This window comes from Somniosus microcephalus, unplaced genomic scaffold, assembly GCF_052327205.1.
Source record: "Somniosus microcephalus isolate GS21.2 unplaced genomic scaffold, FLI_Smic_1.0 unresolved_chr5, whole genome shotgun sequence".
Taxonomy (NCBI): domain Eukaryota; kingdom Metazoa; phylum Chordata; class Chondrichthyes; order Squaliformes; family Somniosidae; genus Somniosus; species Somniosus microcephalus.
This window is the reverse complement of record NW_028225183.1, coordinates 12,493,283-12,565,371: the sequence shown is the minus strand read 5'-3', so window position 1 is coordinate 12,565,371 and position 72,089 is coordinate 12,493,283. Positions and strand designations below refer to the sequence as shown.

General features: G+C 45.2%; 1 protein-coding gene across 1 annotated transcript; it reads right to left on the bottom strand.

Annotated features, from left to right (window-relative positions):
- Positions 1-47,497: 47,497 nt before the first annotated feature.
- Positions 47,498-67,168, bottom strand: LOC147087534 (Fc receptor-like protein 5). The gene is made up of 7 exons (XM_085977762.1): positions 66,958-67,168; positions 65,337-65,630; positions 56,536-56,829; positions 54,674-54,964; positions 52,677-52,973; positions 49,791-49,913; positions 47,498-47,628 (listed from the first exon to the last, which is right to left on the bottom strand). Exons 1-7 carry the CDS (start codon positions 67,166-67,168, stop codon positions 47,498-47,500), a joined length of 1,641 nt encoding a protein of 546 aa, XP_085833888.1.
- Between the last annotated feature and the right edge of the window lie 4,921 nt (positions 67,169-72,089).

The following is a 72,089-nucleotide window of genomic DNA, read 5'->3' as shown; positions in this document are numbered from 1 at the left end:
AATGGGGAGCTGGTGACCATGTTTTCCTTGGCTGGGGCGTCCGTGGGGACGTTCTAGGGACTTTGGCGTGTGGGGGTTTTCTGGCTGGTGGTTCTTTAACCCGAACTGCTGCCCCCTCCAGTGCGGTCAGTGGGCTCACCACTACCGCTGGCCCGGGATCTTCCTCCTCAGGCTTTAGCCCTCCTGTACCTGGGCCAGGGGCAGGTAACTCTTTGCAGCCTGTTGCTGCGGGCTGAAGGTCTCTGCCCCCATGTCCAAATCTGGGTCAGGGGCGGAGCCTTCACTCTCTGGTCCCTCCTCCTCTAAAGCTGGGTCAGGGGTGGGGTCTTCGCTCTGGGGTCCCTCATCATCTGAATCCCAGAAGAGTGTGGGAGTGTCCCAAGCGGTGGGTGGGATGGCTCCTCCCCTTATACAAACCACAACGCCTGCCTGTGCAGTCTGTGAACTTGTTCCCGCTGCAGGCTGAGGATTTCTATCTTCAGACCTTGCCCCCACTGACAGTTCTCTCTTCTCGGGTTTAAACAATTTACACTGATTAGTATGGAACCATTTGGTGCGTGGAGGCATCTTAACGACGTATACCATGGGCTTGCCTTGTCTACAATGCTGTAGGGCCCCATGTATGATGGTTCCATACTCCCTATCAGAGCAAAATTCCTCACAATGACGTGATCCCCTATTTCCCACTCGTGGTGTTTTCGGGGTTCTAATAGCAATCGGTTGCTCCGATGCTGCTTTCCCATGTTTCCAGCCGCCTGCCCATGGACCTGTTTAAGGTGCTCGAAGAGGTTTCGGTCGAACCTGTCCCGGTTTACCTCCCTGAGCTGACCTTTTGTGAGCTCCGGGTCTAGTATATGGGTGGGGATCCGCCTAAACCTGCCAGTCATCAGCTCGTGCGTGGAGCACCCTGTGCTTTTTGACTGGCTGGCCCGTATCCGCATGAGGACCAACGGTAGGAGATCTGCCCATTTTAGAGGTCAGTCCACCATCTCTTTCCTCAACCTTTCCTTTAAGGTCCTATTCATTCTGTGCACAATCCCTGATGACTGTGGGTTGTGGGCGACAGGCCACTTCCCCTCGATGCTGAGCAGCATAAGGATATTTTGCATTACCTGCCCGGTAAAGTGCCTCCCTTGGTCGGACTCCACATACTGTGGTGCCCCCATCTCGAGAACACTTCCTGGACCAGGATCTTGGCTTTAGCCAGAGCTGTGGCCGTTCTGCAGGGGACGGCTTCTACCCATTTGGTGAACACATCCACCAGGACTAGGCAGTATTATAGACTCCCTGGGCGGTGGGTAGGGGCCCGATGTCGTAGACCTATATCGAATGCCATGGTCCTTCTACCCTCCTGATGTGTCCCGTGGGTACCTTCCTTTTATGGGGGTCAGGGTTGTTAGCAGGGCACACCAGACAGCTGGCGCAGAACTCGCGGACATCTTCACTGAGTCCTGGCCACCATTGCGCCTGTTCCACCGGCTGCCAGGTGGTCTCAGGCTCGGGATGCCCCGTTCCTGAACCGTCTTGGGCCAGTTGAAGGATTTCCCTCCTGTGCTGCTGTGGTACAACCCATTGTTTTCACCTAAACAGCATGCCTCCTTTCACAGAGAAGGCTGCTGTGCCATAAGGACCCTCTACCATTTTCCCCTCAATCACTGCGTTGAGGACGGCTTTGAGGACGGTGTCTTGGGCTTGGACCATCTTAAGTTCCGGTGCTAAATCTACCCCTGCTCTTCCTGGTGTCCTGTCCCTACCTCTGACTGCTGCCATGGGTCTGGACCCATTTGGGTCACAGAAAGTGCCTGTAAGTGCACCCTCCTTGGCCAGCATGTCAGCCTGCTGGTTACACTGCCTACGGGGTTCTGTGGAGGAATGGGCCTTCACCTTGTGAATAAAGACCACCATTTCCTCCCCCACTGCCTCTAGGATTTTCTCCAGCAGGGATTTTACTGTGAGGGGTCTCCCGTCAGTGGAGGTGTATACGCGGCAGTACCAGATGGCCAGGTACACAGTACACAAATTGCACGTGAACATGCTGTCCGAGCAAATCGTATATGGGGTGGGGAAGATTTTGGGGGGTGAAACGACGTACACTTCCACGGACAGTTCAGCCTGCTGGGCGCTCATGGTGCTGGGGTGCTTAATTGCAAGGGCAATGTTTGCCACTGGGTCATAAATTCCACACCCTGTGAGTCGCTCACCAGCAGATACCGTGCTGGAGCCGTCTACATAGATCTCGTGGCTCGTGGGATGTATCCCGGCCCGTAAACCTATGTTCACTTCCCAACCCCTTCTATGGAAGACCGGTGGGCTGTTCCAGGATATACCAGGTTGGCTGTGAGCTTTGGCTCGCAGAGACCCTTCACTCTAAGATCCATCTGTGAGTGGAGCAGGGTCCACCGAGCAATGCGGGCAATGCTCACTGTTCCATCCTTGATCCTCCCATCCAGTAGCATATGGGTGGGTGTGTGATGGGTGAGGAGGGTGATGGGAGAGCTGCCTGTGAAGATCAGCGATCTTTTCACAGCCCAATGTGTGGCCAGGAGGTGCCGCTCACAGTTGGAGTAGCTCCTTTCCACCTCCGTGAGTTTCCTGGAGGAGTAGCCCACTGGCCTCAGCCTGCCATGCCGCTCTTGGAGCAGCACAGAACTCAGGCTATCCCCGCTGGCTGCTACCTTCAGGAAGAACTCTTTCCCACCATCTATGGCCCCTAGAGCTGGTGCGGTCTGCAGATCCTCCTTGAGCCTTACAAATGCTGCCTGGCGGGCCTCAAAACAAACCCACTCCACTCCCTTGTGAAGGAGTCGGTGCAGAGGGGCTGCTGTGGCTGCATAGTCTTCAATGAAGTCTCTGCAGTACTCGGTTATCCCTAAAGATGACCTCACACCCGTAACTGTGTTGTGGACTGGTAACTCCTGTACCGCCTCCCTCCTAGCCTTACCTATGGCCCTTTCTCCAGCACGTACAGTCAGACCCAGGAATTTCACCTCCTGCTGGCCGGTCTGTGCTTCCTTTGGGTTTACTTTAAAACCCTCTTGTCTGAGCAGCTCCAGTAGTTCGACGAGCAGTGGGCCATGCTCCTCTTTAGAATCCGTGAACAGGAGCAGGTCATTCACAAACTGTACCAAAAGTCCGGGCTGACTGAAACACTTTAAACTGTGTGCCATGCACTGATGGAAAATGCTGGGGCTTTTGTGGAAGCCCTGAGGCAAACAGCTCCAGTTGTACTGTTGCCCTTTAAACATAAAGGCAAACTTCTACTGATCCTCCCTCCTTAAAGGGATGGACCAAAACCCGTTGGAAACATCCAGCACCGTGAACGTGGTCGCGAATGCTGGAATACTTCCTATCAGGTCGGCAACTGCTGCTACCGTGGGTGCACATGCTGGGAAATTACTGTTGAGCAGCCGATATACCACCAGGAATTGTCCGGCTTTCTAACTGGCCACAGTGGCGAGTTTATGTGGGTGGCTACCTGTCTCAGAACTCCCTGCTGTACTAAAGAGGACATGAATGCTTCCATGTCCGGCTCCGCTTCCCTGTGGAAGTTGTACTGTTTTTGTGGTCGGGCCATGGGGTCCCCGTCTACGCTGACATCAAACCTGTTGACCATCCTGCAGTCATAGAAACACAGAAACATAGAAGATAGGAGCAGGATTGGCCATTCGGCCTTCGAGCCTGCTCCGCCATTCAATGAGACCATGGCTGATCATCCAAATTCAGTACCCTGTCCCTGCCTTCTCCCCATATCCCTTGATCCATTTAGCCTTAAGAAATATATCCAACTCTTTCTTGAATATATTTAATGAACTGACCTCCACCGCCCTCTGTGGCAGAGTATTCCACAGGTTCACCATTCTCTGGGTGAAGAAATTCCCCCTCATTTCAGCTGATCCTGGTACCGGAATGCCCGATTAGGTGCCCCGGGACAGGTGTTCCTATAAACCGGCCATAACCTTTCCGCAGAAGCCTCCGGTGTTTCCCCTGTGTGCTGGACAGTCTTCTCCCCATTGGAGATAGGACCTCCCTCATTCATCTCCATGGCCTCCAGAACCTCATCCCTGAGCTCCTCATTCCCGCTCTGCCCATTCTTTCACTCGTCAGAGAGGGATTGGAGGAGCCTACTCTCCAGGGAAAATAGCAGCATTTTGGCCTGCTCAGCACCATCGCAGTTGTTGACGCTGGCTGCCTGCTCTACTTCCCTGAAGTGGATCGAGGGGTCCCGTTTTTCGGAGAGCTTTTGGATATGGCTCACCATAGCCCTAAGCTTTTGGGTGCTATAGGGTAATACGAACTGGTTTGGAGGGTTCCCTCGTCATCGCCATTGACGGGTGGGCCGAACCTCCGATGCTGGGCTGGAAACTTTAGTCCCGGCTCCGGCCTCTCTGGCGGGGGCTGTTACACCTCCGTTCCCAATCCTGACTCTGCCCCCCCTTGCTTCCAGACATCGCTAAAATCTGGTGCTACGGGTGGCGGCCGACAGACCTCCTGTTCCTCAACCGTGTTGCCCCTTGGCTCTACCAGTGATGTCTGAACTGTTCTCCCCTCGGTCCCCATAAAATCTGCCTGGCCTGCCTCCGGGCTTATGAGGCATACCATGCCTTTTGCCATCCTCAGGGCCAGGCTCAGATTTTCAATCTGTTCCTTGGAGCGGCCATGATCTGCATCTTCAAACCCCTGTTCACTCGCTAGCTTGTAAGCTGCATTTACCTGTTTCACCTTTTCCTCCTGCTCTCTAACTTGCCTTGCCATGCGGGCGTTCTTTGCCCACAAGCTCAACTCGTGACCCTTGGCTTCAGTGACTTGGCACAGTAGGTATTCCAACTTGGCCTTATGTTCTCCCATTAAATGTACCCTTTCCTGATTCAGGGTATGTAATGCTACCATTAACTTCTCCCCTGAGAGATCTTTGTCCTGGATCTCCAGGGCTGACTCCTTTAACTTGGCTGCCCGTGCTGCAACGAGCCTGTCCAAAAGCTGGACCCGCTTCTTGAAACACATCAAGACATCTGCCTTCTCTGGGGATAACGTGTGCTCCCTCCCTTCTGTCCACTTAGCTGCGGCATCTACCAGACGCCCAGCCCTTAATAGATTGGTGATCCACTTCTTTGTGATATTCACCTTACTAAACACATAATCAGAAATCCGTTCCTCCATCATGGTTTGCTCATCCGAACCATTGTCTACGGTATCACTCCCCTGTTGCCGGAGTCCTGCCGCGGTCGCCATTTCTTTAGGGGATTTTGGCGTGTGTGCCCAGTCAGCTCTGCCCCTGACTGCCTTTGAGCGGTTCGAATCGTTCCACACCCATGGGTTCTAGGCACCAGAATTAGGTACAGGCAGCGATACAGGAAATCGAATAGACACGTGGTTTGGTACAAGCAAATCAAAATTTTATTAAAAGGCTGAATGAAACCCAATACTACTGAGATTTATTGGTATATTTCCAGGCATAAAACAATTAATACACTTATGTGGGAATGGGGAACACACGGCATATCGAGGGAAACAAATACGTTAAAAATCCCGTTATCCTTAATCCCACCCCCATGACTAAGTAGATTAAGCTATGAGGGGCCAGGTATTCATGCTCACCAATCCATAGCCTGTTGCGTTAGATGGTGGGTATCCGCTCTTCCTGTCCTCTGGGGTATCCCGTCGCCACGTGGTCACAGGGTGCGGCGCTGAAGTTGTTTTTGCGAAGCACCCTCCTTTTCATCAGCTGCCGATGTGATCGATGGCAATGGGCCTTCTTCTTCTTCTTCCTCGGGCGGTCGTCGGCGGTATTGCTGCAGCTGGGGGGTCGCTTGGCGTTCTTTACCGTCTAAATGATTGTGCTACCCATGCTTCGAACGCCAGTTTATTCGTTACCCGGGCTATTACTGTGCAATTTTCTAGCCAGGCTTTAAATGCTAGCTTACTCTCAAAGGCTTTGAACGCCAACTTATTCTCACAAACGCCAGCTTGTAACTGGGCTGTTTGTCTTGAGTTTACTGTCCATGCAACAAACGCCAACTTATTCACCAAACATCAGCTTATAACTGGGCGTTTGTCCCCCAACACGTCTTTCCGCTGCCCTTCTCTGCCTTTACCGTATTCTTCATCTTATCTCGTCTCATCTGCCCGTTTGTGGCCTGTGTGTCCTGCGTGGTTTTGAACTCGGGCCTCGTTCTCCTCCTGCATTTGGCCCCAGTGTAATGGGCGTCCTTGCTTGTTGAGCAGCGTGGGAAGCGGGAAGAGTGCCCGCCACGAGGCCAGGGCATGATAGCTAGAGCTAAGAACTAAGAGACCGATCACTACCGTTGGGCTTACAATTATACCCGATTCTTCATTCCTTAGCTGTGCGCCAAATCAGGTCAGTCCTTTGTCTAACTTTTGGCGGGCTCGTTTAAACTGATTGCAGCCATTTACTTTAAGGAATCCTGAAATGGCTGTCTCTGTGTTATAATGGTTTTGTGCCCTGGTTGTTGGTTATGTATGAGACTTAATCGGGTTTTCCTGACTTGATGGCTTCTGTGAGCTGTTACCGATTAAAATATGCAGAAATCTGATGGCCTTGATTGAGGCCCATTCTTACCTGATCTGTGTCAAGCCGAATGGAATGCATATTCTGTGTTTTCTTTGTCTGGCCTCACAGAGCCTATTCACATGTCTATGCATTTTAAATTTCGTTCCAGGCTTGAAAAAATGGTATCTGCTTGTTTGCAGAGCCTTGCTTTTAAATCCTGTTCTTTTGGTCACGAGGCTGCAGAAGCCATTTTGGGTACCGTGTCTTTTCATAACTTGTCCATACAGGGCCCCTTTATCCACAACTTTGGGGCATGTGGGAATTTGGAGAACCCTGCAGTCTCCTTTGCAAACGACACAGGAGTTGTTTCTGCAAACGGCGGTGCTAAAGAGCTCAAAAGCACTTTAACTGAATAAGCTGCCCATCAAAGTAGCTGCGGTTGGCCAGCTGACAGAAGAGAAACATTGAAACGCAGAAAAACAGGAGCCTGCTCCGACATTCAATGTGATCATGGCTAATCCTCCATCTCAATACCATATTCCAGCTCCGTCGACATAGCCCTTGATGACTTTTGTGTCTAGAAATCTATCCAGCTCCTTCTTAAATATATTCAGTGACTTGGACTCCACAACTTCTGTGGTAGAGAATTCCACAGGTTCAAAACCCTCTGAGCGAAGAAATTTCTCCTCATCGCCGCCCTACGTCTCCTACCCCGTATCCTGAAACTGTGAGCACACGCTCTAAACCCCCACAGCCAGGGAAAAATTCCTCCCTGCATCCAGTCTGTCTCGCCCTGTCAGGATTTTAGACGTTTCAATGAGATCCCCTCTTATTCTTCTAAACTCTAATGGATACAGGCCTAGTCGACCCAATCGCACCTCATACAAGAGTCCTGTCATCCCAGGAATCAGTCTGCTGAACATTCTTAAATATGGACACCAAACTGCACGTAGTACTCCAGGTGTGGTCTCACCATGGCGCTGTATAACTGCAGTAAGACACCTTACTCCTGTACACAAATTCGCTTGCAATGAAGGCCAACATACCATTTGTTTCCTAACTGCTTGCTGCACTTGCATGTTGGCTTTCAGTTACTGGCGTACAAGAACACCCAGGTCCCTCTGTACAACTACATTTTCCAATCAATCACCATTTAGATAATACTCTGCCTTTCTGTTCTGTTTACCGAAGTGGATAACTTCAAAGTTACCCACCCTATACTGCAACTGCTATGTATTTTCCCACAAACACAACTTTTCGAAATCGCCTTGAAGCCTCTTTGCATCCTCCTCACTACTCAAAATCACACCTAGTTGCGTGTCCTCAGCAAACTTGGAAATATTACATTTGGTTCCATCATCCAAATCATTGATATTTTTCGATCTAATGACAGAGATTAATAGGAAGCAAGAAAGAATTGCATTTCAATAACGCCTTTCATGACATCCGGGTGTCCCACAGCACTTTACAGCCAATGAAGTACTTTTCGAAATGTAGTCACTGTTGCAATGTAGGAAACGAGGCAGCCACTTTGTGCACAGCAAGCTCCCACAAATAGCAACGTGATAATGATCAGTGTTGAGTGAGGGAAAAATATTGGCCCGGACACCAGACATAACTCCGTTGAGCTTCTTCGAAATAGTGCCATGGGATCTTTTAGGTGCAACCTGAGAGAACAGACGGAGCCTCGGATGGACATCTCATCCGAAAGACGGCATCTCCGACAGTGCTGCGCTGCCTCAGCAGTCTACTGCAATGTCAGCTTGGATTTCTGCGCTCAGCTCCCTGGAGTGGGACTATGAACACACAACCATCTGTTTCAGACACGAGGAAGCTACCAACTGAGCCACCATCGACAATATAGGTATATGGATTGAAAGATAGACAGATGTAGGGAGAGATAGTAAACGGATAGTTAGCAAGAAATGATAGATAAATAGATAGATGGAGAGTGAAACCCACAGCGAGTAACAGAGAGGTGGAGAAGCAGGAAATATAAAGAAACAGGAAAGATGGAATCAGACAGAGCGATAGATAGAGAGACAGAGAAAACATGACAATTTACAGAGAGAGAGAGAGTTGGAAACAGGAGCAGACAGGGAAACTCAGGGAAAGTGAGAAGCATTTATAGAGGGAGCTGGAAACGGCAAGGGAGGGAAACATCAAAAGAGAAAGAGATAGAGAGAAGACGAGAGAGACAGAAAAACTGTGAAACAGAGAGAAAGACTAATATAGAGTAGGAAAATAAATATAAAGAGAGATACATCGCGACACATAAACAGCTAAAACACAGAGTTCGATAGTAACAAAACAAGGAGATATATAGCTATACAGAGATGAGGGGGGAAATTAATAATCTGTAACGCACAGTGTAGAACCTCTGCCGGTAGCACTCACAAGAGCTGCTCCGGGGAAGTGAAAATGAGATGGGGAATCGAGATAAAGTGAGGCAAGGAAAGAAAGATACAAACAGAGAGAGAGAGACATACTGCAAGATGCCGCCAAGAAAGGGGTAAAGATGCAGCATGCGACAGGAAGCAGAGAGCGAGACAGAACAATTCAAAAAGAGATAAGTGAATGGAAATAAATGAAGTCAGGGAGAGAGAAAGACAGAAAATGGCAGGCACTAGCTGAATAGCGAAAAGGAGCAAAGAGTGAAGATAGAAATCAGAAGGTGAAGAGGCACAAAAACGTGACAACCTAATAGAAACACAAAGAAGCAGACATTGAAACATGTAGAGGGAGAAACAGGCAAAGACAGTCATGAAGATAAAATGAATAGAAAGGGAGAACAGGATTAATAGAAAGCAAAAATGAACAGCGACGAAGAAGGAAAGAAATCAAAGAATCCGGGGGACGAGCATATGTAAACATTATGAACAAGGACAGCAAATCAATAAAACAGCTAATAGAAAGTGAGAGATAGAGAGAGTTGAGAGGGGTAGACAGATGGAGAAAGTAACTGAGGGGCACAGACAAAGTTAGATAGAGGGAGAGGGAGAGACACTGGGAAGTGATCCACCATTGGTGGCCGTGCCTTCCGCTGCCTGGGCCCTCAGCTCTGGCATTCCCTCTCTAATCCTCTCAGAATTTCTAAGTCTCTCTCCTCCTTTAAGATGCTCCTTCAAACCGATCCCTTTGACCAAGCTTTTGGTCATCAGTCCTGATATCTCCTTCTGTGGCTCAGTGTCAAATATGGTTTGATTGATATTGCTCTTGTTAAGCACCTTGGGAGGTTGTGCTGTGTTAAATGCACCATCTAAATTAAGCTGCATTTTTATGAAAGATGGGAAAATATACACAGCGAAACCAAGAGGCGGAAATCTTTTGGTCCACAATACAACGTTTTCTTTAAGTTGCATTTATACAGCTGCTTTTAAATGTTCACATCTCCAAACACTTTATACATTGAATTACCTCTGAAGTGTGAAGCCAGTTATGTCGCAAATGTGTTAACTAATATAACTGTGTGATGTGTCTGAACAAACGACTGTTACAGTTTCATTTCCAAATGCATAATTAGAATTGAAACGCGGACTGGGTGATCGCTTTGTGGAACACCTCCATTCAGTCCACATGTTGAATCTGAGCTTCCGGTCGCCTTTCACTTTAATTCTCCACTCTTCTCCCACTCTGACCTCTCTGTTCTCGGCCTCCAACACTGAATCGCAACATAAGTTCGAGGAACAGCAACTCATCTTCCGAATATGCACTTTACAGCCTTCTGGGCTCAACATCGAGTTCATTAATTACAGATCATAACCTCTGCCCCTATTTTTTCAGACGGCAGTTGTTGATGAATCTGCCATTCCCATTTACACCTCTTCTAGAGCCATCTTTTTTTTCTTAATCGTCCCATTACCATCTCCATTTGCCTCGCACCATCAGCCCTATTGAAATTCAATCTTTCCTGCCGTCCTCCCTATCAAAGATCTTCCCTTTTGTTCAATTCTCCCCTTCCCCCTTTTCCCGACCATATCCTCGCTTAAAACATGTTACATCTCTAACTTTTTCCAATTCTGATGAAACGTCAGCACCCGGAAACGTTAACTCTGTTTCTCTCTGCACAGATTTGCCTGACATGCTGAGTGTTTCCAGCATTTTTCATTAATATTTCATAATTATAATGTTAAGTTTGTTTTCATTTATATAATATATAATGTGAAAAGTAGTAATACATCTATGCAGTCTGTGAACACTGGAATAAAAATTGCTATTCAAGTGTAAAATCGAAAGGAAGAGGCGGCAAAGACAAAGAGAGAAATTAAAAAATGAAAGACTGAAGAAAGAGAAAAAGTAACGGAATGAAAAACAGAGACAGTCAGATGTAAATAAGTGATAAAGGAATGGTGTCAATATTAGTAATATAGTGAAAGAGAAAAGGAAAAACAGGAATGGAATGATAGGGAAACACTATGATAGAGAAAGACAGAGATAAAAATGAAAAAAAATAAACAGAAAGAGAGAAAGAGAAAAGGATAAACACAGAGACACAGAGACTCAGAAATAAACAGAGGCTGACAGAAGTGGAAAGAGTAAACAGTGTTGCAGGCAATGAGTGGGAGGTACATTGTGGCTGAGGGAGAGAGGAGCCAAAGGCGGGAGAGACAATCAGAGGCAGGCAGACATTAGGAGAGAGGGAGAGAGAGGATGGCAGTAAAAATGCAGAGTGACAGATTGGAAAATATAGAGACAGCAATCGAGAAGCAGAAAGTAACAGACGTGGAAATAACATGACAGAAAAACACAGAAAAGAGACCGATGAAGAAAAATATGCACAGAGAGACAGAGCAAACGAGAGGCAAACAGAGGTAAAAAGAGAAATGGAGGCAATGTCATGAGTGAGTTAAACACACCGCATGCCTTGAGTGCAATTGTATGTATTTATAATGATCTCCTTTATAATGATTTTATTATACAAAGAAACACCGTATAATGAGCCTGGCCTATTAGAGAATCAGCTGATGAAGCGGGTGAGACAGTTAATGCCTGTTCTGGGTTAATACACATTTGGGTTTAATTCTAAGTGTAATGCCTCCAGGCTGCACAATACAGTCACTCGGTCTTGTGTAACTGTCCCTGCCCATCACTTACTGCATGAGATTTCCCTGCTGCTCTGTACAATGTGCAACTTTCCCCAGTGATTTGCTCTATTCTGCAATAAATCAGAATGTATTGTTAACCCTTCTCCTGCGTTACTGAGCTGCATAGGGTCAAGCAGCACTGTCCTGCTCTCTGTTGTGTCTCGATATTCTATGTTATTCAGACCAAAAAAACCTGTTGAATAAAGAGATAACAATTAAACACTGAATCAGAAGAACTCTCAGACGCAGTCCAGTTTTATGTCTAACGTTTGAAATAAAGTTTATAATTGCATACTCTACAAAAAATGACTTCTACATGGGCATTACTTCAAAATAACAAACTTCAGTCCTTTTGCCTTATACAGAAGTTCATATTTCAGGGATTAATTCACTCTATGCATTGCATTCTGTGTTTTAAAATGTAGCTGGTCCAGATTTAACAGTTTATAACCCCGATTTAAAAAGTCCTTTTTATTTAATCCCAGCAATGATTTAATTGGAACTGCAGATTTAGACTCTCTGTGTCCCTCATCATAACAATCTCTTACCGATTAACTTCTTCACTGAGACTGAACAGCCCGTCCTGTGATACACATTACATCGAACTAAATTTGCTAATTAGAGGCTGCACCACAGAGACACACTCACATGGGAAACTGATGGTCAAAGGTCCATCCCTCTCATCCTTGCAAGGAATCTAGGGAAATAATTTGGGACAGGAGAAACGCATTGTGCATCCAGATATCTATTGCCACATCAAACACTCGCAGGGCAGGTACAGACATTTTTTTCTCCGTGAGTGCTTGTTACAAACATTAGAATATAGAAACATTAGAAATAAGGGCAGGATTCGGCCTGCTCCACCATTCAATAACTTCATGGCTGATCATCGACCTCAACTCCACTTTCCCGCCCGAACTCCATATCCCTGGATTCCCCTAGAGTCCAAACATCCATCGATCTCAGCCATGAATATCCTTAAAGGATCATGATTCACGGCCCTCTGGGGCAGAGAATTCCATAGAGTCTAAACCGTCTGAGTGAAGAAATTCCTCCTCATCTCACTATGAAATTGTCTAGCCCTTATCCTGAGACTGTGCCCCCTAGTTCTAGCTACTCAAACCAGGGGAAACAGCCTTTCAGCATCTACATTGTCAATCCCCTTCAGAATCAAAGATGTTACAATGAGATCACCTCTCATTCTTCTAAACTCCAAAGGGTATAGGCCCATTCTGCGATATATCTCATCATAGGACAGTCCTCTCATCCCAGGAATCAATCTAGTGAAGTTTTGTTGCTCCGCCTCCAAGGGAAGTATATCCTTCCATAGATAAGGAGACCAAAACTGTGTACAGTACTCCAGGTGTGGTCTCACCAAGGCCCTATAAAATTGTAGCAAGACTTCCTTACTCTTAAACTCCAACCCCCTTGCAATAAAGACAAACGTGACATTTGCCTTCCTTATTGCTTGGTGTATCTGCATGCTATCTTTGTGTTTCCTGTATGCGGTAACGTAAACCTCTCTGAACAATAATTATTTAAATTTTCTCACCGTTGAAAATATATTCTGTTTTTACATTCTTCCTACCAAAATGAATAACCTCACATTTCCCTACATTATACTCCATCTGCCACCTTACCGCCCACTCACTTAGTCTCTCTATATCCCTTTGCAGACTCTATGTATCTCCTTACAACTTACTCTCCCACCTAACATTGTATCATCAGTAAACTTGGATACATTACATTCGGTCTGTTCATCTAGGCCATTAATATAGATTGTAAGTAGCTGAGGCCCCAGCACTGATCTTTTCGGCATCCCACTAGTTACAGCCTGCAAACCTGAAAAGGTTCCATTTCTCCCAACTCTCTGTTTTCTCTCCGTTAACCAATCCTCTATCCATGCTACTATATAACCCCGAACCCCATGAGCCCTAATCTTGTGTATAACCTTGCATTTGGCAGATTTTCGAATGCCTTTTGGATATCCAAATATTCTACATCCACTGGTTCCCCTTTATCTACCCCGCTACTTACTCCCTCAAAAAGCTCTAATAAATTTGTCAAACACGATTTGCCTTTCATAAAACCAAGTTAACTCTGCCAAATCATTTTATTATTTTCTAAGTAACTTACCTGTGCCTTCAGCATTCATTGATTGGGGCAGTTCTGTTCACTGAGTCTATCTATTATCTGGATTAATGTTGTGGAAATTATCAGATGATACCAAAATAGGATGTACAACGAATTCTATAGAAGACCAAAGGAAAACAGAAAGGGATATTGATTAGAGGGGGAGTGCCGCAGATGGATTTCAATGTGAGTAATTCAATGTCACCTGGCTTACTCCCAGTTGATTCCACACACCCACCCCTTACACACGCCGGACCCAGCCCCTCGCCACTCACAGGTTCAGGGGCTGCCACCTGTGGATTTTTAAAGTTTACAAGCAAGTTTTCCCAGCTGCTCCGTACAATGTGTAACTTTCCCAGTGACCGGCTGTTTTCTGTAATATATCACAATGTATTCTTAACCCTTCTCCTGTGTTACTGAGCTGCATAGGGTCCCGCAGCACTGTCCTGCTCTCTGTTATGTTTCGATATTCTATTTTTTTAAGCTTAATTTCAAAAAATTGAATAAAGAGATAAAAGCTAAACACTGGATCAGAAGAACTCTCAGACTCAATTCAGTTTTATGTCTAACTTTTGAAATAAAAGCTAGAATTGCATACTCAACACAAACTGCCTTCTACATGCGCATTACTTCAAAGTATCAAACTCTAGTCCTTTAGCTTTATACAGAAGTTCACATTTCAGGGAGTAATTGCTCTCTGCACTGCATTCTCAGTGTTAAATCTAGCCTGTCCATGTTTAACACAGTTTGTTAACCCGATTAAATTAATTCTTGATATTTAGTCGCAGCAATGATTTAAGTGGAATAGCAGATTTATACTCACCGTGTCTCTCAACATAACAAGCTCTTACCGGCATGAACCTTTCACCGAGACTTAACAGCCTGTCATATCTTACTCATTAAATCTAACTGTAATCGCCTAACGGACTGCACAACAGAGACACACTCACATGGGAATCTGATGGTCAAAGCTCCATGTCCATCACCCTTGGAAGGGCTCTAGGGAAATAAATCGGGACGGGAGAAGGGCATTGGGCATCCAGATACCTATGTCGTATCAAACACTCGCAGCCAGGTACAACGTTTTTTTGTAAAGCTGCCCATGATTACTTGTTAGAAACATTAGGTCTGCCTTCAGCATTCAGTGCTTGGCCGAGTTCTGTTCACTGAGTCAATCTGTGATCAGGAGCTAGGGATTGAGTACGATAGATTGAAGAATGGTCCAACCCGAAACGTCAACTCAAATATCTCTCCACGGATGTTGCCTGACCTGCTGAGTTTTTCCAGCATTTTCTGTTGTTATCTAGGGCGAGACCTACTCGACAAATACTGCCAAAATTGGGCTCTAACAGTAAATCTAAAGAAAACCAAAATCATGATTTTTCAAAAAAGGCCCAGATGTCAGGAAAACAAATACCAATTTACCCTCAGTGATACCGCTATAGGACACACTATGAGCTACACCTACCTTGGTCTAACTATTACAGCATCAGGGAGCTTCAGCATAGCAGTGAATGCACTAAAAGAAAAAGCCCGAAGAGCCATATATGCAATAAAAAGAAAATTCTACAACATCCAAATCCCAATCAAAATCTGGCTCAAAATATTTGACAGCATAATCCTGCCCATTGCACTGTACGGTAGTGAAGTATGGGGCCCGCTAAATCACCAAAGCTACACTAAATGGGAAAAACACACAATAGAAGCCCTACATGCAGAATTCTGCCGAAGCATCCTTCGCACCCAAAGAAAAACGCCAACAAATGCATGCAGAGCCGAACTAGGCAGATACCCACTGATAATAAACATCCAAAAACGAGCACTAAACTTCCTAAATCACCTCAAATCTAGCTCCCCAGACACCCTTCATTTCAAAGCCTTTCAGACCCAAGAGCTAAACCCAGAAAAGAGTCCCCTGAGTCAGCTGCCACTGAAACTAAGTACTCAGCCGGACCCTGACCAGCCCCAGACCAACACAGCCGTCCAAACACCAATCCGAGTGAACCAAATCATTAAACAATGCAAAGAAACCTACCTGGAACATTGGAACAAAATAACCGAAAGCCAAAGCAGATTAGAATGTTACCGGGCCCTAAAAAGAGATTATAAACTGGCAGACTACCTCACGACCATCAGAGACACAAAACAGAGACAGACCCTCACCAGGTACAGACTAAGCGACCAACAACTGGAAATTGAAAAAGGCAGATACAAAAAATCCTGGCAGCCTAGAGAGAATAGAATATGCGATCAATGTCTGGCCGGCGAGGTTGAAACAGAAATGCATTTCCTCCTAAAATGCGAAAAATTCAACACATCAAGAAACATATTATTCAACAAGCTAAGCCAAACAACCCCAGATTTCAAGGAATTGGATGACCTGTCAAAATTGAGATTAGTCCTGGGAGAAGGAGACAGACCATACCTTGGGGCCAAATATGTAACAACATGTCACAACCTGAGGACTGTTTAAAAGTAAGACTGTTTAAAATTAATATTGTTTAAAAGTAATATTGTATGTACCCAACAAATGTCAAATCGATTGACACCTACAGAATGTTGGAAAACTGTACCTTTTTGCTATGTAAGCTTTGGCAATATGGTTCTCTGTAAACTTTCATGCCAATAAAGCATTTGAATTGGAAAATTGGAATTGGAATTGGATTGAGTGCCTGCTGTGGAAATTTGCAGATTATTCCAAAATAGGAGGTACAGTGAATTCTATAGAAGACCAGTGGGAGCCACAAAGGGATATTGATTAGTGGGGGATTGTGGAAGATGGAATTCAATGTCAGTAATCGAATGTCACCTTGTCTTGTATACGAAAAGCCATATTTCAGACAAATACACGGAATGTTTGGCTTTATTAATACATGAAAACTGAGTTTAACAATCAACAAGCCTCAAAGACATAGGCTGTAAACAGAATACAGGCTTCTGAGATAAGATGGTTTGTTAACACAGAAGTCGTAAACACCACACAAGCTTTTGAAATAGTAATGGATTGTTAATACTGAGACAATGGCCCTGTTTAAACAGCAGGTTGGAAGTTCCTATATGTCTGAACATTGGAAGCAACACATTAGCAATGCCCAAGTTAAGTGTTATAAACCAACACTTCAGAAAGCATTAAATAAACTAAAAAAAACATTTGCCTTTGAAAAAATGACATCAAGCAAAATAAATACCTGCCGTAAAATAGATTTATGTTAAACTTAGAACAAGTAGACACGACGTCTGTGCTACAACCAACTGAAGTAGATAAGAAATGCATAAGAACACCCAAGTTGAAGTGTTTTTAATTTAAATGTTGTAAAACATACCTACAGAAGACTTTGGAAATATTACGTCAATAGATGTAGTAAATAATCACATTGTTTTTGTATTGAAAATGGAACAGTTAGGAGACACAACGTCTGCTTATAACCAGTTAAGGTGATATTAGGAATTGAATTGAAGTCCTTCATAAGAGTAGCATCAAAACATATTTCCGTAATAACCATTTTTTATGAAATGTTTTTGAACACCTAGACAGCAGACAGCATTCTGAAAGTTTCTGAACTGACTGTAAGATTATAAAGAAGTCAACAGAAAGAATGACTAGAGATAATTAGCTTACAGCAGCAGAAAACTTCAAAGAATATATCACCGCACAAAGGATATGAAATGTGGAACTTTCAGATAGAGAGTCAGAAGTCGCTGGAGGGGGCAAGTGATTCTGAACTTCAGAGGCAGGCTCTGTAAGTTTTTAACTCTTTGAGTCTCGGGGTTCAAAATATACTCTTATTTAATTTTGCTGGATAACCTGGATTGAGATTAATAAGAAATGTAAAAATGTAACGAAGTTAAGATTTGAGAATAAGGATCTCTGAGAATAAGAAATGTAAGCTATTTGTATTTTGAACTGTTAAAATTTCGATTGACTCACCAGCTGTTAACTACATGTTGGTTCTTTAATAAATCTATATATTTTAGAATTGTTTCACAGAGTATTTTTGTATCAAACTCGTGAACTCAATCTCTGTACAGTCCATTGTGAGGAGCTGCAGAGTTCTGGGTGGGGCGGGGGGTTGTTCCGGACCCTCATAATATCTGGAAGGTTACAGTCTAGTTAAACTTATTAAAACTGCTATCTGGAAGACGGTAACATCTTCAAGTCGGTCCCTTCCTTTAGAGAGAGATAGCCTGGATCTTTAGACACAATTAATCGTCTTATAGAATTCGGCTATCTCTAACTTTAGTTGAAGTTAAACGTCTGGGGTATACGCCTGAATTTGGGTAGCCCGAAAAGTGCTCGGACTAGTAATTATCCCTTCAGCCTGCTCCCAGTTCATTCCCCACACCCACCTTTCCCCCACCGGAAGCAGCACCCCACCACTCACAAGTTCAGGGGCAGCAACCTGTGGCTTTATAGCGGTTGCAAGAACGGAAAGGGGAAGCTTGTATTTCCAGACTGCCCCATGAATCATAAAATCATACAGCACAGAAGGAGGCCATTCAGCCCATCGTTTCTGAGCTGGCTCCTTGGACAACCTCTCCCATTAACGCCTTCTCTTTCCCCATAGACCTACAATTTTTCCCCATCAGGTATTTATCCAATTCCCTTTTGAAAGTTATTCTTGAATCTGCTTCCACCGCCCTTTCAGGCAGCGCATTCCAGATTACATCAACTCGCTGTATAAAAATATTCTCATCTCCACCCGGTTCATTTGCCAATTTTCTTAAAACTGTGTCCTCTGGCTACCGACTACGCTGCCAGTGGAAACATTCTCTCCTTATTTACGCTATCAAAACACTTCAAAATTGTAAACAACTAAATCCAATCTCCCCTTAACCTTCCCTGCTCTAAGGAGAACAGCCCCAGCTTCTCCAGTCTCTCCATATGTCTGAAGTCCCTCATCTCCAGTACCATTCTGGTGAATCTCCAATTAACCTTCTCCGCTCTAAGGAGAACAACCCCAGCTTCTCCAGTCTCTCCACATCACTGAAGTCCATCATCCCTTGTACCATTTTGGTCATTCTCCCCATAACCTTCTCTGCTCTAATGAGAGCAACCCCAGCTTTTCCAGTCTCTCCACATCACTGAAGTCCCTCACCCCTGGTACCATTCTGTTAAATCTCTCCATAACCTTTTCTGCTCTAAGGAGAACAATACCAGCTTCTCCAGACTCTCCACATCACTGAAGTCCCTCATCCCTTGGACCATTCTGGTCAAGCTCCCCCTTAACCTTCTCTGCTTTAATGAGAGCAAACCCAGCTTCTCCAGTCTCTCCACATCACTGAAGTCCCTCATCCCTGGCACCATTCTGGTCAACCTCCCCTTAACCTTCGCTGCTCTAATGAGACCAATCGCCGCTTTTCCAGTCTCTTCACTTACTAAAGTCCCTCATTCCTTGCACCAATCTAGTAAATCTCCTCTGCACCCTCTCCAAAGCTTTGACATCATTCCTAAAGTGTGCGGCAACAGAATTGGAACAAAACTCCAGCTGAGGCAAAAGCAGTGATTTATAAAGGGTTGAGCATCGCTACTTTAGTAATTTCCATATTAACTGTGCAACCCGCCTCTGGTACTGGAAGCAGGCCCCCAGAACGGATTCCCAGGGGATCTGTATTTCCAGTGCCAGGTTCAGGATGCAACTGGTCTCGCACAGCACGCTCTGCAAATGGGCAAACGTTGCATTTCGTACCTCAGGTGCCCTTTTTAATGGGAACAGCCTCACTGTCAGTGTCACTTTTCAAAGGGAAGTCTCACTGTCAGGGGTCCGTTTAAAGGATGAAGTTCCAATATCAAGCGCTTTGTTTTAAACATCACCAGCCCCAGCCCCCAATCAGTAGCTCCCTGATTCCAACCGCCCGCTGAGCCCCAACTTGCAGACCAACCCTTCTCCCCCATCTCCCATGTATCACAAAACCCTTCTCCCCACCTACTGCAGGAATGATCCGACCTGTCTTCCCCCGTCTCGACGCAGGAAAGGTGGACCTTTCTCCCACCCTGCCCAGGAATAGTCCGCCCCTTCTCACCACCAACAGAGGGTTGTGATTTGGGTGAGTCAGGCAGGTCTAAATTTCTCAGCTTTAAGCAGGGTAATAATGGGATATACAAGGTTTACAATTCAGAGCAGCTGAAGGCAGCTAATTAGGGAAACTGGATTAAGCTGCTTCTCTTGTAGCTGGGCTCAACAACTCTCAGCAAGTCTCCCTTGATTAAGGCTTATAAAACAGGCTTTGAAGCGCGATTTTGCACTGAGTGCGGCTTCAACAGAGGGCTATGATTTGGGTGAGTCAGGGTTAGGTGAGGAGTGGAAGGAGGAGCTCCCTTGCTGCACCTTTGTTTCTCCTAACATTTCACCCTGTAGGCTGACGCCGGTTTCGGGAGCAGCAGGAGAGTAGTGAGTTTTTAAACTAACTTTCATGGGCTTTTCTCAAAGTCAGCCATGATCTCATTGAATGGCAGAGCAGGCTCGAAACGCCGAATGGCCTACTCCTGTTCCTATCTCTATGTCTATGTCTATCTCACAGACCGGCGGTTGCGTTCCAGAGCCACGCCACGATTCCAAAAGTGACGTGGGCAAGGGGAAGCAGCTGGTTGGGCGAGTAAGGCCAAGTGAGCATTTATACGACTGTATAGTTTGACAGTGAAGGTTAATCATTTATAACGTTTAGGTCATTATTTTTGTGGTTATAGTTTCTAAGGTCTCTCTTGTTTATCGGTGAGTGCTGGTAACCAAGGTCCCTTGAGTATATCATTTAATTGCAGTGTAATTGGTGGTATTGATTTGATTTACGTTAATTTAAATTAATTGTAGGATAAGTCATGACAGCACAGCTGGGCACCGTGGCATGCTCCTCCTACCTTATGTGGGTAATCAGGGACACTTCCTGTGTCCCTGACGACCATGTGTGCGGGAAGTGCAATCAGCTGCAGCTACTGGCAGACTGCAGTGCGGCGCTGGAGCTGCGAATGGATACATACTGGAGTAACGCTGAGGACGTCATGGAAATCACGTTTAATCAGTTGGTTACAAAACAGGTAAAGGCTGCACAGGCAGCAAGGGAATGGGTGACCGCCAGGCAGAGCTTTAGGCGCAGGCACGTAGTGCAGGGGTCCCCTGTGGACATCCATCTCTCAAACAGATATATCGCTTTGGATATTATTGAGGGAGATGGCCTATCGGGGGAAGGCAGCAGTGGACGGGAGGAAGAAGAGCGGGAGAGCTATAGTGATAGGGGATTCTATTGTAAGGGGAATAGGTAGGCTTTTCTGCGGCTGCAAACGAGACTCCAGGATGGTGTGTTGCCTCCCTGGTGCAAGGGTCAAGGATGTCTCTGAGCAGCTGCATAGCATGCTGGAGGTGGAGGGTGAACAGCAAGTTGTCGTGGGGCATATTGGTACCAACGATTTAGGAAAAAAACCGGGATGAGGTCCTAAAAGCTGAATATAGGGTGTTAGGAGGTAAATTAAAAAATAGTAACTCAAAGGTTGTAACCGCAGGATTGCTACCAGTGGCACGTGCTAGTGAGAGGAGAAAAAGAAGGATATTTCAGATGAATACTTGGCTAGAGGTTTTCAAATTCCTCGGGCACTGGAATCGGTTCTGGGGGAGGTGTGAACATTGCAAACTGGACGGTTTGCACCTGAACAGGACCGTGACCGATGTCATAGGGGGAGTGTTTGCTACTGCTGTTGGGGAGGGTTTAAACTAAAATGGCAAGGGTTTGGGAACATGTGCAGGGAGACAGAGGAAAGGGAAACAAGGATAGAAGCAAAAGACAGGAAGGAGAAAAGCAAAGGGGGCAGTCAGAGAATTCAAGGGTTTAACTCAAGCATGGCCACGGTAAATAATAACTCTAAAAGGTCTAAGAGTGTTAAAAAACAAGCCTGAAGGCTTTGTGTCTTAATGCAAGGAGAATTCATAATAAGGTGGATGAATTAGCTGTGCAAATAGATGTAAATGGTTATTATATGTTTGGGAGTACGGAAACATGGCTCCAGGGTGACCAAGGCTTGGAACTAAACATCCAGAGGTATTCAATATTCAGGAAAGACAGGCAAAAAGGAAAAGGAGGTGGGGTAGCATTGCTGGTTAAAGAGGAGATTAACACAATAGTAAGGGAGGATATTAGCTCTGATGATGTGGAATCTGTATTGGTAGAGCTGAGAAATACCATGGGGCAGAAATCGTTAGTGAGAGTTGTATACAGACACTCAAACATTAATGCTGAGGTTGGTGATGGCATTAAATGGGAAACTAGAGATGCGTGCATAAGGACACAGCAGTTATCATGGGTGACTTTAATCTACAATTAATTTGGGCTATCCAAATTAGTAACAATATTGTGGAGGAGGAAATCCTGGCGTGCATACGGGATGGTATTCTGGACCAATATGTCGAGGAACCAACTGGAGATCAGGCCATCTTAGACTGGGTATTATGTAATGAGAAAGGATTAATTAGCAATCATGTTGTGCGAGGCCCCTTGGGGCGGAGAGATCATAATTTGATAGAATTCTTAATTAAGATGGAGAGTCAAGTATTTAACTCAGAGACTAGGGTTCTGAATTTAAATAAAGGTAAGTACGGTTGTATGAGGCATGAGTTGGGTAGGATGGATTGGGGAACTTTGCTGAAAGGGTTGACGGTGGATAGGCAATGGCAAACCTTTAAAGATCGCATGGATGATTTACCGGGTATTTGTTCATCCCTGTTTGGCATGCAAACAAAACAAAAAAGTGCCTCAACCGTGGCTAAGAAGGGAAATTAGGGATAGCATAAGATCCAAGGAGAGCACATATAAATTGGCCAGAAAAAGCAGCAACCCTGAGGATAGGGAGCAGTTTAGCATTCAGCAAAGGAGGAGAAAGGGATTAATTAAGAGGGGGATATTAGAGTATGAAAGTAAGCTTACAGGGAACATACAACGTGAATGTCAAAGCTTCTATAGATATGTGAAGAGAAAAGCATTGGTGAAGAAAAACATAGGTCCATTGCCGCCAGAATCAGGGGAATTACTAATGGGGAACAAAGAAATTGCAGATCAATTAAATACATACTTTGGATATGTCTTCAATAAGGAGGACACAAATAACTTCCCAGAGATTTCGGGGAACATATGGTCTAATGAGAGGGCGAAACTTATGAAATAGTATTTGTAGGAAAATGTTGTAGGGAAACTGACGGGACTGAAGGCCGATAAATCCCCAGGGCCTGATAATCTACATCCTAGAGTACTTACAAAATTGGCCCTAGAGATAGTAAATGCATTGCTGGTCATCTTACAAAATTCTATAGACTCTGGAACAGCTCCCATGGATTGGAGGGTAGCTAATGTCACTTCCCTATTCATAAAAGGTGGTAGAGAGAAAACGTGGAATTATAGACCGGTAAGCCTGACATCGGTAATGAGGAAAATGCTACAGTCCATTATAAAGGATGTAATCAAAGAGCATTTGGAAAACAGTGACAGGATCGAACAAAGTCAACATGGATTTACAAAAGGTAAATCATGCTTGAATAGTCTACTGAAATTTATGGAGGATGTAACTGGTAGAATAGATAAGGGAGAACCAGTGGATGTGGTGTATTTGGACTTTCAGAAGGATATCGATAAGGTCCCGCCTAAGAGATTAGCATGTAAGTTAAAGAACATGGGATTGGGGGTAAGGTACTGACTTGGATAGAGAACTGGTTGGCAGACAGGAAGCAAAGAGTTGGAATAAATGGGTCTTTTTCCAAGTGGCAGCAAGTGACTAGTGGGGTACCGCAGGGATCGGTGCTAGGACCCCAGCTATTCACGATATATATTAATGATCTAGACGAGGGAACTTGATGTAATATGTACACGTGTGCAGATGACACAAAGCAGGGCGGGCGCGTGTGCTGTTAGGTGGATGCAGATAAACTCCAGTATGATTTGGACAGGTTGGGTGATTGGCAGATGCATGGCAGATGCAGATTAATGTTAATAAATGCGAGGGTATCCAATTTCGTGGCAAAAACAGGAAGGCAGTTTATTATCTGAACGGCAATAGATTGGTAGAAGGGGAAGTGCAACGAGACCTGGGTGTCCTTGTGCACCAGTCGCTGAAGGTATGCATGCAGGTGCAGCATTCGTTTGAGAAGGCAAATGGTATGTTGGCCTTCGTAGCGACAGAGTTTGAGTACAGGAGCAACGATGTCTTGCTGCAATTCTACAGGGCCTTGGTGAGAGCACACCTTTAGTATTGTGTGCAGTTTTGGTCGCCTTATCTGAGGAAGGATGTTCTTGCCATGGAGGGAGTGCAGCGAAGATTCACCAGACTGATACCTGGGATGGCAGTAATGACGTATGAAGAGAGATTGGGTCGATTAGGCATATATTCGCTGGAGTTTAGAAGAATGAGAGGGGATCTCATTGAAACTTCTAAAATTCTAACATGATCATACAGAATAGATACAGGAAGGATGGTCCCGATGGCGGGGGAGTCCAGAAACAGGGCTCAGAGTCTAAAGATAAGGGGTAAGCCATTTTGGTCAGAGATGAGGAGGAATTTCTTCACCCAGATAGTGGTGAACCTGTGGAATTCTCTACCACAGAAGGCAGTTGAGGCCAATTCATTAAACATATTCAAGAAGGAGTTAAATATATTTCTTAAGCCTAAAGGGTCCAAGGGAGATGAGGAGAATGCAGGGACAGGCTACTGAATTTTAATGATTCGCCATGATCTCATTAAATGGTGGAGCAGGCTCGAGGGGCCGAATGGCCTACTCCTGCTTCTATCTTCTATGTTTCTATGTTTCTTCCCCCACCCCAAGTATCGTACCAGCCATCTCCCCCCTCCCACCTCAGCGACCCAGCCAACATTGGAGCACCAGTTGCGGTGGGATAGGGTCGTGGTTGTGTTGGGGGTGGTGTGCTGGTGGGTGGAGGTGAATGAGTTTACCGGAGCCTCCAGCACGAATTTGACGATCCGGCTCAGAACCATAATAACACAAGAAATAGGAGCAGGAGTAGACAATTTAGCCCTTTGTACCTGCTCCGCCATTCAATATGTTCATGGCTAAATTCTACCTCATCTCCACTTTAATCCATTGTCCCCATATCCCTTGATTCCCTTAATATTCAAAAATCTATCGATTTCTGTCTTGAATAACTTCAACGACTGAGCCTCCACAGCCTTCTGGGGTAGAGAATTTCAATGATTCCCCTCCCTCTGAGTGAAGAGTTTTCTCCTCATCTCAGTCCTAAATTGTCAACCCCGTATTCTGAGACTGTGAACCCTGGTTCTAGCCTTACCAGTCAGGGAAAAAGCCTCCCTTATTCTACCCTGTCAAGCCCTATAAGAATTTGGCATGATTCAATGAGATCACCTCTCATTCTTCTGAACTCTTGAGAATATAAGCCTAGTCTGCTCAATTCCTCCTCATAGGGCAATCCCCTAATCAAAGGAACCAGTCTGGTGAACCTTCGTTGCACTATCTCTATGGAAAGTATATCCTTCCTTAGGTAAGCTGACCAAAACTGTACCCAAATACTCCAGGTGTGGGCTCAACAGGGTCCTATATAATTGCAGAAAGACGTCTTTACAGTTGCACTCAAATTCCCTTGTAATAAAGGCCAACATACCATTTGCTCTCCTAATTCCTTGCTCTACCTGCATGATAACTTTCAGTGATTCGTGTACAAGGACACCAAGGCTCCTCGGAACACCAACATTTTCCAATCACTCACAATTTAAAAAATACTCTGCTTTTCTATTTTTTCTACCAATGTTGATAACTTCACATTTCTCCACGTTATATTCCACATGCCATGTTGATTCTCACTCCCATAGCCCGTCTATATGCCCTGAAGCCTCCTTACATCCTCTTCACACCTTACATTGCCACCCAGCTTTATGTCCTCAGTAATCTTACATATATTACATTTGTTCTCCTTCTTCAAATCATTGATATAGATTGTGAATAGCAGAGGCTCAAGCACTGATTCTTGCGGTACCCCACCATTTATAGCCTGCCAACACAATCATGACCCGTTTATTCCTGCTTTCTGTTTTCTCCCTGTTATCCAATCCTCAATCCACAATCCATGCTCGTATATTATCCCCAATCCAATAAGCCCTAATTTTGTTCCATAACCTCTCGTGTGGCACCTTATCAAATCACAGAATCACAGAAACCCCACAATGCAGATAGAGGCCATTTCGGCCCATCGAGCCTGCACCGACACATATCCCACCCGATCCCCGTAACCCCTACACCAACACATATCCCACCCTATCCCCGTAACCCCATGTATTTAATCCCCCTAACACTAAGGGTCAATTTATCATAGCCAATCAACCTAACCCGCACATCTTTGGACTGTGGGAGGAAACCGGAGCACCCGGAGGAAACCCATGCAAACACGGGGAAAATGTGCAAACTCCACACAGACAGTCACCCGAGGCCGGATTCGAACCCGGGTCCCTGGCGCTGTGAGGCAACAGTGCTAACCACTATGCCAATGCCTTCTGAAAATCCAAATACCACATCCACTGGTAGTTACAACCTGAAAAATCTGTAACAGATTGATAAAACGCGATTTCCCTTTCATTAACCACTGTTGACTCTTCCCAATCCTATCATTATTTTGTAAGTGCTATTTTACCACGTCCTTAATAATAGATTCTCGTATTTTCCCTACTAGTGATGTCAATCTAACTGTTCTTTAATTTCCCGTTTTCTCTCTCCCTCCTTTCTTAAATAGTGGGGTCATATTTATTAACTTCCAACCTGAAGGAACCCTTCCAAAATCTATGGAATTCTTGACAAAGGCAACCACTGCATCCAGCCTCTCTATCATCACCTTTTTCACAACCCTAGGATGTAGGCCATCAGGTGCAGGTAATTTAGCGGTATTCAGTCCCATTAATTTCTCCAGTACTATTTTTTTACAAATACGGCTTTCTTTTAGTTTCTCATCTCGCCAGAGCCTTGGTTCTCCACTATTTCCGGGAAGTTTTTTGCGTCTTCTTCCTTCAATACAAAGCATTTCTTTAATTTCTCTGCCATTTCCTTGTTCCTCATGATCATTTTTCCTATTTCAGCCATGTACGGGACCCACGTTTACTTTCACCAATTTGTTCCTTTTTACATACCAATATAAGCATTTAGAGCCGTTTTTTATGTATCTTGCTCATTTACACTCATACTCTGTTTTCCCTTTTTTTTAACAATGTCTTGGTCATCCTTTGCTGATTTCTAAAATCCACCCAATCCGTAGGTGTACGACTCTTCTTGCTAACATTATAAGCCTCTTCCTTTGATCTAATACTATCTTTATCTTCTCTTGTTAGCCACGGTGGGACCACATTTCCTGCGTGGTTTTTGTGCCGTAATAAAATGCATATTTGCTGTAAACTGGTATTAAGTCTTTAAATGCTAACCATTGCTTATCTGCCTTCACACCTTTTAATGTAGTTTCCCAAACTACCGTAGCCAACTAGCCTCTCATATATATATAGTTGGCGTTGTTTAGATATAAGAACCTAGTTTCGGATTTAGCAAAATCACATTAAATCTCAATATAAAATTTTATCATATTATGGTCATTCTTCCCTAAAGGCCCCTTTACAACAAAGTTATTAATTAACCCTTTCTCATTGAACAATACTAGAACTAAAATATCCTGTTTCCTAGTTGGTTTCTCAACATCGTGATCTAGAATACCATAGAGTCATAACGGCGCATAAGAAGGCCATTTGGCTCATCGAATCCATGCCGGATAACTGCAGAGCAATCCAGTCAGCTCCACTCCTCTGCTCTATCCCCGTAGCGCTGCAAGTTTATTTCCCTCAAGTGCCTATCCAGTCCCCCCTTGAAAGCATTAAGTGTCATCTCTTCCACCACTTCCGCTCGCAGCCAGTTCCAGGTTCTCACCACTCGCTGCTTAAAAATTTTTCCTCACATCCCCCCTATAACTCTTGCCCAAAACCTTAAATCTGTGGCCCCTTTTTCTCGTACCATCAACTAGTGGGGACAGCCTTTTTCTTTCTAGCCTATCCAACCCCATCATTATGTTTTACACCTTTATCAAATCACCCCTCAAGCTCCTTTGCTCTAATGAAAACAAATCCTAAATATGAATAACATTTAATAAATGGAGCTTCTCCAACCGGTCCTTGCAGATACGATGCCCCGAACCCCAGAAACATCTTGGTGAATCTCCTCTGCAACATCTCAAGCACCTTCACATCCTTCCGAACATTTGTTGACTAGAACTGGCGCAATACTCCAGTTGTGCCCTAGCCAGCGCTTTATAAATGTTTAGCATAATTTCTCTAATTTTGTACTCAATAGCTCTATTTAGGACGACCAAGATACCATATGCTTTGCTAACCACTCTCTCAATATGGCCTGCCAACTTCAGGAACCTATCCACATTGACTCCCGGGCCTCTCTGTCCCTGCACACTCTTTAAAACTGTTCCATTATGTGTATATTGCCACTACACTGTTCCTACTGGCAAAAGGCAACACCTCACACTTTTCCATATTAAATTCCATCTGTCACTTTTCTGTCCAGTCTGCTAGCCTATCTATGTCCTGTTGCAGTCGATCGGTATCATCTTCACTGTTTGCCACGCCCACAGCTTTTGGAGTCATCGGCAAATTTCGAAATTCTACTCTGAACTCCAATATCTAGGACTTTTATATATATATATGACAGAAGCAGTGACCCCAACACATACCCTTGGGGAGCAGCACTGTCTACCATCCTCTCGTCTGAATACCAGCCATTTTCTACAACTCGCTGTTTTCTGTTCTGAAGCCAATTCATTATCCAAGCTGTCACTGACCCACCTATTCCGCGAGCCTCAATTTTGTTAAGCAGCCTTCTATGTGGCACATTGTCAATCGCCTTCCGAAAATCCATGTAGACAACGTCCATTGCAATCCCTTCATCAATCATCCTTGTTAATTCATCAAAAAGTTCAAGTAGATGAGTCAAACAGTATCGTGTATACATTCCACGAATTCGCCCTCCACACTATTGCAGCATATTTGGTTTGTACAGTCTCTACGTAGAATAAATTCCCTCATGATTACTCTATTACCTTTGTTACATGCGGCTCTAATTTCCTGATTTATACTCTGCCCTACATTACAACTAATGTTTGGAGGCCGATAAACAATTCCCAAAAATATTTTCTGCCCTTGCTCTTTCTTAGCTCCACCCAAACTGAAGCAACTTCTTGATTTTCGGAGATAAGACCCTTTCTCTCTACTGTCTTTATCACATCCGTTATTATTAGGTCTACCACTCCACCTTTGCCATTTTGCCCATCTCTTCTAACTTTAAGTGTCCTGGAATATTTATTTCACAACCGCGGCCACATTGCAACCATGTCTCCCTAATGTCTATTAAATCACACCTCTTACGTTCTATCTGCACTCTTAGTTCATCTATTTTGTTGCAGATGAGATTTACCAGAATGGTCCCAGGGATGAGGGATTGGATATAGGTGGACGTATGGAGAAACTGGGGCTACTCTTCTGACAGCAGAGAAGGCTAAGTGGAGATATGGTAGAGGTGTTTTAAATCGTGAAGGCTTTAAGATATATTAAATAAAGCTAAACAGTTTCCAATGGCTGACGTGCCTATAACGAGAAAGCACAGATTTATTTTGTTTGGCAAAAGAAACAGATGCGAGTTGAGGAAAAATGGAACGAGTGTCTATAATTTGAAATTCACTGCCTGATAGGGTGTTGGTTAGAGATTCAATACTAGCCTTTGAATCGTCATTGGACAATAGTTGAAGTGGATAAAATGATTTGCTATGGGGAAAGAGTGGGAGTGTGGGACTAAGTGGATTGCTCTTCAAAAGAGCGGGCACAGATTCATTTGGGTGAATGGCCTCCATCTGCGATGTACTATTCTATAATTCCATGATTGATGGAGATGGCGAGTTAAAACTGGTGTCATCAGCGTACGTGTAAAAGCAGCTCACATATCTGATTTAGACACCAATGGGAAGCATGTTAATGAGGAAGTGGAGAGAGCCTGGATAGATCCTTGGGAGGCATCAAAGGTAATGGGGCGGTGGGGAGGGAGAGAAGCAATTGCTGGAGATCCTCCTGCTCCAATCAAATAGTTAAACGTGAAAACAAGCAAGGGAAGTCCCACCAAAAGAGAGGCCAGTGACAGAGGATTGAAGAGGAGACGGAGTGGAGGAGAGAACTGAGAGACTGGAGCTGATCAATGCATGATTGAGGTGTTCAGTGCCAGATCAGGGACAAGTAGTCGTCACAGGTTACAAAGGAGCTTACTGAGCCTGTGACAACAGCCAGCGAGGGGGATGGAATCGGTGACATGGGCTTGGAGGTTGTGGTGGGGCAGATATGATGGCTTCCGTCTTCCTCATGTTTAATTGGGGCAAATCGCAGCTCATGCAGAACTGTGGCAGTCTGATAACACAGAGATAGTGGAGGGTGGGGAGATGGTGGAGAGCTGGTGCTGGGTGTTGTCAGCAGATATGTGGAAGCTGGCCCCATGTGTATATATGATTTCATGAAGGGCAGTATGTAAATGAGGGCGAGGAAAGGGGCAAGATTGGAAAGTTCAGAGACTCGAGAGTGAACGGTGCTGGAATGGGAAGAGAAGACATTGCTGGAGATGATCTGGTTACCTACAGATCGGTAACATTGCGGCCAAGAGAGGACAGTCCCAACGAAAGAAGCTAGTGTCAGATGTGCGGGCATATCACGGGTAGATTTGCTGCGTGTTTGGAGGAGAGAGTGGAGATGGCAAGAAGATGATGCCATGGATGGAATTATACCCAAGAATCAGTATATTAAATTTAATGCTTGTGGTAAACCACGTTCACTATCGTATCACTGTTAGTAGTTAGCACTGTTCACCACTGTTCGTTATAACTGTATCACTGACCACTATTGTATCACGGTACGAGGTCGCCTCTTGCCACACTGCTATACCTGGGATGACCACTGCCGACTCCGCCTTGGCTCCACCCACCAGGCCAGGTATAAAGGTGAGCGACTGGCTGGTATTCCTCCTGCTTGGATCGGATCACCCACGAGAGTGGGCTCTGTTATTTAGTCAATAAAAACCTTTAGTCACCTTCGTAACTCTTCGCCTTTTATTGGAGGAATTGATAGGTATATCAATTTTATTGACTAAATTTAATGATGTCCGACAACGAGTCACAACCGGCGGAGGAGCCACCAGCGCAGCTCCCAGGAGCACAGCCACACCAGCCAGCTTGGCTGCGAGCCCTCAGACCGCCGTACCTGGACCTGAACCCACGAGCAGCAAACTCAGCCGCAGACTTTAAACACTGGCTGGTCTGCTTCGAATCATACCTGAGAGAATCCAGCGTCCCTCAGGCATCCAAACTAAGTGTCCTGCAGGCACAACTGAGCCCGAGAGTATACACTCTCATCGAGGACATGACTACCTACGAGACCGCCATCAACCTGCTGAAACAGAAGTACCGGACCCCGCTAAACTACATGTACGCTAGGCACCTCCTAAGATCACGGCCGCAACAGCCAGGAGAATCAGTAGCCGAATTCTCACAGGCGCTATATGCACTCGCCAGGAACTGTGAGTTTAAATCGGTGTCGGCAGCCGAAAATACTGAAGATAATATCCGCGACGCATTCCTGAAAGGCCTACGGTCCGAGTACTCACGGCAAAGACTGCTGGAAGCTAAAGACCTCAGCATGGAAAAAGCTGAAGCCCTCGCTATCTCCCTGGAAGTGGCCCACCAAGATCAGGAAGCATTCACCAGGTACTGCTCGCGACCCTGGGACTCGGGCCCGACCCCTACCACAGCACCCTTCCCAGCGCCGCCCCCGGGACCTACCTCTGCGTCGGCGTCCCGGACCCGACCGGCCCCGCCACCCCCGGCACCGGCCCCGACATCGGGCATCCGCGATCGGGCCGCCGGCTGTTTTTTTTGTGGCCAGGAGAAGCACCCGAGGTCGCGCTGCCCAGCCAAGAACTCCATATGTAAAACCTGCCTGAAGAAAGGCCACTTCTCCAAGGCCTGCAGGAGCGGATCCTCAGAGGCCAGCAGTGCCGCATGCGAACTATGGGGGCGGCCATCTTCGTTTAGGGCAACTGAGGCCAGCATCCCCACACATGAGTCATGGGGGCGGCCATCTCTGTTTAGGGCAACTGAGGCCAGCATCCCCACACATGAGTCATGGGGGCGGCCATCTTTGTTTAGGGCAACTGAGGCCAGCATCCCCACACATGAGTCATGGGGGCGGCCATCTTTGATTAAGGCAACCGACCCCAATAGTGCCTCATGGGGCCCTACCTCGTGGGAGACGCCATTTTACTCACCACGCCCGACCGCCTCGCCCGCAGATGACAACGACTCGCTCAGCTACACACTAGCTTCCGTCACCCTGGACCAAGCCCGCCCGCACCATCTGTCCAAGTCAATGATGGACATCAAAGTGAACGGCCACGCCACGACCTGCCTGTTCGACAGCGGAAGCACGGAGAGCTTCATCCACCCAGACACGGTGAGCCACTACTCCCTCTCTGTCCTACCAACGCGCAGCCGAATCTCGATGGCATCGAGGTCCCACGCCACGGACATCAGCGGCTACTGTGTCGTGACCCTGTCGGTTAAGGGCACGGAGTATAAAAACTTTAAACTCCTCGTCCTCCCCCATCTCTGCGCTGCCGTCCTACTAGGGCTGGACTTCCAATCTCACCTCCAAAGCGTAACCCTAGCATACGGTGGACCCCTCCCCCCACTCACAGTCAACAACCAGCAAACGTTAAACCGCCCACCGCGTAACACCTGCAGCCTCTCCACCCTCAAGGTCCCGCCACCCTCTCTGTTTGCTAACCTTACCCCTGACTGCAAACCCGTCGCTACCAAAAGCAGGCGGTATAGCGCCGGGGACAGAGCCTTCATTAGCTCTGAGGTGCGGCGCCTCCTGAAAGAGGGCATTATCGAGGGGAGCAGCAGCCCCTGGCGTGCCCAGGTCGTAGTCGTAAAGACCGGCGATAAAAACCGCCTGGTCATCGACTACAGCCAGACCATAAACAGATATACCCAGCTGGACGCATACCCCCTCCCCCGCATATCTGACATGGTCAATCAGATTGCACAGTATAAAGTATTCTCGACCATCGACCTGAAGTCGGCCTACCACCAACTCCCTATCCACCCTGAGGACCGCCAGTATACCGCCTTCGAGGCGAATGGGCGCCTATACCACTTCCTTAGGGTCCCCTTCGGTGTCACTAATGGGGTCTCGGTCTTCCAAAGGGAGATGGACCAGATGGTTGACCGGAACGAACTGCAGGCTACATTCCCCTACCTAGATAACGTCACTATCTGCGGCCGCGACAGGCAGGAACATGACGCGAATCTGGAGAAATTCCTCCGTATGGCCCAACGGCTGAACCTCACCTACAATAAGGAGAAATGCGTGTTTAACACCACGCGCCTTGCCATCCTCGGCTGCGTAGTGGAGAACGGAATCATCGGCCCCGACCCAGAAAGAATGCGCCCCCTCATGGAGCTACCCCTCCCCCACTGCCCTAAAGCACTTAGGAGAACCCTGGGGCTTTTCGCCTACTATGCCCAATGGGTACCCAATTACGCGGACAAAGCCAGACCCCTCCTGAAAGCCACTTCCTTCCCCCTCACGGAGGAGGCGTGCGCGGCCTTCTCCCTCATTAAGGGAGACATAGCCAAGGCCACGATGCACGCAGTGGACGAGTCCATCCCCTTTCAGGTGGAGAGCGACGCATCCGACTTCGCCTTAGCCGCCACCCTAAACCAGGAGGGGAGGCCAGTGGCCTTCTTCTCAAGGACCCTACAGGGCCCCGAGATCCGACATTCGTCGGTCGAGAAAGAGGCCCAGGCGATCGTGGAGGCAGTACGGCGCTGGAGGCACTACCTGGCAGGCAAACGATTTACCCTCCTCACCGACCAGCGTTCGGTGGCTTTCATGTTTAATAACAAGCTGAAGGGCAAAATCAAGAATGACAAGATTTTGAGATGGAGAATCGAGCTCTCCACCTACGATTATGAGATCTTGTACCGGCCAGGCAAGCTGAACGAATCCCCTGATGCCCTTTCACGAATGACATGCGCCAGCGCGCATATCGATAGGCTTCAGACCCTCCACGACCAGCTCTGCCACCCCGGAGTCACCAGACTCTACCATTTCATTAAGGCCCGCAACCTGACCTACTCCATCGAGGAGGTCAGGACCATGACCAGGAACTGCCAGACCTGTGCGGAGTGCAAACCGCACTTCTATAGGCCGGACCGAGCAAGCCTGATCAAGGCCACCCGCCCCTTCGAGCGCCTGAGCATCGACTTTAAGGGGCCCCTCCCGTCCTCTGACCGTAATGTGTACTTCCTCAACATCGTTGATGAGTACTCCCGTTTCCCCTTTGCCTTCCCCTGCCCCGACATGACCAGTAGCACGGTCATTAAGTGCCTGAATGCCCTCTTCGCCTTGTTCGGGTTCCCGAACTATATACACAGCGACCGGGGCTCCTCCTTCATGAGCGAGGAACTCCGGCAATTCCTCCTAGAGAGAGGTATTGCAGCAAGCAGGACCACCAGCTACAACCCCAGAGGTAACGGTCAGGTGGAAAGAGAGAACGCGACGGTATGGAAGGCCGTCCTCTTAGCCTTAAAGTCTAAGGGCCTCCCAACCTCCCGCTGGCAAGAAGTCCTCCCGACAGCGCTGCACTCCATCCGGTCATTACTTTGCACGGCCACTAACACCACCCCCCATGAACGAATGTTCGTTTTCCCCAGGAAGTCGACTACGGGAACCACTCTACCAACCTGGCTGACCGCCCCGGGGCCGGTCTGGCTGCGGAAACACGTGAGGACCCATAAAACGGACCCCCTGGTCGAGAGGGTGAACCTCCTGCACGCCAACCCCCAGTACGCCTACGTGGCGTACCCAGACGGGCGGGAGGACACTGTCTCCCTACGAGACCTCGCACCCTCAGCCGATCCGGAAACACCGCCACCACCCCCCCCAACCTCAGTCCAGGTAGATGGCATGCCGGAACCCCACGAGCCCTCGCCGACCACGCAAACACCAGCATCAACACCGGATAAGGCACCAGCACCGGATAAGGCAACACCACCGCTGCGGCGATCGGAGAGGCTTACGAAGCCTCCGGACAGACTGACCTACCAGAATTGGTAGTACACTTCACCCCGCCGGACTTAATTCTAAACAAGGGGTGAATGTGGTAAACCACGTTCACTATCGTATCACTGTTAGTAGTTAGCACTGTTCACCACTGTTCGTTATAACTGTATCACTGACCACTATTGTATCACGGTACGAGGTCGCCTCTTGCCACACTGCTATACCTGGGATGACCACTGCCGACTCCGCCTTGGCTCCACCCACCAGGCCAGGTATAAAGGTGAGCGACTGGCTGGTATTCCTCCTGCTTGGATCGGATCACCCACGAGAGTGGGCTCTGTTATTTAGTCAATAAAAACCTTTAGTCACCTTCGTAACTCTTCGCCTTTTATTGGAGGAATTGATAGGTATATCAATGCTTTGGGCGTATTGAGAGCAAATTCGGGTCATTGAGGGCGAGAGTGGTTGGCGAGCGGGACTTTGGTAGGCAGAAATGGAGAGCATACATTTGGAGCGGTTGACATTGATTGAAGGTGGAGGTTGGTGGACTGGCCAGGAAAGAACAGGAGGAAAAGGGTCAGCAGGAGGAACAGTCCTAATTTTGCTGTACTTTATAAACTATGTAGAATAAACAGGTAAACATCTGCAGTAGAATATTGGAGAGAAGACTGTCAATGGGGCACGTTCAGTGTCCGTCCCCTAAAATCACCCACAGTAATTTCCAGGCTCCAATCTTGAACATGGCCTTTAACTTTCCCTGTGTCAAGAACTGAAACATCATAATTGCATTGGGAAACTGCAGAGACAAAGTGAAACGTGTCTGCTTTAGTCCCTGGATTCAGCGAACACTGCGGAGATTTAGTTAAAATGTATTAATCATTCGATAGCAGGGAAGTTGTTCAATGTAATTACATGAAAGCTGTAAAGGAAGCCGATCATTATTGTTGTGTCTGTCCTGTATGATGAGATCTTTCAGCCTTATTCCCGAGAGATGGCTGATTAAGATGCGGTCATTGAGATGTTAATATTTTATCCACCACATTATTCACTTCGGAATCAAAGGTCCTGATGTAATGTGTTTGTTCAAGTGACTGTAACTAATATCAATGATAATATCAAAGGCTCGAGGGGCTGACGGCCCACTCCTGCTCCTATTTCTTCTGTTCTCATTATTATTTCTGTCCCTTCTGCCTCTTTGTCCCTCTGTTCACAGGTCGATTCTTGCTCTGACAGGCGCGGCATAACTCAGTTCCTCGTTAGTACAGTGGTGAGTTTCCCCGCCTGTCACGTGGGAGACCGGGGTCCAATCCCCGATGGGGAGGATTTTTAACATCCCCAGTTTTAAACCTATGGATAGCTCCTCGGACCACCCTGTAAGACGTGAAACTGAGGCTCGCTCTCTATGTCTATCTTTGTCTCTGTATATCTTTCTGAGGGGCCTTGACAGAGTAGATGCAGGTAGGATGTTTACCATCCTGGGGGAATCTAGAACTACTGCGTTTTGCGGCTGTTTTGAAATGCCACCAATCAAAACACCCGTGCGAAGCAATGCTTACTCCTGATCAACCTTTGAACTTTCCACACCGCTGCTGCTGCCGATGTACAAAATTAATTTCATTGCTTTCTGTAAAATGCCTGCTGTTTCAAAGTCAGCAGAAAATGCCATTTGGAACTAGATACTTTAAATGTTTACATGCCCACATTTAACTGTAGCTCACAGTGACAGAACAGTCATGGTTATTATCTGTTTCCATGTATTTTCCTGCCGACTGCATCTCCCTAACAAACTTAGCTTATCACAGCACGGCTATCCACCAACTCATTGCCAGTGTGAAAAATGCCACATTAGCAAAGTGAGCAAGACTGGAATGAGAGAGCGCCTGGGCCGTGATAACTTATCCTGAGCAGTAAGATATTCATTAGGCCTGAGCCCTTGCTGCGTAAGACAACTCTCCCCATATTGGTTCTTTTGCCGGTTATCTTAAATCGTTGTCCTCTGGTAACTTTCCTTCCTGTCACTGGAAAACGTTTCTCCTTATTTCCTCTAACAAAACCCCTTTTAATTTTGAAAGGCTCTATTAAATTTCCTCTTAACCTTCTGAGGAAAACCATCCCAGGTTCTGCACACTATCAACGTAACCGAAGTCCCTTATCCCTCGGACCACTCTGTAAGTCTTGATACTGAGGCTCGCTCTTTATGTCTATCTTTGTCCCTGCATATGATTCTGAGGGGGCTTGACAGGGTAGATGCAGGGAGGATGTTTCCCCTCCTGAGGGAATCTAGAATTACGGGGCAAAGATTCAGGAACACGGTCCGCCTATTTAAAATGGAGATGAGGATGTTTCTTCCCTCAGAGGATATTGAATCTTAGTAATCCTGTACCCCAGAGAGCTCTGGAGGCAGAGTCATTGAGTATATTCAAGGTGGAAGTTGTCATATATTTCAGCTGCAGGGGAGTCAAGGGGTATGGGGAGCGGGCGGGAAAGAGGCTTTGTGTCGAAGATCTGATCAGCCATGACCTTATTGAATGGCGGGGCAGGCTCGAGGGGCTGATGGCCTGCTCCTATTTCTTCTGTTCTTATTCATATTTCTGTCCCTTCTGCCTCTTTGTCCCTCTGATCACACGTCGATTCTTGCTCTCTGACAGGCACGGTATTATTCAGTTTCTCGTTAGTTTATTGGTGAGTATCCCCACCTGTCTCGCGGGAGACCAGTGTTCAAATCTCCGACGGGGAGCATTTTTAACATCCTCCTTTTTAAACCTATGGGTAGCTCCTTAAAATGCTCCTCAGAAAAGTTAAACAGAAAAAAATGAACTAACATAATTTTAATAGATGTACTGGCACATGAAGAACTCCATAACAACTTCATGCACCAATTCCTCGTTAATATAGTGTTCTCCGTCTGTTTGCCTTTGGTGTGGGGCACTGAATATGGTTGAGAGCACAGAGGAAATGAGATAACAGTGGGAGTAAGCACGACTGCTCTTTCAAAGAGACAGCACTGACACGATTGGCCGAATGGCCTCCCACTGTGCTGCAAGCCTCCATGAATCCATGACACTCAGATGGATATCTCGTACATATCCACATAAAGAGGGCACACACCTTTGTTTGTGTGTGTGTTTGAGTCTTTGTCTCAAGCACTGCATAACCACTTCCTCTACATTGTCCTTGATATTGTAGTGGTGAGTATTCAATACCCTGACGGCTTCTCTCTGACTGAGTGTCTCTGTCAATGAGAAAAGCACAGATGGAATTAGATTTCAAGTGGATGCCTACCTGCCCTTGGTGCTGTGCTTTCGCGAACATGTACTATGTGATCTCACCTAAAAAATGCCATCTTGTACGCAAAGTTTGCCTGGCGTGAAAGTGATCTGAATTTCAAAGCAGCAAGGAGGAAAGTCTGCATTGCTCTGTTTGCTGGCAGAATGCTTTTTGCAACTTCCCTGATGGTCTAGTGGTTAGGATTCGGCGTTTTCTACCATTGTGGTCTGGGTTCGATTCCCGGTCAGAAAATAGTGTGTTTTGGGGCTGTTTGAAATGCCACCAATCAAAGCACCCCCGTGAAGCAATGCTTGCTTCTGATTCAACCTTTAAACTTTCCACACCGCTGCTGATGCCTTGGCACAGTGGTATAAAATGTAATTCATTGCTTTCTGTAAAATGCCTGCTGTTTCAAACTCAGCAGAAAATGCCATTTGGAACTAGACACTTTAAATGCTTACATGCCCACAGTTAACTGTAGTTCACAGTGTCAGAACAGTCATGGTTATTATCCGTCTTCCATGTATTTTCTTGCCGACTGCATCTCCCTAACAAACTTACCTTATCACAGCATGGCTATCAATCAACTCATTGCCAGTGTGAAAAATGCCACATTAGCAACGTGTGGAAGACTGGAATGAGAGGGTGCCTGGACCTTGATAACTTATCCTGAGCAGTAAGATATTCATTAGGCCTGAGCCCTTGCTGCGTAATACAATTCTCCCCACATTGGTTCTTTAGCCGGTTATCTTAAATCGTTGTCCTCTGCTTACTTTCCCTCCTGCCACTGGAAAACTTTTCTCCTTATTTCCTCTAACAAAACCCCTTGTAATTTTGAACGCCTCTATTAAATTTCCTCTTAACCTTCTGAGGAAAACAATCCCAGGTTCTGCACACTCTCAACATAACCGAAGTCCCTTATCCCTCGGACCACTCTGTAAGACGTGAAACTGAGGCACGCTCTCTATGTCTGTCTTTGTTTCTGTATATGATTCTGAGGGGCCTTGGCAGGGTAGATGCAGGGAGGATGTTTCCTCTCCTGGGGGAATCTAGAACAAGCGGGCAAAGTTTCAGGTACAGGGTTCGCTCATTTAAAACGGAGATCAGGAGGAACTTCTTCTCTCAGAGGGTCGTGAATCTTAGGAATCCTGTATCCCAGAGAGCTGTGGAGGCGGAGTCATTGAATATATTCAAGGCAGAGGGAGTCATATATTTGAGCTGCAGGGGAGTCAAGGTGTTTGGGAAGCAGGCAGGAAAGAGGTGTTGAGTGGAATATCTGATCAGCCATGACCTTATTGAATGGCGGGGCAGGCTCGAGGGGCTGATGGCAGAGTTTCAGGAACAGGTGTCGCCCATTTGAGATGAGGAGGCATTTCTTCAAAGTAGGGCTGTGAATCTTTGGAATTCTCTACCGCAGAGGGCTATGGGTGCTCAGCCTTCCTATCCGAGATGTATTTGGACATTACTGGAATCAAGTTATATGTGGCTAGATCGGTAAGTTTCAGTTGAGTTAAAGGATCAGCCATGATCTTATTGAAAGGCGGAGAAGGCCCGAGGGCCGTGTGGCCAGATCCTACTCCTATTTCTTTTGTTCTACTGTACGGATTTTTGCCAGTGGGGTTGAGAATTGTGGTTTGTATGGCTTGATTCATGAAATAAGCATCGCAGTACGAAGCAGCATCAACTGGAAAATGGCTGTGCGGACGACATGCACTCTCTTCAATGGGTTGCAAAATAAATATTTTCGACGGTTAAAATTGCTTTCACGGTTTGAAGAGCATTAAACAATGTAGTATTTCTCTTGTAGCCTAGGCCTCTCGTGATGCAGTGATATAATAACGGGGTGAAGTTCTTCTTTTACTTTCTGCTTGAATCGTTGTTTGATTGTAGTTTTGAGTGTGTCACGGCACAGGAACCGAAAGGCAGCAGTTAAAATTAAGTAAAAACGGGTCACTTGGGACGACGTTGTCATTTCTGGAATTAGCAAGATTCGAACTTCCGCGGGGCAAACACGCCAATGCATTTAACTTGTCTACAGCCTTAACCACTCGGCCACGACGACCGAAACAGTCAACTGGCCCCATGCAGCTTCTCATTTGCTGCAAAGTTGGTGCCTCCGGTCTGAACGCTCTGGTACATAATCACTTGGGTTCCTGTGGAATAATTCAGCTGGCAAGATATTTGCTCGACTATATATGTGGCACAATGGGCCAGCGCTTTTAACTGTCATTCGAAAGGTTGGTGTTTCAAGCTTGCCCAGAGATATGAGCGATTTTTATTTTTGCCAACTGATCTATTGTATAAAAATTGATTCTATGATTCCGTGAAATGAACAGTGGTGAGCATCCACTGCTGCTGCCTTCCTGCTTCCAATCAGAACAATCGCTTCAGCGATCAGTCTCCTGCTAGGCAACCTAGATATACCATTTCCCATTTACCAATATTCCAAGTGCATCGTTCTTGCCATGAAAATCCACACGGAAAATCGCCCATAGTAGATAATCCATTCTGTAAACCATTTTCTAAGCATCCCTCAGTCTGAAATGAAGTGTAGTGTCTGAATCAAAGTGTTGCTTCATATGCCGTTTGTCCTAAAAAAGGTAGTGGAGTCAGGTTCGAATGCAACATCAAAAGGCAATGGGACATGTTTTAGAAGAGAACTAATTTGCAATGTTTTGAAAAACGCTGGCGTGGGGGATGGAATTGGACAGCTCTTTCAAAGAGCCGGCATAGGCACGATAGGCCAAATGACCCATGTTGAGCTGCAATATTCTATGATTTTAACCGCTCCATTATGTTAAACGCCTTCCTGAGCTCTCCTCTCAGTTTACTTTTTCCTAGAGGGAAAATGCCAAATAGTTCTCCAAGTCTTCCTTCTCCATTCCCCATTTCTCTGTTCTCGGAGTGACGAGGCCAGAATTCTTCTCTTCACCCGCAGTTGCATCAGGTGCTCTAACTTCAGCAAAGACTTGGAACACAAAGGGTGATTAGAAGGATAAAGCTGGCAGTCCTTCTGTCCCACCCACCATCTCCCAGCCGCTTCCCCGGTAGCGCTCCCGAAATTCACAGTTGCAAAGTGCATCCCACCTGCACCTGTCCTCCAATCCGATCAATATAACGAGAATAAATTCTCAAGCTAACCTATCCAGAGATTAAACGTTACATTAAGACAAGGTTAAGAGAAGATTCATTCTCTCTAAACAGGTGGTGAGCTGCTCTCTCTGTTCAGGATGAGGAACAGATGTTGTTTTAATTCCATTAATCTGAGGAAAGTGTTATGAGGAGGGCAATTATCCGCTATTATTCTCTCCTCTTATATTATGGTAAATTTCATGCTCAAAGCGGCTGGAATAATTCAGTTCAGTGAGAGCGTTTGATGGAAAATCAAATAATGAAGTCATTCGACAGAAGTTTATTACCACAATTGGCAAAATTCTCAAATATTTCCCTATGGAAATGATTATATTTATTTCTTTCTACTGTTGTTTATTTCTTCCCTCAAGCTGGTTCGCTCCAATCTCACTGACTCTCTGCCACCGGTTCTCCTGCTTTTATTTGTTATCCGCTTGCAATGTTTCCCCTCATGCTCGCCTGCTCTGCTCAAACATGTATTTCCTGAGCGCCTTCGACGACCTGAACACGGCCCAAATGCTTTACAATGAAGTACGTTGAAATGTAGTTGTGGTTGTATTGTAGGAAACGCTGCAGCTTTTTGCACACAGCAAGCTCCCTAAAGCAGCAAAGTGATAATGACCAGATAATCTGTTTTTTCTTGTACTTGCTTTAGGGATAAATATTGAATGAAATTTACAATTGGTGTGTTGCAATATACATTTATTTATTGGTGTTGCCCTGAGAACACTTATGTTCTTCTGATCTAGTGTGTTGCATTATCAGAAGAGAGTTTGCCATCACCTACTTTAATTTCCTTGGTTACCCTTCTTTTCCAATTTCAATCACCAGTCAGTAGTTCCAGACCCAAGATGTGTCTATGAATTAGCGGGGCGAACGGTTTAAGGCAGTGGGTTAAGTTTACAGATATTGTGGCATTTATAAATTTCATCTCGAAACAACAAGATTTAAAGTATGCAAGCTGGTCAGTTTTGCTGAATATCTATGTCACTTCTTAAACATTCTATGCAAACATTTCTTTTCAGTTGATATTGACAGGCAGAAACGAGTTGTACCATTGCGTCTTGTCAATAACTGTCCTGAACACAGCACCTGGTCAGTACGAACTCCGTCAACCAACTGACCTGAGGCCATTCACTCACACATCTCCACATCAGTTGTGTCTCACCTACTAAGAGATACCACCATTTTTATTTATTTGTTCCTTCCATTTGTTACAATCTATCGATTGCGCCCTCCTTGCGGCCACGTTCACAACCAGCATCTCTCAGCCGCTTCCCCGTTCGCCCTTCCAAACTTACCAGTGGAACAGCACCTCCCATCTGCTCCTGTGCTCCAATCCGATTAATATAACAAGAATATATTCTCAACCTGACACAGAGGGAGGAATGGATTGGATTTTAGGCAGTGGTATTTTTCCCATAGAGCAGTGGGCCTCTGAAATGCGTTGCCAGCAGGTGTTGTGGGTGCTGACTCCCTGATCAGCTGATGGGCAAACACATGGCAGATGAAGTTTAATGCAGAGAAGTATGGCGTGATATATTTTAGTAGGACGAATGAGGAGAGGCAATGTCTGCGTAATAGTACAATTTTAAATGGGTGCCTGAACAGAGAGACCTGGATGTGTATGTGCACAAATCTTTGAAGGTGGTAGGACACGATCAGAATGCTGTTAAAGAAAGCATATGGATGCTTGGATTTCTCAATAGAGGAAGAGAGAAGAAAATTAAATAAGTTATGCTAAACGTACATTGTATTATCCCGTCTAAGGAATCAGGCTCATAGCGAATGCCAACCGGTTTCAAACAGCGTTCGATTGTCCTTTCCACACAGGGTACCATCTGTCCTGTGCTGCACATATACCAGCACGTTATAGAAACAACAGATCAATATTTTGATGAATTCAACGCCTCTTGGAATACTCAAACTTCACCAGCTTAAATTCTGGATTATCCTACACATGCTTAACTTTTTTGTTTTAATTTTTCAATTATTTTCCCTTTCTTTTAATAAGGAGGCAACCTACCTCGGAACACTTGTCTAAGGGCAACACCTACTTCTTTTGTCCTTCGGTGGAATGGGCACGTCCCATGTCTGAGCTCAGGCGATATGTGTCCAATTGCAGAGGGTATAAACATGGACGCTGATTGCCTCCTCAGTGGACATCCACTAATCAACACCTTACAACGGGGCCACTATATGGAAGGATAGGAAGAAAGGAAAAAAATGTGTGGTAGCTCTGTCGATAAAGGATGAGAACAGTACAGTTGTCAGAAATGATGTTGGCTCAGAAGAGCAAGATGTAGAATCAGTTTGGGTGGAGATAAGTAATAATAAGGGAAATAATTCACCGGTGGGTGTAGGCTGCAGGCCTCCTAACAGTGGCTACATTCTAGGACAGATTATAAATCAATACATATTGGTGGCCTGTAAGAAATGTACTACAATAAGCATGGGCGATTTTAAGTTGCATATAGATTGGACAAATCAAACTGGCAAAGGTAGCCTTGAGGGCAAGTTCATAGAATGTATTAGGGACGCTTTCTTAAAACATTACGTTGTGGACCTAACCAGGGAACAGGCTATCACAGACCTCGTAATGTGTAATGAGACTATTTAATTAATGATCTAATCGTAATGGATCCTCTAGGGAATAGTGATCATAAACTGAAAGAATTTCATATAAATTTTGAGGGTGAGGAACTGTCGTCTGAAACTAGTGTCTTAAACTTAATTAAAGGCAATTACAAAGGCATGAAGTAGACTGGGAAAAGAGATTAACATGGAAGATGGTAGATAAACAGTGGTAGACATTTAAGGAGATATTTCATAACACTCAACAAAGACATATTCCAGTGAGAAAGACATCCTCTACGATAACGATGAGCTATCCATGGCTAACTAAGGCAGTTAAAGATGGCATCGAATTTAAATAAAAGGCACACAATGTTGTGAAGAACAGTGGTAGGCCAGAAGATTGGGAATTTTAGAAACCAGCAAAGGGTGACAAAAAATAAAGAGAGAGAAAATAGTTTATGGGAGTAAACTAGCAAGAAATATAAAAACAGAGAGTAGTAGCTTCCACAAGTATAAAAAATGAAGAGAGTAGCGTAATTGGACGTTGGTCGCTTAGAGGAATAGACTGAGAATTAACAATGGGAAACAGGGTAATGCTAGAGACTTTGAACACATATTTTGTATCTGTCTTCACGGTAGACAACCCTAAAAGCATCCTAATAATAGTAGATCATCAAGGGGCAAAACTGAGGTAGGAAGTTAAAACATTCACTATCACTAGAGAAAAAGTATTAGGCAAACTAATGGGACTAAAGGCTGACAAGTCCCCTGGACCTGATGGCCTGCATCCTAAGGTCGTAAAAGATGTGGCTGCAGAGATAGTGGATGCCATGGGTATAATGTTCCAACATTCCCTAGATTATGGAAAGGTTCCAGAGGATTGGAAAACTGCAAATGTAAATCGCCTATTCAACAAAGAAGGGAGAGTAAAATCAGGAAATTATAAGCCAGTTAGCCAGACATCTGTCATTGGGAACTTTCAGGAATCCATTATTAAGGGAGCAGTAGAATGACATTTAGAAAATCATAATGCAATCAAGCAGAGTCAACATGGTTTAAAGGTGGGGAATTCGTGTTTGACAAAATTAGTAGAGTTGTTTGAGGTTGTAACAAGCAAAGTGGATCAAGTGTGCCATTAGATGTAGTGTAATTGGATTCCTAGAAGGCATTCGATAAGGTGCCACATAAAAGGTTAATGCACAAGATTATATCTCACGTGGTTGTGGGTAATAATAGCAAGAATAGAGGATTAGCTAACTAACACAAAATGGAGATTCAGGATAAACTGATCTTTTTCAGGTTGGCAAAATGTAATGAGTGGAGTGCCACAAGAATCAGTGCAGGGGCGTCAACTATTTGCAATCAGTATTAATGACTTGGCTGAGGGGACCGATTGTACTGTAGCCAAATTTGCAGACGCCACAAAGAGAGTTGGGAAAGCAAGTTGTGAGGAGGACACAGAATGAGCAAAAGTATACAGATAGGTTAATTGGGTGGGCAAAAAATTGGCTGATGGAGTATAATGTGGGAGGGCAGAGCGGGCCTGGGTTTAATGCTGATCTGAAAGAAGTGCTCTCCGACAGAGCTGCACCCCCTCACCATTGCCCTCATGTAGGCTGGGAATATCAAAGTCTCCAAGCAGTTACTGGGAGCAGTGCTGATGCTGACCATTGAGGAGATTGTCTGCTCACTGTTTGCATCAATAACATTGGAGCATCTCAAAGACAGGACCAACTGCAAAAATATATGGACTGAACGTGGGAAGCAGCAAAATAATAAACTAAAAAATTCGAATTGCTGCCTTCCAACTCTCCTCAATGCGATATAAGTTAAATGAAACCTTCCAGCCTCTGATGAAATGCTTCCACACAGTTAGAAATGTTTCCGAAATGATGTTCATTTGGAATATGTGAATGAAGATGTGGAAGAGAAGCTGTACAGCTCTGCTCCTTAAACCTCTTTCCCTCTCCGCAGCCATGTGGATCAATGTGAAACTGTGTCTGGGGGCTCACATTTCCCGAAAGGAAAGTTGTGTGGTTAGAAGCGTATAGTTAAAGAAATGCAGTTATAACCTTCACGCAGAATCAAGTGCCGTTGCACCAAACCCGAGCATTCCTTTGTGGGTTCATCAATTTCACTGCGTGAGAAACTGATTTTTAAGAAAGCCTTTTATCAAAGAGGCTGAGTTTGATATTTCTTCCTCCATTTGTTTCGGTAAAAGATCTGCCAGGACTATGTCTGGAGTGTAAAGGAATGTTAAAATTCACAGAACGAGTGAATCCCTTATACGTTACCTGGCAGAATTCCTTCCCAGGAAGGAGGTCACTGAGCTTCTGAACTAAAGGTGACGCTTTACCGTTGCAGATAGAGCATCTTTCATTGGCTGCTAATGGCGTGAGATAATCACCTAATTCAGGATCTGCTTCTGATTGTGTGGGTGCTAGCGTTCACAACTGGGCTTTAGTTGATTGCCATAAGAGTTGTTGGATTGTGGTACCAATATAACTTCTCGAGATCAGAAGTTACTGTTGGGGAACAAATGTATTTTGATCAGCGATGATCTTATTAAATGGTCGAGCAGGCTCGAAGGGCCGAGTAGCCTACTCCTGCTCCAATTGCTTTTAACTTATGTTATGAATATATTTTGCTAATATCCGCACCTCAACACCTCTACATCTGCTGTAATCTCTTTAAATATGGGTCTGCACAAACTGGTGCAGACAATTGTTTGAACTGGTTATTGCATTGCCATTGGTCAGTTAGTTTAAGGTTTAGCGTGTCTGTGTAGTTTGACTTAGCGACACCTCCAGTTGCTATTTTATTGCTGAAATAGTTGAACAAATGTCAGAACTGTTAAGCGTTCACTGCAGATGAAGAGAGCTTATATTCATATCACTAATAAATAATACATATTACATCCTTCGTGAATTTAGCACAGATTCATTTCACAAACTTTTATAGCTAAAGCACACAGCGAGCTGTCTCTCTCTATTTATTTATCTCTCTATGTAACAGTCACTCTGTGTATGCAAGAACAACTATCATATAATTCACCGATTAGCTTTGGCCAACTCAAATTTCTCTTGTAAAATTTACAAGTGAAGATGAGTTACAATTTGAAAGAAGTGATACTCAAATAAATCTTAAATACAGGCTCGGTTCCACGAACTCTAGGGACAGGGCAAACGTCTCCAAACTCGAGAAGCAATATCACATCCATAAGACAGGTAGACGACAACAATTAAACTGCATTTGATTAATTCCAAAAGTTAATGGTTTAAAAGCTTATGTTATCATTATGGATGTGCATCATAAGAGAGAATGATTCGCTTTGTCTATCTATCACAGACACACACCACAAAAACCATTGATAGAAAGAGATATGGACATTTCTTGTACACACGATTGAATTCAAAATCAAGTGTTTCCGATTCGGTGTACTGTCAAACTCTGCTCCGGAAATAATGTCACTTGTATATGGCATCTTACATATCATCTGTTTACACAGCAGTCTCTTCGCCGCCTCTTTCGACAGAATGTATTACTTCAGTAACATCATCTACCAGAAGATAAAGGAAATGGGTATCATCAAGGCTGCTCAACCAAGTGATGGACTGTCATTGATATCGTCATGAGACGAATCGACCATATAATTACATGTTATTCAGGCGCAAACCTCCGGTTCACAGAACGTATTTGCAGTTCACATGATTTTCGCTTGGTCATTTGTGTAAACATTTGCTGCGGCAAATTAACATGCCAACATTTCCAATTCAACTTTGCGATATCAGCTGTCATGAGAAAATTAGAGTTGCTAGCCATGAGTTGGCGCTCTGTCATAAATTCTAAATTGCCTCTCCCGACGTTTTTCATAAATTTGCTAAACAACTTATGTTCAACAAGTGATTAAGGGCAACGCCAATAAACATTTACTACCATTATTAAAACACTTTTGTCTGTGCGTGCATTTCCTGTACAACTTACGGCAATAATGATTTCTGGGCATCCGCTTAGAACATAATAACATAAGAAATAGGAGCACGAGTCGGCCATTTGTCCCCTTGAGCCTGCTCCACAATTCATTAAGATCATAGCTGATCTGGTCTTGGCTTCAACTCCAATTCCTAGCCCGCTCCCCATAACCCCTGACTCCCTTATCATTGAAAAATATGTCTATCTCCAGCTTAAACATATTCAATGACCCAGCCTCCACAGCTCTCTGGGGTAGAGAATTCCAAAGATTCACGACCCTCTGAGAGAAGAAATTGCTCCTCATCTCCATTTTAATTAGGTGACATCTTATTCTGAAACTATGCCCCCTAGTTCTAGATTGCCCCACGATGGAAAACATCCTCTCTGCATCTACCCTGTCAAGCCCCCTCAGAATCATCTACCTTTCAATAAGATCACCTCTCATTCTTCTAAACTCCAATGAGGACAGGCACAACCTAGTGATCCTTCTCTGAACTGCCTCCAGTGCAATTTTTTCCCTCCTTAAATAAGGAGACCAAAATTGTACGCAGTACTCCAGGTGTGCTCTCAGCAACGCCCTGTACAGTTGTAGCTAGACATCCCTCCTTTTATACTCCACCCCCTTGCAATAAAGGCCAACATTCCATTAGCCTTCCTAATTATTGCTGTACCTGCATGGTAACTTTTTGTGTTTCATGTACAAGAACACCAGATCCCTCTGTAACATAGCATTTTGTAGACTCTCTCCATTTGAATAATGTTTTTTTAATTTTTCTTGAAAAAGTGTATAACCTCACATTTTCCCACATTATACTTCATCTGCCAAATATTGGCCCAATCACTGAACCTATCTATAGCCCTTTGCAGGTTATTTGTGTCCTCTTCACAGCTTGCTTTCCCACCTATCACTGGATCATCGGCAAATTTGGCTAAATTACACTCGTCCCTTCTTCCAAGTCATTATTATAGATTGTTTACAGCTGATGCCCCAGCACTGATCCCTGTGGCACTCAACATGGTAGAGTTTGACAAACTGATAATGACCCATTTATCCCGACTCGCTGTTTCCTACTGTTTAGCCAATCCTTGATGCATGCTAATATATTACCCCAACCTCATGAGGTCTTATCTTGTACAGTAACCTTTTAAGAGGCACCTTATGGAATGCCTTCTTGGAATATAATTACACTACATCTACTGGTTCCACTCTCAGATACACTTTCTACTCCTTGCTACCCTTACCAGAGTCAGTTAGTATTTGATTGGATAATAATGGATTGACTCCATCGATAATAGTTTATTGCAAAATGTTGTCAAATCTCTGTATTAGGAGAAAGGGATGATCATCACCATAACAATGAATGTGTCTGTGTTGAGTCTGTTTGCGCGACGAAGATGTTATTACCTTTGAAACAGTGCATTGTGAATAACTGGTGTTCCAAACATTTAACAGGGTTGAAATGAGTTTAGCATAATTTTGCAAATAGATGTAACAGGAAGCATAGAACATTCTGATTGGTGGCAATGGGGCTGAAGTGTAAGCTCTCAAAGTTCTCTCATAGCTTGCTATTAAAACTGGTAAATATCAATAAACTGAAGGATATTTTGATATAGATATAATCGGTGTAGACAATTTAAAGGAAAATGCAAATGACCAATCTGAAAGCATTTATTTTGCCAATTATTTACAACTCCACCACTTTTTGTTAAGTTCCCGCCAACCATCACCACCTTGTTGTCTTTATCACCACTTTTCTTGCACTGTCAAAGAGTGAGTAAATAAACTGCACATTTTTGTCGAAGAGGAATATTATAAGGCCCTTCAGTTTCCACATTGCAACAAACTTTAGTAGTAGTGTGGACATTTAATAATGTTAAAGTTAATACTTATTTACAGCACGGTGTGAAAAGCAAAATCTCTTCCTTTCTGACTTTATTCTGGAACGAAATATTGCGGGGAATCAGCAACCTTTACACGTACCGTCACGATGTTTCTTTGCATTTATCGGTTTGCACTCTATTCTCAGTATAATCAGAGTCCAACACAGGATAAATGCGGCGAGGCACAAACGAATTGGGATTGAATAAGATGTTAAGGAAGATCCTAGAAGATTATAGAAAGAGAGAATGATAATGGGAAATTCTCCCGTTTCCACTGCAAACACAACTACAGGGTCACTCTGTAATCCTTTCTAACCTTTGATTGGCAAGTACGGAACAATCATGATATTCTCATTCAGCATTAATGATCAGGGACAGAATCACACTGGGATGAATGTAATCGCCCTACGTTTCTCTGTGTTATTCACCCTACCTCAACTTGAGCTCATCCAAAACTCCGCTACTCATATCCTAACTCACCCCTGTGCTCACTGATTCCCATTTGCTCCCGTTCCGACAAAGCCCTAATTTGCAAACGCACATTCCTGGTTTCAAATCATTCCATGGCTCTTACCCCCTTCCTATCTCTGCAACCTCCACCAGCCCTACAATTCTCATCGTACTCTTCAAATCACTCCATGGACCTCTCGCCCTCCATATCTCTGTTTCCTCCTCCAGCCCTACAATTCTCAGTCTCGTCTTGAAATCCCTCCATGGACCTCGCCCCTCTCTCTCTCTCTCTGTAACCTCCTCCAGCCCTAAAATTCACATTCTCATCTTGAAATCTCTGCATGGACATTGCCCCCTTCCCACCTCTGTAACCCCCTCCAGCCGTAATATTCTCACTCTCCAGTTTAAATCGCTCCAAGGCCCTCGCCCCCTCCTTATCCATGTAAACTCCTCCAGACCTACAATTCTCATTCTCGTCTTCAAATCCCTCCATGGACCTCGCATCACCCTATCTCTGTAACCTGCTCCTTCTTCCCTCCAACCATCCGAAATCTGGGCCCGCCTCCAATTCTGACGTCATTTGCATCTTTGATTTTATTCGCTGCACCATTGGGGGCCGTGCCTTCAGCAGCCTGTGCCCTAAGCTTTGGAATTCCCTCAGTAATCCTCTCTGACTCTCTACCACTCTTTCCTCAATTTCAGACGCTGATTCAAACCTACCTATTTGACCAGGCTGTTGGCCATCTGCCGACGTTCTCCTTATGTGGCTAAATGTTCTTCTGAAGCGCCTTGGTACGTGTTACTAGTTAAAGGCACCATATCAATACAAGTTGTTGTTGTTGAAGTCCCTGTAGGTATCTAAATTACTGGATTCTGCCTATTTGTACCGGCAATAGCTGCTGCCGATTAAGATTGATTACTTCATTACTTGGTTGATTTAATCAATTGTTAAAATCAACTTTATGACCATGTCCAGGGTGAAAGACTTTTGAACCAGGTTGGAGGATATTTCCAGCAGAACAACATCACTGGCATGCATTAGGCAGAAGAGTAATCATGGGATGAGGAAAGTTATATTCCCAAAAATGCTAGTTTATTTAAGTTGATTCCTACATCTAATGAACAGGAATCTCAGGCGGAATACAATATGGAAAGAGCGGAATGTTGTGTGCATTTATGTCTCAGTGTTTGTATGTGAGTTTATGTGTGTGTGAGTGAGTTTGTGTGTGTGTGTGTGTATATATTTTTGCGTGTGTGTCTTTTTGTGAGTGTGTGTTTGTGAGTGAGTGTTATTGTGTGTGAGTGTGTGTATGTGTGTATGAGTGTGTGTGTGTGAGTGTTTTTGTGTATGTTTGTGTGTGTGTGTATGTGTGTGCGTGTATATTTGTGTGTATGCATGATGTCTGTTTATGATTGTATTGTGTGTGCTTGTGTGTGTGAGTATGTGAGTGAGAGTTTGCCTGAGTGTGTGTGAGTATCTGAGTGTTTCTGAGTGTCTGTTTTAGAATGTGTGTGGGTTTGTGTGAATCTGAATGTGTGTGAGTGAATGTGTCTGTATTTTGTGTGTGTGTGTGTGAGTGTGTGTGTGTGAGTGTATGGTTGCGTGTGGGTTTGAGTGTGTGTGTAAGTGTGTGTGTATGAGTGAGGGTGTGTGTATGTTGTGTGTGAGTGTGTTTGAGTGGGAATGTGTGTGTGAGAGTGAGTTACGTGTGAGTTTGCCCGTCCCTCTCTGTCTGTAATGCAAATAAACTGATCATTACAAGGGAAGGCAGAGCCGTGCATTATTTACCATTACATTGTGGATACTATGGGGTAGTTTGTGGATATGATTGAAACATGCATAGGAGGAATCTAATGGTAACTGCTAAATTAATTGCATTTTCGTTAGAGGGTTCTGAGTTTGGGATAATTTTGTGTAAATAGCGAGAGTGAGGATCATCTCAAATTGAGCGTTTACCTGGCGGTAATATTAAACTTGTAAAATAGCTGCAACATCTCCATCAATGTTTCCTGTGTTAACTGGATAACTGTTATGCTGTTTTTCAGCGAAATATTCCAAGAGAAATTGTAACAACAACTACCAAATTAAATGCAGAAACAATTTCCTTAAAGTCTCGTATGTCTGATATTTGCACAGTGGTTCTGGGCAAGGGTGGTTCACTTCCAAATACATTTAACGGCAATTAAATATGTGCCCCTCTCAAGCACATTAGGAAGAAGCTTCAAATCTATAGGACAAGCATCAGCCTGGTGTGTTACTGGGAAAATCGCAATGACAGGATGAGAAAAATTCTTTCAATCCTGCAACTCATCATATCATTGGATACTTCTAAAGTTAATGGCAACATAGTCAAGTATGACAGATTGATTCACTAATTGCTTCATTGATCCATTGCATTCCTAACTATTTTAATCATACATTAGTCTTTCATTCAATGATAAATTCATTTATTTTTTCTGCAATCAAGAAATAAAACAACTGATTCAGCCTAAATGGAAAAGAAATAAACAGAGTGAATATGTGAATCTCACTGACCTCTTACAGTTATAAGTACCGGGTCACTCAGAGCCGATGTTAGCTGTCTCCCCTCCACACTCCCCTCATACAGGCAGCTGAAATTTCCTCCTTCGGCATGATCTATATTATTGATAGTGAAAGTGACAGAATTGCTCCCTATAGCCGCAGGCTGGACACCTGAGTAATTATTTTTTCCGTGCCTGTATAAGTAAAATGTAAAGCCAGGAATGTCCCAGGAGATTGTACAGATAAAGATAACATTTCCACCATTCACAGCAACACTGGAGTCCACTGATATATTTGGTTTGGGTAGACCTGTATTTCAAAAGGAACAAGTATTAACAATCGATTCACAATGTAATACAGACTTACTTTCTGGATCCAAAATATTAATGGTCTGGACTTGTGTATACAGTGTATAATTTCAATGTTTGCAGGTCACACAAACTCGTAAAGATAGATAGATGTGAGAATGATAAAAAAACACATGAGCTGGGCATAGTCGGGGTTTTGAAATGGGGAGAATCATTGCAGACTAAATTTAACACAGAGAAATATGAAGTGAAGATTTTTGGTAGGAAGCATGAGGAGAGACAATATAACCTACAAGGTATAATATTAATTGGGATGGAGGAAGCGAGAAACCTATTGTCTATGTAAACAATCTTTGAAGGTAGCGATAATGATTGAGAAGTCTGTTGAAATGCTCTATCAATAGAGGAACAGAATACAAAAGTAAGGACGTTGTGATAAACCTTTCTACCTCAATGGTTAAATCCCAGCCGGAGTATTGTGTCTAATTCGGGGCATCACATATTGGTAAGGATTCCAAAGCTAAGGCAAAGGGACTGATTGGACAGCTCTTTCAGAGCAGACACAGGCACGATGGACCGAATGGCCTCCTTCTGTGCCCTGTGATTCTGTGATTAATGGTGTCGCTGACAGTAAAGCATCAGCCTGTGTGTTCAGGTTCAATGGTAAAAACCTGAGCTGAGCGCAGACACCCTCTCTGTGAATATTAAGCAATGGTATGTTTAAAAATGGATGGTTTCTGTATATACTAAGAGAGTTGAATATACATATTCAAAATCTCTGCTCCCTTTCACTCAGCAGCTATTGTGACCGTCAATTCTAACCACTTGCTATTGACGGAGGATCTATATTGGCATTGCTACCACTCTCCGTGGTTTGTGGTGTTAACCAAATCGCTCAGACAGGTCAGACATGTTGGGGTGAAATTGGAAATCTGGAACATAGATAGTGCAATAATACCCCACAGCCTGCAGAAAATGGTTAGGCATGTGGAGTATTCTGCACAGTTCTGGTCTCCATATTATTAAAATGTTAGAGAGGCAAAGGAGAAAGTGCAAAAAATGATTTTCAAGGATGACCAAAAAATCAGAGTTTAAAACTATCAGTAAATGCTGAACAGACTGTGGAACTTTTCACTGGAAAACAGAAGGCTGATGGAGATCTTTAAGATTATGAAAGGATTTGATAGGCTAGACTTAGTGAAAATGTTTCCACTTGTGTGGGAGTCCCAATCTGGGGGCCTTGAATATCAGATAGTCACTAGTAAATCCCAGATGGTGGCGAGAGTATGGATATCACTTCCACTTGGAGTGGTTGAGGTGAATAATTTGGATACATCTAGGAGTCACTCGATACACACATGAGGGTGAAGGGACTGGAATAATATATAGATAGGATGAGATGAATTAGTGTGGTAGCAGGCTCGTGTGGAGCTTAAGTACCAGCTTACACCAGCTGGGCCAAATGGTCTGTTCCTGTGTGGTAAATTCTATGTCATAATATGTAATGCAACAATGCTCCATTTCCACAACAGTAAATGCCGAATGTTTACCCCATTTTTCAAAGACACTATTAATAACGGAGCGCAGGGAGCCTCTATGTGAAATATATAAACAATTATCATTTAAACTGCTTCGAATTTTTAGTAAAATACCAATACCGTTGATTAGAAGTATTAACAATCGTTATTCCTCTTCACTGACCTGCTATAGTGACCGTCACTGCGTCACTGATCTGGGACCATAACCACCTGCTATTGACAGAGATTCTATATAGGCATCGGTACCGCCCTGCTTGGTTTGTCCCGTTAACCAAGAATGTTCCAATATTGTCCTTTGTGACGATTTGAGAAGTGTTCAGCCGTTGGTTTTCTTTGTAAAAGTAGATTTGACCATGATTCTCTCTGTCTACCGTGCAGGTAATGGGGACCATCTCTCCCTCTGAGTACACCCCAGCCGGTTGATCAAGTGATATCACTGGCGGTGTTAACGGTTCTGTGGTAAAATAAATAGAAAGAACAACAGAAATGGATTTCTGCATTATCTTGTGCAATGAAAGTGTGGTAACTCAGTAACGATTGTAACATATTAATGGGGAATGTTTGCATCGGCGACTGAGATTCTACAAAAGTGGAATTGATGGTTTCAAACAGAATTGGACAGAAAATAAACCAGCTGGGGGTCTAGTCCCAAAACCTTGGCTTATCAGTGAAATTACCTTCCGTGATATCTGGAGAAGGGGATGGCGTTGGTTTGAAATTAACATTTCTGCTAATTTAGTCCAGCCATAACTTGGGCTCTAGGATGTGGGCGTCGCTGGCAAGGCCGGAATTTAGTGCCCAACCCCAGTTGCCATTAAGAGGATGGCGGTCGGCCGTCTTTTTGAACCCACTTTTGCTCCCACAATGCTGTTCGCTACAGACTTCCAGGGATTTGACCGAGCGATGATGAAGGAACACGAAATATATTTCCAAGTCAGGAAGGTGTGTGGCTTTGAGTGGAACTGGGAGTTGATGCTGTTCCCATGCAACTACTGTCAAAATCTTTTATGATGGTGGAGGTCACGGGTTTGTGAGGTGTAGTCGAAATGCAATCCAATGACAGATATGGAAATGTAGATAATGAAAATATTTCACATATCAGGATGATATTGAAAATCTCGTTCCGCAGTTTCGGTTATCTGACTGAGAATCTTTAATCTGACAAGGCCAACCAGTCTGGTGGTGCCTTTTGAGGTGAATATACACACAGTGGAGTTAAAATTATGTAAGAATGATGCCATTTGACTTTAAACATTTCCCTGTGGTAGATGCAGAGATTTAGGGAGTAAAGCTGGAAATCAGGGTCATAGATTGTCTGATGACAAGACACAGCCTTCAGTCCCCCTGTCAGAAGGTCAGGAATTCACTTTGCAAAGTTTCAGCTCTCTCAGCTCCATAACACAGCATTCCCTCAGAACTGAGTTACACTGGCAATTGTAATCTGGCACCACATTACACTCCATTCAAGACAATGGAGGGTATCATTTGCGGAGAGTAAAACGGGAGGCAGCTCCCTATCCACTTCTTTCCCTCCTGGAGGATGTGGTTAAAGTTACCCTCCAAGTGTCGCCGCAGGCTGCGAGCTCATGTTTTATCGGTGTTGATTTCACAAAATTCAGATGCAGTTGAGAATACATTCGTCTTGTACAGTAGCCTAAAACAGACGCCAACCCGCTTTACACATCGCCAGATTTTAGTTTCCATTGCCTTCAATGGAATCAGAATTAAGGCAAGTGTGAAACGGGACGCCGATTTGATTTTGCCCAATCTGCAGTACCGTCCGTGTCGCTTTTCTGCCCCTTATCTCCAGTAGCGCCCTTTGCCATTAATGGATTCAAAGCGGGTGAATTCAGGGTCCAATATTACATGAATATTATCTAGAGTTGAGAAAGCGCATTCGATTTCCTCCCTCTCTCCTAACATTAAAACATTCATTTTGTTACAGTGATTAGAGCATGATTTTATTCAAAATACCGAGAGCTATGAAAAAAACATATGAAGAATCATCTGATCACTGTCACCTACCTGCTACAGTGACCATCACAGACTCACTGCGAAGAGATTCCAACCACCTTCCATTGATGGAGGTTCCATATTGGCACTGGTACCGCCCTCCTTGTCCTTTACTGATAACCGGGAATGTACTAATGTTGTCCTTTGTGATGATTTGATTGGAGTACAGACTGTGATTATCTTTGTTAAAGTAGAAGGTTTTATCCTGATTATCTCTCGTCACGGTGCAGGTAATGGTGACCGTCTCTCCTACTATATACACCCCAGTCGGTTGATCAAGAGCTATCTCTGGTGTTGTTAGCGAATCTGTGTTAAAATAAATGGAAAGTACAATGAGAAATGGTTCTGCGGATTTTCATGTACAGTGCAAGGTTGGGAACTCAATGATGATTGTGCAGTGTTGAAGTGTAGTTTCACTTTGGATACAGAGATTCCACAAAAGGGGAGATCGGGATTTGATTACAAAGAAGGAAAAACTTGCATTTCTCTAGCTCCTTTTTGACCTCGGAGCATCCCAAAGCACTTTACCGCCAATTTTCACTTTTGAAGAAAAGTCGCTGTTGTGATGTAGGAAATTAAATGGCAGAGCCAAGGTACCTAAATCAGCTCGAGTTCTCTGTCCAAAGTCCAGTTTTAAGCCGGAGATTTTAATCTGGGATACAAGCAGAACAATGAAATGGTTGCTTTGAAATGCCCAGTGCTGCTAGTTATTCCAGGTGAAGATGCGATCAGAAAGAGTGAAATTCTCCATTATACCTGCACTGCGGCCGGTACCTGTGCAAGTATGAAACCTCCGCCAAGGGAAGGCTGTTAGAAACCAACCTCAGCGAGGCTGTGATGGTCACACATTTCACATAATCGAGCTGTTTTGGTGGGCCTGCAATTATTGTTATCATTACTGTTGTGGTAGTCACTGGCATGGCCGGCAACTACTGTCCATCCTCACTTTCCCCTTCAGGATTGTATGTAACTTGGAGGGCAACTTGCAGGTGATGGTGCTCCCATGCGCCTGCTGCCCTTTCCCTTCTCGGTGGGAGAGCTCGCGGGTGTGGGAGGTGCTGCTGAACAATCCTTGGTGAGTTGCTGCAGTGCATCTTGTAAGGGGTGCACACTGCAGCCACTGAGCACCGGTGGTGGAGTGAGTACATTTTTAAGGTTGTAGACGGATGCCAATGAATAGGGCTGCTTTGTCCAGGATGGTGCCAACCTTACTTAGTTGCAGCTGCTCTCATCCCTGCATGTGGAAAGTATTCCATCAACCTCCTGACTTGTGCATGTAGATGGTGGGAAGACAATGCAGAGTCAGCCGGTGATTTTTTCGTTGCAGAATTCATAGCCTCCGACCTGTTCTAGTAGCCATGGTGTTTATGTGGAGCGACAGTCGGCGGGAATCGCGGGCTGGGCAGTGAGGGGTGAGTATAAAAGGCTCTAGAGACCAGGTAAGGCCTCAGTGTGGAGCGAGAGTCGGCGGGAATCGCAGGCTGAGCGGTGGGCGGTGAGTATAAAAGGCTCCAGAGACCAGGTAAGGCCTCAGTGCAGAGCGAGAGTCGGCGGGAATCGCGGGCTGAGCGGTGAGCGGTGAGTTAAAAAGGCTGCAGAGCCAGGTAAGACTTCAGTGCGGAGCGAGAGTCGGCGGGATCGCGGGCTGAGCGGTGAGCGGTGATTATAAAAGTCTCCAGAGACCAGGTAAGGCCTCAGTGCAGAGTGCGAGTCGGCGGGATCACGGGCTGAGCGGTGAGCGGTGATTATAAAAGGCTCGAGAGACCAGGTAAGGCCTCAGTGCAGAGTGCGAGTCGGCGGGATCGTGGGCTGAGCGGTGAGCGGTGATTATAAAAGGCTCCAGAGACCAGGTAAGACATCAGTGCAGAGCGCAAGTCGGCGGGATCGTGGGCTGAGTGGAGAGCGGTGAGTATAAAAGCCTCCAGAGAGCAGGTCAGGTGTACCAGTCTCCAATCTCGGAACTCAGAGGTAAGGAGAGAAGTAAAAAGAAAGCGATGTATGACGTCACCAGAAAGCAGGTAAGTGATTGGTTGGTGAGTATTTCTCTCTTTATAAACCGTAATTCTGTGGGTTTTGTCTCTAAAGTCTCTGTGGTGTAGCGGGGACTGTTTATAAACAAGGGCCCTTAAATATATCAGTTAGCTGTAAGGTAACTTCAATTCTGCGGCTTATATTTTCTAGGGTCTCTGTGATGTAGGATGGACTTCTGCCATACAAGCGCCCTAGAGTATATATTTAATTGGTTGTAATGAATTAATTTAAATTAATTAAAGGGTTAGTCATGCCAGGACAGCCCAGCCCTGTGTTATGCTCCACCTGCGCTATGTGGGAATACAGGGACGCTGCCGGTGTCCCTGACAACCATGTGTGCCGGAAATGTATCCAGCTGCAGCTTCTAGCAGACCGCATTGAGGCGCTGGAGCTGCGGATGGATGAGTTTTGGAGCATTCACGATGCTGAGAGGATCGTGGATAACACGTTTGGTGAGTTGGTCACACCGCAGGTAAGTGCTGCACAGGCAGAAGGGAAATGGGTGACCATCAGGCGGAGCAGTAGAAGCAGGCAGGTAGTGCAGGAGACCTCTGTGGCCATTCCCCTCTCAAACAGGTATATCGATTTGGATACTGTTAAGGGGGATGACTTACCAGGGGAAGGCAGCAGCAGCCAACTTCCTGGCACTGGGGGTGCATCTGCTGCACAGGAAGGGAGGAAAAAGTGTGGGAGCGCAATAGTGGTAGGGGATTCTATCGTAAGGGGAACAGATAGGCGTTTCTGTGGCCATAGACATGACTCCAGGATGGTTTGTTGCATCCCTGGTGCCAGGGTCAAGGGTGTCACTGAAAGGCTGCAGGGCATTCTGAAGGGGGAGGGTGAACAGTCAGTGGTCGTGGTTCACATTGGGACCAACGACATGGGTAGGAAGAGGGATGAGGTCCTGCAGCAAGAATTTAGGGAGCTAGGTAGCAGATTAAAGAGCAGGACCTTAAAGGTTGTAATCTCTGGATTACTCCCGGTGCCACGTGCTAGTGATTATAGGAATAGGAGGATAGAGCAAATATGTAACGGCACAAGGGAGTAATGCAAGACTGGATGGCATTTATTTTAATGCAAGGAGTATTGCGAATATGGTGGATGAACTGAAGTTGTTGATGAACACATGGGAGTATGATATTATTGCTGTCACAGAGACATCGTTGCGGGAGGGGCAAGACTGGCAGCTCAATATTCCGGGGTATAGAATCCTCAGGGAAGAGAGAGGGGTAATAAAAGAGGAGGGGGTGTCACAATATTTATTATGGTGTCAATTACTGCTGTAAGGAGGGATGATATATTAACAGGTTCCTCTAATGAGGCCATATGGGCAGAACTTAAAAACAAAAAGGGGGCAAGCACTTTGCTGGGAGAGTACTATAGGACCCAAACAGTCAGGGGGAGATAGAGGAACAGATATGTAGGCAAATCTCAGAGAAATGTGCAAATAGTAGGGTAATAATAGTGGGGGGTTTCAACTTCCCCAATATTAACTGGGATAGTCAGAGTGTGAAAGATTTAGAGGGTGCAGAATTCATAAAGTGCATCCAGGAGAGCTTTTTGAGCCAGCATGTAGAAAGTCCTACAAGAGAGGGGACGGTACTGGACCTAATTCTAGGGAATGTGCCCGGGGAAGTCGTAGAAGTGTTAGTGGGTGAGCACTTTGGTGACAGTGACGATAATTCGGTGAGATAAAAGTTAGTCATGGAAAAGGACAGAGATGGACCGGAAATAAATGTTCTAAATTGGGGAAGGCCGATTTTAATAAGATAAGGCAGGATCAGCTACTTGTAGGAAAATCCACATCGGAGCAATGGGAATCTTTCAGAAAGGAAATTGAGAGAGTACAATGGCAACATGTTCCCGTAAAGGTCAAGGGTGGGACAAACAAGCCCCCGGAACATTGAATGTCAAGGGAAATACGAGAATGGATTAGGAAAATAAGGGGGACCTAGAAATAAGGTATGGCCCCGCCAGGTCTTTTGCGCCCGAAATTTTGCGCCCGCCAGGATTCCCGTAGCGCCCGCCTAAAATTCAGTTGCAACGGGCCAAGATGGCGGCGGGCGCTATTGCAGGGATTGGCCACCTCGCTAGGTGCGATGAATGTCACTTTCAGGCGTCCAGCTCCCGCTGCGGCACCCGATGCGGTGAGGCAGGCTGGGGTACTGCAGGCCTCCTCCTTCTCTTAAGGAGGAGCTGCCTGCAGCCGTCAGATCACCGGTGGATTCCCCCGGCAAATGAGCCCGGCACCACGGAGAAGTGCCGGGCTCGTGGGACTCAGACATCAATGCCGCGGGGGGGTGGTGCAGGAGTCCGGGGAGGGAGGTGCGGGCAGGCGGCCGCCGGAAAAGCGGCCGGCCGCCACTCCACCTTTATGCGCCGGCCTTTCGGAGCTGCAAGACCCCGTTTCACAAACGCTGTTTGCGGCTGCCACGGGCGAGGCGGCCGCAACTGAATTTGACCATCGGGCCGGAATAGCATTGCAACCGGGGCGCTGCGCACACCGATGATGTCATCGGTGCCGGCGCGGCGTTATCGGCTAACGCCGATGTTAGGGTCCATCTGAATTTCGGGCGATAAAAAACTTCAGGCGCAAACCACTTTATAGCTAATAAGTGGGCGTAAACGCGACTGAATTTCTAGGCCGGGGTCTTTTGGAAGATACAAAGGACTAAAGACAGAGGAAGCCCTAGAGGAGTATAAAAAGTGCACGGGGATAATTAAAAAGAAATTAGGAGAGCGAGGAGGTGCCATGAAATAACACTGGCGAGCAAAATAAAGGAAAATCCTAAGGTGTTTTATAAGTATATTAAGGGCAAGAGGATAACTAGGGAAAGAGTAGGGCCCATTAGGGACCAAAGTGGTAATCTGTGTGTGGAGCCAGAAGATGTAGGTGGGGTTTCAAATGAATTTTTTGCATCTGTGTTCAATATGGAGGAGGACGATGTAGATGTAGAAATCGGGCAGGGGTACTATGATATACTTCAACATATTAGCATCGAGAGGGAGGAGGTACTAGCGGTTTTGGTAGGCTTAAAAGTAGATATATCCCCAGGCCCGGACGAGATGTATCCCAGGCTGGTGTGTGAGGCAAAGGAGGAGAATGCAGTGGCTCTGACAGAAATTTTCAGAACTTCTCTGGCCACAGGGGATGTGCCAGAGGACTGGAGAACAGCTAACGTAGTACCATTATTCAAGAAGGGCAGTAGGGATAAACCAGGGAATTAGAGGCCAGTGAGCCTAACATCAGTGGAAGGAAATTATTGGACAAAGTTCTGAGGGACAGAATTAGTCTCCACTTGGAGAGGCAAGGATTAATCAGCGATCGTAACCATGGCTTTGTCAAGGGAAGATCATGTCGGACCAATTTGATTGAATTTTTCGAAGGGTTGACTAGGTGTGTGGATGAGGGTAGTGCAGTGGATGTCGTATACATGGATTTCAGTAAGGCTTTCGATAATGTGCCGCATAGGAGACTGGTCACGAAGGTAAGAGCCCATGGGATCCAGGGTGCCTTGGCAAATTGGATCCAAAACTGGCTTAGTGGCAGAAGGCAGAGTGTGATGGTCGAAGGTTGTTTTTGTGACTGGAAGCCTGTGTCCAGTGGGGTACCACATGGATCGGTGCTGGGTCCCTTGTTGTTTGTGGTCTACATTAATGATTTGGATGTGAATGTAAAAGGTATGATCAGTAAGTTCGCAGATGAAACGAAAATTGGTGGGGTGGTAAATAGCAAGGGGGGTAGCCTCAGTCTGCAGGACGATCTAGACGGGTTGGTTAGATGGGCGGAACAGTGAGGTGATGCATTTTGGAGGGACTATCAAGGCAAGGGAATAAACAATGAATGGTACGACCCTAGGAAAGACAAAGGATCAGAGGGACCTTGGTGTGCATGTACGTAGATTCCTGAAGGCAGCACAACATGTGGATAAGTTGGTTGAAAAGGCATATCGGGTACTTGCCTTCATTAGCCGAGGCATAGGATATAAGAGCCGGGAGGTTATGATGGAGCTGTACAAAACGCTGGTTAGGCCACAGCTGGAATACTGTCCGCAGTTCTGGTCGCCACACTATAGGAAGGATGTGGTTGCATTGGAGAGGGTGCAGAGGAGATTCACCAGGATGTTACCTGGGCTGGAGTGCTTCAGCTATGAGGAAAGACTGGACAGGCTGGGGTGGTTTTCCTTGGAGCAGAGAAGGCTTAGGGGGGACCTGATTGAGGTGTACAAAATTATGAGGGGCATAGATAGGGTAGATAGAAAGGAACTTTTTCCCTTAGTAGAGGGGTCAATAACAAGGGGGCATAGATTCAAGGAAAGGGGCAGGATGTTTAGAGGGGATTTGAGGAAGAACTATTTCACCCAGAGGGTGGTTGGAATCTGGAATTCACTGCCTGAAAGGGTGGTAGAGGCAGGGACCCTCACTACATTCAAGAAGCATTTGGATGAGCACTTGAAATGCCATAGCATACAAGGCTAGGACCATATGCTGGAAAATGGGATTACATTGGGCAGGGCTTGATGGCCGGTGCAGACACGATGGGCCAAAGGGCCTCTTTCTGTGCTGTATAACTCTATGACTCTATGACTCTAACTTGGAGTTGATCATAGAATCATCGAAATTTATAGCACAGAGAGGCCCACCTTTCCCGTGCCGGCCAACAAAGAACTATCCACCCTAATCTCACTTTCCATCACTTGGCCCGTTGCCTTGCAGGATATGGCACTTCAAGTGCATATCCAAGTACTTTTTAAAAGTGATGAGGGTCTCTGCCTCGACCATCTTTTCAGGCAGTGAGTTCCAGATCCCCAACACCCTCTGGGTGAAATACATTCTCCTCAAATCCTCTCTAAAACTCCGATCAATTTCTTTAACTTAATGTCCGCTGGTTATCGACCCTTCTTCTAAGGGATAATATATTTTTCCTATCCATTCTATCTAGGCCCCATACAATTTTATACACCTCAATTGGGCCTCCCTTCAGCCTCCTCTGTTGCAAAGAAAACCACCCCAGCTTATTCACTCTTTCCCCAGCTAAGGCAACATCGTCGTAACTCTCCTCTGCACCACCTCTAGTGCAATTACATCCTTCACGCAATGTGGTGAACAGAACTGCATGCAATATTCTAGCTGCGGCCTAACTAGTGTTTTATACAGGTCAAGCATAACCTCCCTCCTCTTATATTCTATGCCTTGGCTAATAAAGGAAAGTATGCCATTTGCCTTCTTAACCACCGTATCTGCCTGTCCTGCTGCCTTCAGCGATCTGTGGACATGCACTCCATGGTCCCTCTGATCTTCTGCACTTCTGTGTCCTAACGTTTATCGTGAATTCCCTTGCTTTGTTAGCCCTTCACAAATGCACTATGTCACACTTCTGCAGATTGATTTCCATTTGCCACTGTTCTGCCCACCTGACCAGTCCATTGATATCTTCCTGCAGTCCACAGCTTCCTACTTCAGTATCATCCACACGGCCAATTTTTGTATCAGCTGCAAACTTCTTAAACATACTTCCTACATTCAAGGCCAAATCATTGATATATACCACAAAAAGCAAAGGAACCAGTACTGAGCCCTGTAGAACCCCAGTGGAAACAGCCTTGCAATCCCCAAAACACCCTTGGGCCATTATCCTTTGTTTCCTGCCTCTGATCAATTTTGGATCCAACTTGCTACTTTGCCTTGGATCCCATGGGATTTCACTTTCTTGACCAGACTGCCATGCGGGACCTTATCAAAAGCATTGCTAAAATCCATATTGACTACATGAAACGCATTAGCCTCATCGACCCTCCTTGTTACCCCCTCAAAAATGTAATCAAGTTAGTCAGATAGGTCCTTCCCTTAACAAACCCATGCTGACTGGCACTGATTAATCCGTGTCATTCTAAATGAAGATTTATTCTGTAAGATCAGGTAGCGGTCGCCAAATGTCAATGCACTGTAGTAGGGCAGACAAGGCTAGTATATGTACAAAATTTGCAAGATATGGACTGCCTGGAAGCATAAATGCAAGAAATATCTTCAGGCGGACTCGTTTCAGCACAAAGCCAATGTACATGTAAGAGTGGAACTTGGAGTTGATGTTGTTCCCATGCACCTGCTGCCCTTGTCCTTCTGGGTGCTGAAGTTCACGAGTTTGCGAAGTGCTGCCGAAAAGTAATGCACATAGGAATATGGACCCGCACACGGAAATTAGATTAAAATACCACGCATAACAGGATCATTTTGAAAGTCTTGGCACGCAGATTCTTTTCTCTGACAGAGAAACCTGTAATGTGTCAAGGCCAGTCAGTCTGGGGAGCTTCTTGAGGTGATGCTACACTCAGTGGAGTTAAATCCCTGGCGCCGTTCTGTACCTGTGGCACTAAACTTTGATAGTTCAAACATATAGGGGATTATTTTTTCTCAGGCGGATCCTTGAAACAAGTCGTCAATATTCGACTTTACTCAAATAAATAAATGGAGAACTTTATCAGGCGGGGCATACAATGGACGGTCGAAATGCTATCGCCCGTTTTGCGCAACCGCCCGTGACCAATTTCACTGCCTTATCTCCAATAATGCCCTTCGCCGGTAACAGATGCACAGCGGGTAAATGCAGGGCCTTGCTTTGCAGGAATCTTGTCTAGAGTTGAGCAATAATGTCAAAACTCATCCGATTATCTTCCTCTCTCTTAATATTAAACCATTGATGTTGATACAATGATTAAAACATGATTTTGTAACTTACCAAAAGCTTGAAAAAATATGAAAATCCTCTGCTTCCTGTCGCTCACCTGCTACAATGACCGTCACAGGCTCGCTGCAATGAGATTCTAACCGCCTTCCATTGACGGAGGTTCTATATCGGCACTGGTACCGCCCTCCTTGGTCTTTCCTGGTGAGCGGAAATGATCCAATGTTGTCCTTTGTGACGATTTGCTCGGAGTACAGCCGTTGATTATCTTTGTTAAAATAGAAGGATTTATCGCGATAATCTCTGGTTGTACTGCAGGTAATGGTGACCATTTCTCCTACTACATACACCCCACTCAGTTGGTCAAGAGCTATCACTGGTGTTGTTAGCGGATCTATGTTAAAATTAATAGAAATTACAATGAGAAATGGATCTGCGGATTTAAACAATGCATGTTTGGGAACTCAATGATGATTACGCTGTGTTGAAACGCAGTTTCACATCGGATACAGAGATTCCACAAAAGGGGAGTTTGGATTTCATTACAAAGAAACAAAGAAGACTTGTATTTCTATAGCGCCTTTCATGACCACGGGCCGTCCCAATGCGCTGTACCACCAACTTCCAACTTTTGACGTGTAGTCGCTGTTGTAATGTACGAAATCAGATGGCAGAGCCAAAGAACCTAAAGTAGCTCGAGTTCGCTGCCCAAAGTCTGGTTTAGGTCGGAGATTTTACTCTGGGACACGACGGGAACAAGGCAATGGTTGCTTTGATAAACCCAGTGCAGATAATTTAGCCCAGGTGAAGATGCGATCAGAAAGAGTGAAAGGCACCGGCACCAGTGCAAGTATGAAACCTCCAACAAGTGAAGGCAGTTAGAGCCCAATCCCAGCGAGGCTGTAACTGTCACACATTTCACATAATCGAGCTGTTTTGGTGGGACCACAATTATTGTTATCATTACTGTTGTGGTAGTCGCTGGCATGGCCAGCAGCTGCTGTCCATCACTAGTTTCCCCTTCAGCAGGTGGTGGGTGGCCTTCTAATTGAACCAAAGTGAGGCCGGTGCAGTCAAAGTGCACAGCAATGCAGTGAGTTCTAAGATTTAACGATGAAGGAACAGCGATATATGTCCAAGTCAGGGTGGTATGTGACTTGGAGGGGAACATGGTGCTGGTGGTCTTCCCATTCGCCTGCTGCCCTTACACATGGAAGAGGTCGCGTGTTTAGAGGCTGCTGCTGAAGAGGATTTGGCGAGTTGCTGCAATGCATCTTGTAGATGGTACACACTGCAGCCATGGTACACCGGTGGTGGAGGAAGTGAATGTTAATGTGGTGTATGAGGTGCCAATCAAGGGAAGCATTTTTTCTTTAGTGGCTCCTTGAAGCAGGTGGTCACGATTTAATTTACACACATTGAAAACAAACTCATGCGGGGCATAAAACGGGCGGCCCAATCGCTATCGCCCGTGACGGTTTTCACCCCCTTATCTCCAGTAACGAGCTTTGCCGGTAATAGATTCACAGCGGGTAAATGCAGGGCTCAGTGTTACAGGCATCATATCTAGAGTTGAGCAATAAGATCAAAACCCATTCAGTTATCTTCCTCTCCACTAATATTAAACCATTCATTTTGTTGCAGTGATTAAAGCATGATTTTATAAAAATACCAAGAGTGATGAAAAATACATGAAAAAATCTCTGCTCCCTGTCACTCACCTGCTATATTCACCGTCACAGGCTCGCTGCGATGAGATTCTAACCACCTTCCATTGACGAAGGTTGCATATTGGCACTGGTACCGCCCTCCTTGGTCTTCATTGGTCACCGCGAGTGTTCCAAAGTTGTCCTTTACGATGGTTTGAGCTGTATACAGCGATTGATTAACTTTGTAAAAGTAGAACAGTTTACTGCGATAATCTCCTGTCATGGTGCAGGTAATGGTGACGGTCTCTCCTGCTACATACACCCCAGTCGGTTGATCAAGCGATATCACTGGTGTTGTTAGTGAATCTGTGGTAAAATAAATGGAAAGTACAATGTGAAATGGTCCCGCGGATTTTCAAGTGCAGTGCAAATTTGGAAACTCAATGATGATTGTGTGTTGTTGAAGCACAGTTTCACACCGGATACACATATTCCACAAGAGGGGAGTTCGGGATTTGATTACAAAGAAACAAGGAATGACTTTCATTTCTATAGTGCCTTTCATGACCTCGGGACGTCCGAAAGCACTTTACCACCAAATTATTGCTTTAGAAGTGTAGTCGCTTTTGTTATGTAGGAAATCAAATGGCGGAGCCAAAGAACCTAAATCAGCTCGAGTTCTCTGTCCAATGTCCGGTTTTAGGCCGGAGATTTTATTCTGGGATACGAGGGGAACAAGGAACTGGTTGCTTTCAAATCCCAGGTTCTCGTAATATTGCCCAGGTCTCGAGTTTGTGAAGTGCTGCCTAAATGCTATGCAGATGAGATATGCAAACACACAATGTAATTAGATTAAAATATCACGCATAGCAGGATCATTTTAACATTTCGGCACGCAGAATCTGTTGTCTGACAGAAAGTCCTGCAATGTTTCAAGGCCAGTCAGTCTGGGGAGCTTGTTGATGTGACACTGCAGTCAGTGGAGTTAAATCCCTGGCGCCGTGCTGTCATTGTGGTGATACACTTTGATAGTTCGAACATGTGGCAGTTAAATATATTCTTCGGTGAATCCTTGAAACAGGTGGTCACGATTCAATTTTCCACACATAATTAAATGGATAACAAAATCAGGTGGGGCACAAAACGGTCAGCGTAATCGCTATCGCCCGTTTTGTTATACTGCAGGAGACACAGTTCATTCTCGTATATTGTCATTAGCTGAGGGACAAGCAATGCTATCCGATTTTCTTAGAGTGAAAGAAAATAAATCTTACCCACTACCGTTACCTCCACTGCATCACTTCCCCCTGCGGTTATCTGCCGCGCTGACACTGGCATAAATGCTGGCTTTGCCACCGACACCCAGATCACATAAGTGAACAAAAAAACAGCATTACTTAGACATTGCGGGTTTAATTTTCCCGGGCGGTAGAGCAGAACACGTGAAAGAAAGAGATTCGGACGCCCTTTTTTCTGATTTTCCTTATCAGTTGTTTATATCTGAACCCACCTGTGGAGATTTTAACCCTACTCATTCAGCAGAAACCTGGCCGCTGGGCAGTTACATTGTCTTGGCTCTTTCCAGCTCATAGCTCATGGTGAGACTTAATGGGTAATTGTGACCTAATCCACCAAACAGGAAAGAGCTGGTGGATTAGGTCACAGGAGTAATCTTCTGATCCGGTCCCCACACTGTTCGTGATGTCAATGGTGACCGCGGATTCCCATGTTTTGGCTGTGACCATTTTGATTGGAATATTTTGGCCTCCTTTGCACAAGAAGAAACTGCTCCCTGAATATGAAGACCCTGCTTCACAGGTAACTCTGACCATCTCCCCTATCACAAAAACTTTATCCAGACGGCTAAGAGATATTGATGGTTTGTGAGGAGAACAAGGAAACACATTAATGATAAACCAATATCCCGCCAGGCGGGAGGGGGTCCGCTGTTTGCTTTTCTCCACGTACTATTTTACTCTCCTCGAAGTCAAACGAAAGTAAATTCGAAAAGGTTGTGAAACGATCATCCGATCCGAATTTATGCTGCACAAAATTCAATGGAGGGTGTAATCGGGCGGAGTGTAAAACGGGAGGCCGGCTTCAAACCAGCTCTTTCCTGTTTGGTTGATTAGGTCACAATTGCCCATCAAGTCTCACCATGTGCTGTGAGCTGGAAAGAGCCAAGACAATTTAACTGCCCAGCGGGCAGGTTTCTGCTGAAGGAGTAGGGTTAAAATCACCCCCAGTGGGATCGGATATAAACAAATGGAAAGGACAATCGGATAAAAGGGCATCCGATTCCCTTTCTTTCTCCTGTTCTGCTCTACCGCCCGAGAAAAATTACACTCACGATATCTCAGTAATGCTGTTTTCTTGTTCACTTATGGGATCCGGTTGTCGCTGGCAAAGCCAGCATTTATTGCCCTTGAGAAAGTGGTGGTGAGCCACCTTCTATAACCGCTGCAGTCCGTGTGGTGAAGGTGTTCCCACAGTGCTTTTAGGGTGGGAGTTCCAGGATTTTGACCCAGCGACGGTGAAGAATCGGCTATATATTTCTAATTCAGTATAGTGTGTGACTTGGAGGGGAATTTGGAGGTGTGATGTACCCATGCGCCTGCTGCCCCTGTCGTGCTAGGAGGAAGAGGTCGGTGGTCTGGAAGGTGCTGCTGAAGAAGCCTTGGCCAGTTGCTGCAGTGCTTCTTGTAGCATTATCCCAAACGATATTTGGGTAATTAAATTCCCCCAATACCACCACACTATAGCTCTTGCACAACTTTGCGATTTCCCTGTAGATTTGCTCTCTACCTTGGTCTCACTATTTAGAGGCCTATACAATATCCGCAAAAGCTTGTGAATACCATTTCTGCTCCTCACCTCTAACCAAATGGATTCTGTCCTTGTTCCCTCACTTTCCAAAACTACAATGTCTTCCTTAAATAGCTCTACCACCCGCAGCATTTTTTCCTTCCCTATCTTTTCTAAACACCTTGTACCCTTGAATACTAATTGCAGAGTCCTCACCGTTTTAAGCCACTTTTCCGTTCTTACCACAACATCATATTTCCACAAGGCTAATGTTGCTTATAGCTTACCAACATTATTCAGCAAAGTTTGTGTATTTAAGCACATGCATTCTAAACACATTTTTGAATTTTAATAGCCTTTCTTATTCTGCTCCTATCTAATGTGGTTCGAATACCTCCTCTAGTACTATCGTCTCTCGTACTATCCAAAACACTTACACTTTTAAGCACCTTCTTCCTCTTTTCTGCTCATATATGCTGCTGCCCATTCCCCAGCCAAGCTAGTTTAAAGCATCCCCAATAAGAACTAGCAAACCTCCCCGGGGAAATATTGTTCCCGGCACTGTTGATGTTTAGCCCACTCGGCTTGTGCAGGTTCCACATTCCCCAGAAACGTTCCCAATGCTTTCGGAAGCTAAAGCTCTTCCCCCTGCACTATCTCTCCAGCCATGCATTCATCTGTTCCATCCTCTTATTCCTGCACTCACTAGCACGGGGCACGAGGAGTAATCTGGGGAATGCCACCTTTGAGATGCTGCTTTCCAATCTCTCTCCGAGCTCTCTAAACTCTGCCTGCAGGACATCATTATTCTTCCTGCCAATGTCATTGGTACCAAAATGGAGATGGACCTCTGGCTGTTCACCTGCCCCCCACAGATTGTGCTGCCGCCCTCAGTGTCATCCTTGATCCTGGAACCAGTGAGTCAACATGCCATCCTGGAGCCAAAGCTGCTGCCGCAGAAACGTCTATCTGCTCCCCTAGCTATCGAATCCCCCACCACTATTGCTCTTCAACTCTTCTTCCTCCCCAACTGTGCAGCTGCACGAACCGTGGTGCCGTGGACTTGTCTCTGGCTGCTCTCCATGGTGGAACCACCGTCCTCACCAGTGCTCAGAACGGACTACTGGTTGGAGAGCGAGAAGCACACTGGGGACTCCTGCACTCTCTGCCTGTTCCTGCTCTTCTGACCAGCCATCACCCATTTCCTCTCTGCCTGCACACTCTTAAGCTGTGGGGTGACCACCTCCCAAAATGTGCTATCCATGCAAATCTCAGCCTCGCGAATGCACCACACGGACTCCAGCCACTGCTCAAGATCGAGATTCTGCAGCTGGTGACACCTCCTACTCATGTGGTTGTCCAGGATACACGATGTGTACAGGACATCCCACATGTCACAGGCTGTGCAGCCCACGGGAGTGAGCTGCCCTGCCATGCCTCTAGTTATTAGATAAATTAACTATCTCAGATCCCTGTGCCGGTCCCATGCAGGTCCGTCTTCTGCGGTGTCGGGTTTCCTCTCAAATGGTTCAAACAATGTGTATAAAACTGAGACGTAATGGGCAATGAGAGAGAGAAAGAGTAGAGAAATGGGAGGGGCGACCAAAATTAAAAGTAAGTGTAAAGGAGGTCTGAGAGAGAGAAAGAGAGAGATAGAATATATAACTATGGCCCCTCACTCATCACTCTGTGACGATGATTGGCTCACCGAGCTACCAACCTACCCAGTGCGAGAAGCATCTCATCAGTTGGTTCAGGATCTACTGTCAGCAGGTTGTCGGTTTAGCTGAGAGTTTGCGAGGAATTTCTTCACACAGCGAGCGTTGAGAATGTAAACTCGCTGCCCAGTGGAGTGATTGCTGCCTCTAAGTGGAGGCTAGACGCAGACCCGAGGGAGATGTGGGGGCAGGGCGGGAAGAGGTGATTAAAATGTGGAGTGTGAAAATATCAGAGGCTGGGGTAGAATGGACAGTTTCTGTGACACACTTTTAGTGTAATTCCCATTAATCAACCCACTACTGAGCGGTGCTCAGTGAATCCCGGTGCAATATTAAATCTGTAAGTATATGTTCATAATATCATAGGCTCTCACAGCACAGAAGGAGTCCATTCCACCCATCTTGCCTGTGCCAGCTTCTGCACAGAGCTATCCAAATGATTCCAATCCCCACAACCCTGATCTTTCCTTATAAACCTGCAAATCTTTCTTTTTCAAATATGTATCCAATTCCTTTCAAAATTACAATTGAATCTGCTTCCACCGCCCTTTCAGGCAGTGCAGTCCACATCATAACAATTCGCTCGGTATCAAAATTCTCCTCTTCTCCCATTGTCTGTTGAAAATGTTGGGCCAACGCCTATTGGCTGAAATTAATGTGATATGTTACAATGCATATTTC

Coding starts and splice junctions, on each gene's coding strand:
- LOC147087534 (XM_085977762.1), bottom strand. CDS start 67,168: ATGACAGGAGATTATCGCAGTAAACTGTTCTACTTTTACAAAGTTAAT. Junction 56,830..65,336: donor TGTGACGGTCATTGTAGCAG/GTGAGCGACAGG, acceptor ATTTTAACACAG/ATTCGCTAACAACACCAGAG. Junction 47,629..49,790: donor TGCAAAGAAACATCGTGACG/GTACGTGTAAAG, acceptor TTCTCATGACAG/CTGATATCGCAAAGTTGAAT.